General features: G+C 36.2%; 1 protein-coding gene across 1 annotated transcript; it reads left to right on the forward strand.

The window, feature by feature from the left end:
* Positions 1 to 2,864: 2,864 nt before the first annotated feature.
* On the forward strand, positions 2,865 to 48,405 carry sema3ab (sema domain, immunoglobulin domain (Ig), short basic domain, secreted, (semaphorin) 3Ab). Its single transcript, XM_065283542.2, has 17 exons — positions 2,865 to 3,423; positions 15,087 to 15,247; positions 17,694 to 17,756; positions 30,496 to 30,615; positions 31,392 to 31,479; positions 34,512 to 34,631; positions 35,585 to 35,727; positions 38,390 to 38,504; positions 38,606 to 38,675; positions 38,811 to 38,955; positions 39,056 to 39,275; positions 39,402 to 39,493; positions 41,152 to 41,193; positions 41,887 to 42,044; positions 42,836 to 42,903; positions 44,366 to 44,511; positions 45,832 to 48,405. The coding sequence occupies exons 1-17, from the start codon at positions 3,309 to 3,311 to the stop codon at positions 46,300 to 46,302; spliced, it is 2,337 nt and encodes a 778-aa protein (XP_065139614.1). The 5' UTR covers positions 2,865 to 3,308; the 3' UTR covers positions 46,303 to 48,405.
* Positions 48,406 to 67,533: the final 19,128 nt, after the last annotated feature.

The following is a 67,533-nucleotide window of genomic DNA, read 5'->3' on the forward strand; positions in this document are numbered from 1 at the left end:
CACCGCAGTGACGCAGCGTGAGTTCCCGCAAAAGGGAATTGTAACAATGCATCTTAAAAGGTAACACAATGTAACCCTACTCTCACTTGAAATGTGTTCCCACATTTAGTCCTTGAATTTGAGGATATTGGACCTGGGAAGTCCTTGAAAGGTCCTTGAATTTGAAGTTAACTTTGCTGTGGGAACCCTGAGTAAATGTATTGGCCAACATGAACTAAGAATTTGCAAAGTAATACGTAATAATAATGTCAATACAATTGCTCATGTTAGTTGAATAATGTTTGAAATGAAACTAATGAAATTGCATTATTAAATATTGAAATAAGATGAACAATGTAGAAGTATTGTTTACTGTAAGCTTATGCATTAACTAATTTAACTTTATTGTAAAATGTTATCAATTTCTTCCCAATGGTGACTTATTCTGTCTAAATTGTTGTAAATTTTCTCTCTTTGTTTGGTCTAAATGATGTCAGTTACTCAGAGATTTGGACAGTCCTATCGGTTGCCAGCTTGTTTGTCTAAACCTATTAAATCGCAATTACCGAAGTATTCATGCGCTGTGGTTTGTGCCGAGTTGAAATGCGATGGGAGATTTGATGGTCTCCAGTTGAACATTATCAGGTTACAAATGTGACAGCACCATGGCTTTGAAAAATTAAAGAGATCAGGATGAGAGTTTTGGGATTGTTCATGTACCGCTCCATTGTCTTCCAGAAGTGTTGGTATGTTTTGTGGGGGAGGGGTCATTGATAATGAGGTCAATGGTTTTGGGGTGATGTGGGCGGGGTCACAGCTACCGGTGTCAATCAAGCACACCCACACACACACACACACACACAGAAGCTCAAACTGAGGTTTAGCTCAGTTGTAAATGAAGATTTACTTAAGGTGATTTTCTCTTCATCTGTAAAAATACCAAAAACCGCTTTGCATTTTTAAGGAAAGTGGATGCTGACTGATACACCTAAGATCCTAAAATAATCATAAATGTAATATAAACCACTATTACCTTTGTTAAATATTTTCCAGTAGTTTAGGTAAAGCAAAGGTTGTGGGTTCAAACCCAGGGAGCACATAGACAGCTAAAAACATATACATTAACTGCACTGTAGGTCATTTTGGATAAAACTATAACATAAAGTTATGCTGTTTTCTAATCATTTTTCATCATTCACTGCGTAAAATGATTTCTTACTTAGTATTTTTTTCTTGTTTTCTGTAAAAAATATCTAAACATTTTTACTTGATGAGCAAAATGACATAGGTAAATAAGTCTAGTTTTTAGACAAAAAAATATAAAATGTAAGCGAATTTGTGCTTAAACAAGCAAAAAAATCTGCCAGTTGAATAAGAAAAGTTTTCTTGAATTAAGTGTTTATGAAAAAAGTAAACTTATTTCAAGATTTTTTTCTTATTGCATTGGCAGATTTTTTTGCTTGTTTTAAGCACTAGTCTACTTGACGTTTATATTTTTTTGTCTAAAAACTAGACTTATTTTTTCATAGGTCACACTGCAAAAAAATATTTTTAAGAAAAAAATTCTTAGTATTTTTGTCTTGTTTCAGTAAAAATATCTAAAAATTCTTGAATCTTTTTCTTGATGAGCAAAATGACCCAAGAAAAAAAGTTTTTAGACCAAACATATAAAATTTAAGTGATTTTGTGCATAAAACAAGCAAAAAAAAAAAAAAAAAAAAAATCTGCCAGTGGGGTAAGCAATTTTTTTTTCTTAAACACTAAATTCATGAAAAATTCAAGAAAAATTCAAGAAAAATTAGCTTACCCCATTTGCAGATATTTTTGCTCGTTTTATGCACAAAATCACTTAAATTTTATATTTTTGGTCTAAAAACTAGACTTATTTTCTTTGGTCGTTTTGCTCATCAAGAAAAAGCATCTTAATTAAAAAAAAAATAGATATTTTTACTGAAAACAAGACAAAAATACTAAGATTTTTTTTCTTGAAAATCATTTTTTGCAGTGCATTTTGCTCATCAAGAAAAACATCTTGATTTAAGATTTTTTTTTATTTTTTACTGAAAACAAGACAAAAATACTAAGTAAGAAAGTCTTTTTTTGCAGTGTTCGTAGCTCGCAAATCTCATGCTGAAATACATCAGGATCATAAGGGTATATAGTTAAATAAAATATAACGAAATGTAAAACTATTTACTGAAGTCCTTTAAACAGCGTTCTTCCTAAACATGGAATATCATCCTTCCCGCCACACGTCTTCACCTCACGTATGGATGTTCTAAAAATAAGTGTCTGGTGCGAGGGTGGAGTTCAGCCGAATGTTTTACTGACTCCTGGGCGCCACTCAGCAGTGTCAGACATTGACCGGAAGAAATATTTTGATAGGGACAAAGTTTGTTCACATTCAAATAATGTCTTTATTTCTCCAACAAAATGTGAACAAACGTTGTCCTTGTCAAAATATGTCTTCCGGTTCACTCCTAAAAATATATGTTCTTTGCCATTTTTGGTTTTCCAATGCAGAATTTTGTTTACTTTTTATAGTCTGTACAACTTTTTTCCATTACAAAGAAGTATTGGTTCGTGGTGGATGTTGAAGGTTCTTGAACCGTATAACCTGCACCTGACAATGTCCATTTTTTGGACCTTTATCTTGTAAGAGTGTAAAGCAAGGCAATAGCTAAACAATGTTGTGTGTTTGTCTGTGTGAGAGAGAGAGAGAGAGAGAGAGAGAGAGAAAGAGAGAGAATGGGTGGTGGGATGTGGAAGTGGGAAAAATCTACCTAGAGGATCCTCAGTTTAAAGCACACCCCTCCCCTTCTCTCTCTCTTTCTTCTCTCTCTCTCTCTCTCTCTCTCTCTCTTTCAGTCTCAGCTGGTTCCTCTTTCTCCCAGTCTTTGCGCTCCTGTGACCGTGTGTGCGTGTGCTGAGCTTTGTAGAGAGAGAGAGAGAGAGAGAGAGAGAAAGCGCTCTGGGCTCCAGCGAGTTTCAGTTTAGTTTGCTCTTACGTTACTCTCAGTTGTGTTACTATTTTAAACAATCACAGAGAAAAAGTGCAAAAGCTCCAAAGGACATACAAAGCCATACGCATTGGAAAACACATTTTTAATTGAGAGACATTGGATGCGTGGAGACACAGTGGTGTGGACACTCATGATCATCTCCTGAGGCTGTGACTGCTTCACCAGGAGAGATGTGATCATTGTACGGCTCACACACATTGACTAACCCAACAACCCAAACACACCTGCTCCCTCCTCAGGTGGCGTTCAGGAGGACTGGATTGCTGAAACTGCCCGTGTTTTGTGGACTGCACGCAGCCGGCAGATATGGAGTACCTGTGGGGGTTTGTAACGTTGCTGTGGGCTCTCAGCACACCGGAGAGAGGAGCCGACGCTCAGAGGAGCAAGAGCAACGTTCCCCGTCTAAAACTCTCGTATAAAGGTTAGTGTCCATAAACACCTTCTGCTGCTGGGAATTCTGGGAGGAGGAGAAATTGATCAGTTTGATCGATTGGGAATGAGATCGGATCTTGTTAAAGTTTGATGGGGTTGGTCTGGGCTGGAGGTGTCTTCATGTGGAGAGCGTGTTTGGTTTGGGTTATATGGGTGTTTATGTTTGTGGTTGGATTTCACATTTGCATCATTTAATCATTTTGAAAGCTATTTTTAAAATATTAAAGCAAGCAAACTGGGACTTTAATTTATTTTTTTATTAGATTTTATCAATTTAATATTTTAATTTGTAAGCTTAATATTATAGTGATTTATAAGAATTGATATGGTTTATTTTATAAAGCTTGTATTGGGTACTTTCGGGTTAGACTAAAAATAAAATACTATTTTTATGGTTTTAAAATGATTTACCGGTAGCACCCAGAGATTAAGGCAATTTTAGTTTATAAACTATGAATAACTTTATTTTAACCATAATGCTTTTCTTTGTTTTACATACACGTGTAGCAAAAATTGTGTACAGTACTGTAGTTACATTACTTTTATTGCTGTAGTACAGTATGATCAGGCTGATTTAAATTAAATGATATATTTGACTTAAATAAAACTTTTTTTTTTTTTTTTTATTTGTTTAATTTATTTTATCAAGCTAATTGAAATGTTAAACTGAATACATTTTTGGTTATAGGACAAACCAGTCAAGTCGCAGCATTACACTAAAGAAACATTACTAAAACACACATAAATCAATTTACTGTAGCGTAATTCTGTAAAATTATGCATTATTGTGTTACAGATTCTGTGTCTGTTTTATCAGACGTGTGTTGTTGTTGTGTGTGGTTGAATGAGTATACTGTATAACTTCATGCACAGGTGGAAATGTTTAAATCTCTGTACAGTATTCACATGTATATCACTCCTCATGTTGTTCAGCTACATTTAGCATAAAACGCTGGCATAACTGTTTACGTTTTCTGATATCATGATTTTAAATCTGCATCTCTCACACTTTTAATGTAACTTGTTTAAGATATACTTCAATCGCAGCGGCTCTCTTGCTTCAGGACACAGATTTGCATTGGCTATTTTTAAGTAGTCTTGTTCTTGGTTTTTAATGATAAGGGCAAGCCATGCTGGTATCAGCCTTTGGGTATCTGGTTCTAGCTTCTAACAAATAAATTTATGCCATAATACTAAAAGAGTTTGTCAGTGCAAATATCATGCATTTGATCTGTCATTCACAGCATGTGCCAAATGCATAAATGTAAAATGCTCTCTTAAAATGCTGGTTGTGTAAAGTCAACCTAGAAAATGTTCATATTTGACCCAACCATCGTTTGAAACAACCCAGCATTTTTATGCATGATTATATAGTTTGTTGCTTTTTATTCTTAGTACATCTGAGACAACAGTACTGTCTGTACGCTACTGTAAATGTAATGTAGTTCACATGTAGTGTTTTTTTTCTTGTTCAATCTTTGTTGAACAATCGGATGCTTCAGTAAAAGTCAATTGTTTATAACATTTGCAGTATTCAGAGGTAATGTAGTTATAATTACAGAACAAATAATGCAATGTGGCTGTTAAACAGTTTTTAATGCCGTGATTTGTTATAATAATAAAACTTCCTAATGTGATTGCTGTTCATGATGAAGTGAGCTGTCAGGACTGGATTCACAGTGAGAGTGTTTAAATGAAAGAGCTTGTTCCACACTACCTCTGTAATTAGAGCGAGCGAGCGAGCGAGCAAGAGACAGAGAGAGAGAGAAAGAGAGAGAGGTATAACACTCGGGGCAGATGGCTGTATAAAAGTGAATCATTTCTCTGTCTGCCAGGTTTCTAATTGCAATGACAGCTTCTCATTAGCTGGTTGTTGGACGCAGAGCTGTGTATGAACCCTGGTGTGTGACTGTCAGGCAACAGACGCACTGAATCCAGCACAAACACACAAGCGCACAAACACTCAGGGTGCTTCTGAAGTACCCAGAGCTCTCATCTGCCTGAACACTGCACACCACTAACACATTCACACATACTGACACCTACAGGCGTTCGCACAGTTTGCGTGGGAAGAAACAAAAAGACACATACAGTAGAGATCAAAAGAGGTACAGAATGTGTATATTTGTTTGTGTTTATTTGTATACCTATGTGGGAGAGTGTACTGGATCTGTATCTGCAAGCTAATCTGAGCAGACTCGAAACACGGCTTGGTAAAAAGCCAAGACTGATTCTGATATCCACCAGCACCCATGCAAACCCACACACCTGTGTACATTTGTCACCACAGTCTGCCTGATTCATCTTATGCAAAATTCTCATCAATTAATCTCAGGGTTTGTGTGTCATTACTCATGGCAGAGTAATGGAGACTGTGAGGGTTTGTTATATACTGTACTTTGAATCATTGTCAAAGGACTATGAAATTCATACTTTGCGTTTCAAATGTGTACCCAGTTATGTATTTATTTGTTATAATGCCCTCACCATGATCTAAAATGGCTTTTTTATAAGGGTCAATTATAAGGGTCAATTTCACGTATGATTTGACATTAGATCATATTTTTAAATAGATGACATAGGTGAATACACGTTATAAAATGTATTGGTTATTGTTAATTTATGATACCTAAAGTAATTTAAATATATTAAAGTGTTATTTAATAATTTATTATTGTTAGATGGAAAAATCAAACTGGGACTTTTGGTCTCATAAGTATAAATCCTGGTTTGACTTGAATAACCCTGGCAAATTATGAATATTATATTTAACATAATGGGTGCTGTTTAAACATTTTAATAATAATTTAATTATCAATTTTTTCACTTGGTAATTTTTTAAAACAATTTTGCCCGAACTACACTACAGTATATATATATATATCAGTGTTTCGCTGGTGAATGTATAAACAGCCTGCACCCTACCGACGTTTTAAACTAACCCGCCCGCAACTGGGACCACAAAAAAATAAAAAATAAATATTGTACCCGACCCACATTTTTCAAAAGTAGTAATTGTTTAAAATAGTTAATTGCCATCTTTATTTCAAACGACCCGACCGCTACCATTAAATTTTTTTTTTTGGATGACTCGTAACCGCGGGTAATCACGGGTGACCGCAGGCACCCACTCATTTCGGATCAACCCGCGCATCACTGATTATTATTTAATTATTTACCAAAATCACAAATGTAAAATTACTTACTGTGGGTTCACACAAGACGCGAGTTCAACGATTTGTGCGAGTAGATTACATAAAAAGTCAATGCAAAGACGCAATCAGACGCGTCCTCGCGTGGGGCGATGCAAATGACGCGAAAACACATGCCATTCGCCTCAAACGCGTCTTCATCCAAGTTGAAAATATTCAAGTTAAATCCCGCGAGTAATGCCCAATTTATAGTTGTGCATAAACTACGTAGCTACGCAGTAGGTTATACGTAGTCTGTGCAAGCTCTGCGTAGCCTGACGTGCACCTCGCAAAAATTGTAACAGTGTGTCAGTTCTACGTGGACCGTAAGCGCTGTGATTGGTCTAAAAGAACCCTTCCCATCAGGGAAAAAAACTGCGTCATAGGTATTTCAGTTTGCGCCGTTGAGAACAAAGATGAGCCAGTGATTTAGCTGAAACTGCAACAAAAGTCGCTGTTTATTTACTTCCATCAATGCGGGTCTTCTTAAATCATACACAACACGTTGCTGATTATTCTTCATTTGTGTGTTTACTTGCCAAGCTGCTTCTTCATTAGGGATTTTAAGCAACAGCTGGGAATGGAACGGCTATGGCGACCAGAAGATCAGCTGTTCTCCCGTAGTAGACCGTTACAGTAGAACGTCGCAAATTAGCAGTTAAATTCGCGCATGCGCAATACAACGTCAGAATGCTGTTGCCGTTCCACCAGAGGCTGTTGCTTAAAGTACCTATTTACGGTCACGCTGCTACTGTGGTTACACACATGGATATTGCCTACCAGCGCGGTCAGCGCGCGCGTTTGCCCGTCGACGATGACGACGCAAAAGTATAAATGAAAACCGACGCGGAACCTAAGCCATAGGACCTACGCACAACTATAACAAGCCCTTAATGCCCAAATTATAGTTGTGTTTAAGCTCTACGCAATAGCTTCGCCGTAGGTTATCTGTAACCTGTGCGTAGCCTGATGTGTCCTCGACAAATTTTTAACAGCGCGTCAGTTCTAAGCGGACCGTAAGTGCTGTGATTGGCCCACCTGAACCCCCTCCCGTCAGGGAAAAGACGGTCATGCTGCTACTGTGGTTACACACGTGGAAACTGCCTACCAGCGGTCGGCGCATGTGTTTGCACGTCGAAGATGACCCAAAAGCACAAATGAAAACCGATGCGGAACCTAGGCCGTAGGACCTACACAAAACTATAACGAGCTCTTAACGCGATGCCACACGTTTGGTGTGTATGTAGCATTACCAATTTTTGCTTTGTCATTTCAATTTCATGTTAAAGAAAATGCAGCATTTTTGTCAAATCAACATATGTTACTTTAACTAAAAAAATTAAGTTAAACAATTTCAACTTGTTTTTTTAAGTTATGTCAATTTATCACAGATAAAAAACCTTAAATAGTACGTTGAATTGACTTGCAACTCTTGAATACTATTAGTCTGCAAACCTGATAGTCCTATCCCACACTTCAAATGTTCAAAACACTATAGACAGGTTTTTCTTCCTGATAAGAAATATTTAATAGACTCTCAATGGTATTATCTAATGCAGTAATATTAAATGCTTGCAGTTAAATGAAAACACATTCTTATAATGTAAATGTTGATGTGGAGGAACCAAGCAAGCTTAGCCATCTAAATGTCTAGCACAGTCTGTAAATTATATTTTTATAAATATTATAAATATGCATACACATATATGACACATAAATATTTCCATCAGCAGAATGATGAACCTTCATGGGTGTGCTGGGAGGAAACCTATAAGGAAGTCCTAACCGAGGGCTGGTATATCTCACAGGGGCGGATCAATATCCCATCTGAGCCCATAGTTCCCAGGGCAGGTTAACAATAACACCCTTAAATAAATATCAACCTGTGGAAAGACAGCCAGAACGAGAGAAAGGTTGTGGCCACATATGTTATCTCAAATTAGTCTTTCAGTTAGACAAGAACAATCTTTACGCAAGATTGGCTACCTCACAGTACGTGTTTTTCTCTGAGGTGATTTGTATGCCGGATAAATGTTTTGGGTGCATTCTGGGGTGAAAGATTTAAGACATAATCTCATGAAGAAACAGGAGACGTTTTATTTCACTTTAATTAAGCTTTTAATCCACAAACACGCCAAGAATCTGGTGTTGGGTTGCATTTGCAGCATGTGAACTCTTTGTATCCTTTTCAGAAATAAAACCACAGCGAGCACACAATCCTAAAACAATAGTCTGCCAAATTCCTGTGAAATGGAAAATATTGTTTCCTGAATATAGTTTTTCTTTGGGAAGATAAAAACACACACTGATTTGATATCAGATATTTGATCACCATAAAATGGCCCATGAACTATGCAGAAAGGGCAAACGATAATTTTAAACGAAATATTCAGAAGATTTGGTTAGAGAGATCTGCATGCTGTAGTGAATGGAAAGAGGTGAGATTGGATAACACTTGTGTGTCATCTGCCCACACACAAACACACACATGTGCCCTGCAGTGCAGTATGTAGGGTAGGGGAGTTTATTTTTATCAGCCTCAGATGGGACCATACTTCAGCTTCCAACGTTTTCCTCTCTCAAATGTTTTTCCACAATAATAGATCAAGAGAAAAGTGGTTTGAAGAGGCTGATGTCAAAATGATTTCTTTTCTTGTTTATACTGTAAGTCTCTCCATCCTCTCCTCTCTTGGTGTAGGTCTGTTTGTGAGCCTGTGTAAATCTGTCAGCTTCAGATTATCAGCATGTCTAAAGCCGTTTTCTTCCTGTGTGACGGCCGGTTTCCACTGTGTTGCGGTTGTGATTACTCACAATGCCAGGCAGAAGCCACCATATGCTTTCTTTTACATTTCTGAATTTCACACAAAATGTATATTTTTATATGTATCCTGCTTAATATAATGATAAAACTCACAATATTGCAGATTGCAGGATTACTTGGTAAGGATACTACAGTGTCAGCCTGATGTCATGTGAATTTTACGAGTTGGCTAATTTGCATGAAGCGAGCAACAATAAAACCCCACCCTGCCCCAACCCCAACATCACAGAGCGAAAGCAAATCATATAAAAATGCACAGATTAATACCAATGAGTCACCTCTTAAAATACATACAAATTGCGTATGAGATTGCCTTGCACATTGTTAGGTTTTATCATTTGTTCTTAATGCATGCATGATGTGCATGCATATACAATTTTATTTTAGTTTCCTCAAAATGTTAGTTTACCCCAAAATTTTTATTTTATCGTAAATCACTTATCCCTATGTCGTTCCAAACCACTAAGGCAAAAAACATTTTTAGATATTTTTGATGAAAACCGTGACCCATAGACTGCAGTTTGATTTTCACAATCAAGCCCAGGAAGGAATGAAATATGCTGCCGACGTGACCTGCTGACATAATTGCAAAAAAGTGTTCTTGTCACATTATAATATTATTATTGAACTACTGGACCTCTTTAGCAATGTATTTAATTTGGTTAACACGGTAAAATATAATTAGTTGATTTTACTTAAAATAAAAAAAATAAACTGATTGCCTCGAATTTAAAGGCACACCGCGAAAATTCTTGGCCACTAGGGGGCGCTAGACATGTCTTTTTCACGCCTAGCGCCCCTAGAGGGCACAAGCGCCGCAGCACTGTCGCAAAGGAAAAGAACTGGCCAACCTTAAAACTTAACTAAAAACTAAACCTTTAAAACGCTAAACGATCAACATTTTGAGGCATCAGGGAGAAACGCAGTCATGTTACAACTTTCTGATGAGGAACTCGTGGCAGAAGCCATTTCTCAATCTGAAGGTTGCAGCCTCCGGATGTCGTATTTCTAAGCTGCATACGTCATCAAGACTGTCTTATTTGAGAATACTAACAATTATAAAGTTGACTATTATACTTAGTTAATCATAAATTGTTGCAGTATGCTTATGATTTGCGAATGTAATGCTCAGTTTACCTCAATAAACCAGGCTTGATGACGTATGCAGCCTGCATATTTGACATCCGGGGGCTGCAGCCTTCCAATTGAGAAACGATCAGAAGTATTTCCTTGCCTTTTTCGAAACAAATATTGTTGCATTGTTCCTCTCTCCCTCGCCACCAGGATTTTCCGCAATGGCGCTCGTGTTTCCTCTCTTCTGTGTGAAAATTTTCGCTCCAAATCCAAGTAAACCGATGTGTTATGGTCTGCCACTTTGTAATACGTCACGCGAGTGACAGCGGAACACAGCAAATGAGAAAGAGAGAAGAGAGAAACGCTCGGATCTGATTGGTGAATGAATAGGGTTTGGTTTTACACTGTGTGAGTTAGAGCAAGTTGGACTGCTATAGCATCCTGTATTGTAATGTAAATACCAGTAAAAGAAAGGAAAATACATGAACACGTGAATGCAGCATCTGAATACAGGGAACTATATGCAAGATAATCGCCTTCATTTATAAAGAAGATTGCATTTATTTATGAATCAAGATCGTGAGTTTATATAAAAAATTGCCTTAAAGGAGAATCAAACCCAGGTTGCCCATGTCATAGGTCCGTGACACTAACACAGTGCCACAAAGTCACATAATAGAAGATGCTCTCTACACTCGTTAAGTTGCCTCCAGCAAGTCAGCTTGCCATGTTGAAACCCATTGGCTCTCGTGACCACATCATGCTTTAATGTTCTGGTTTATGTATTTATAAGATCTGACTATGTGGTTCGTGTTCACAGAGTTCTTCTTATAAAGTTATCTCATGGCTTCAGTTCACAAGGTTTGCAACACGAGTATTGGTAATACTTGTATATTGGTTAATTTGTGCCATAAAAACCTGTGACTGTTTAAAACTTAACCACGGGCTTTAATAAGTGACTGGAAGCTAGACATAACACATATCTGTACATCATCATAAGCTGCTCACACAAAGAACAATTTATTAGGCTGTTATTTTTGGAGGACTGTCTCTGTTCACTATAGTGTTTTTAGGTGATCTACTAAGGGTCTGTGAGAATTACAGGTCATGTGTTGCAGTATTCATTTAAACGGTAACATCACAAACCTGCCATAAATTGTACCGTTAAAGTATTTATATTACACCCTTACAAGTAGTACATGACTGATGACTGATGTATGTACCTGTTGTCAATTTGTGACACTTTTACCATGCAGCTAGTTCATGAACCACAAGATTAGTTGGAAACGTTGTGTTCTCAAATGGTATTTGATTTCTAAATCTAAGAACATACACTTTTCCCACGCCAACTTGATAATAGCTTGTCAACACACACTGACAAATACACACACACAACGAGCAACTAGTCTACCATTTACATGACGTTCTACCTTTGGTATCTTCGGTTTTAAAACCCCAGCAACAGACTGGATCAAAACAGAGGTGTTTTTACTAAAGACTTATGCGAAAGTTACAATGAACATAGTTTTATCTGTTTACTGGGACATGAGGATGACAGATTTATTGTTTTACAAATGACACATGCAACTAGAAAGCACAAGGCAGCATTGTAATGACATTATTTTTTCACATTTCTATATATCCACAAAACTCTTTTCAAGTTTTAGTGTAACTTCTGGGGATAATTTTGTCAATTAAGCTAAAACCCTGCACATGTCTGTCTGTCTGTCTGTCTGCCTCTTCGTCTGACTAAATCAACTTACTTAGGTTAAGCTTTGGTACCAACACTTCCACAGAAAAATATTTCACCATTGTTGATTTGTTTGCAATATTTCTTATTCATATTTAGTTTGTTATGTGTGCATACATATAGAGAGTATTTTGCATGTGTGTTGTGCTGTAAAAACTGCTGTATGTGTGTGCCTGCTGTTTTAATTGGACCTCTTTACAGCACAAGTGCATTACGCAAGTAAACACTTGACCATTCAATGACACCATACTTGATGTTACACACTCATACCCACACTCCAAAACATCAAACAAGTGAATCTACACCTACAAAAGAAAGTGATTATAGTATAGAGTACTATGACATTGATAAAAAAGACAATATGTGATGAGGAGTCAGAGGTCTTCATAATACAATGACATGCATTCAGGACCACCGGGAAAACAAGGGTGTTTAAAAGGTCCTTGGTAGAAAAACCATTTTTTTGGTTTCTTAAAGAAACTTTAAAATTCTTAAATCAAGATGTATTTTCTTGATGAGCAAAATGACCTAAGAAAATAAGCCTAGTTTTTAGAAAAAAAATACAACATAAAATTTAAGTGAATTTGTGCAAGCAAAAAAATTATAAAAATCTGCCAACGGGATATGAAAAAATTAAACACTTAATTAAAAAAAAATCAAGAAAATTTTCTTACCCCATTGGCAAATTTTTTTTGCTTGTTTTATGCACAAAATCACTTACATTTGATATTTTTGGTCTAAAAACTATAGACTTATTTTCTTGGGTCTTTTTGCTCATAAAGAAAAAGCCTCTTTTTTACGCATTTTTAGATATTTTTACTGAAAACAGGACAAAAATACTAAGAACATTTTTTCTTTAAAATATTTTTTTTGCAGTGTATAACCTGAATGCAAAGTCACTTTGGATAAAAGTGTCTGCCAAATGCGTAACTGTTATGCTGCATTCACACCGAACCCGAATAAATCGTCTGCCGAGAATTATTTCAATGTTAAGCCAATGTAAAGGAGGTCTCGTGGCGCGAATAAGAAATTTAGCATGGCGCGGTAGACACGAATCCCTGCTTCATTCGCGCGTAGGATGCGAATTGACGTGTGAATGAAGCGAATTGACCGTTGCAGCGGGAGACGTGCGAGTTTGGCGGAAAACCTTGCCACGTTAACCAATCAGGAGCTTGCTCTAGTAGTGATGTGATTACAGGAAGCAACCAGAGTCGCAGAAGCCCCTCCCATGACGCAATTTCCGTGTGAATGAAGCAAGTAAATTCAAAATAGAAAAATTTTTGCCACCTCTACCGCGTTTGGTGTGAACGCAGCATTAAAGTGAAATGAACTTATGCCATTTTAAAATAAAACAAAAAATATCTGGTTAAAGGAGGTGCATTTAAAGAGACACTGTTTTGTCTTTAACTCTGTCTGTGAGCACTGAAATGATGGTGAGACAAATTCTTGGTGTTTGGAGTCTGTTTAAGTATTGAAAAGGCATTTAGAGGGTTTTTAATGCCAAACAGAAACATCACAACTACTGAAAACAAAAGTGAAATACTCTAAGATCCTGATTCCTAACTTTTTTACTCTTTTCTTTATCTTGTTTTTATTTCTCCTCTATTACACTTTACCCACATCATCTTACCTCCCTTAGTCTTCTCTTTCACTTGTTTTACTCTCTACTATCTCTCTTGATGTCTTCATTCATTACATCATTCATTCATCCATCCCTCCATGCATCCATCACTCCATGCATCCATCCCTCCATGCATCCATCCATCCATCCATCCATCCATGCATCCATCCATAAAGCTCCTTCAGTTGACGTCACGCAGCTTAAACTCCGCCCTTTTGACAGGCATTAGCATTGAACGCTGTAGCATTGGTATTGATAGTGGTTGAACAATAATTTTAAACCAGATAAATTACAAACCTAACTATTTCAACATGTTGTATTAGGATTTTATGGTTAATAGTAACCCTGAAATGACATGAAAGACTTTAAAATGTGGAGAATAACTGGGCTGATACACTATAAAAGGCATTATAGGGATCTGTTATATTTCATCTATTAAGTTTTTTGGGATGTAGGTATAAGTATCTTTTGACTTAAAGTTCACAGTGAACTCCTGCTGGCGCCATTTATTTCATATATTCTCCCAGCTGTCCTTGCCCGCCTGCCTGTATGGATAAATAGTACATTGTGAAGCTTATAAATGGTTTTGAATGCATCTGATTTGTTGGCCAGTGTAAACCCACCCTGTGTGTCTGTGTGTGTGGGGTGGGAGTGTGGATTAATGTGGATTAATATTGCGGTGATCCGTCTGGAGTTTAGTGGAGGTTAGGTTTGGCTGGATAAATCCACAGGCTAGAGTAAAGCAGGAGTAACCTGACTCTGTCTCCATCATTTGAATTATGGGTTATAAGGGTTTGGCGTCATTAAGATCTATGGAGCGTAAATGACACAGAGTTATAAAGACAAGCAAATATCTCACTCCATGTTCCTCTTGTGCCTTGAAGTGCCTATGTGTATCTGAAAACACAACGTTCTCAGCTTTACTCTTGCCAAAACCAAACTCGCACACTTCTCAAACTAGAGAGAGAGAAATGCAATGGCTGATTTTATATGTCCGTGTCAGCGTTATTATAATTCATATTGAAAATGAGGTCGGAAAACATTTTTTATTTTATTTTACAGACCAATTTCAAAAGCTCAGCATGTGTAGGTAAATTATGTAATTTTTCTGTCAGTGTTCGCTTTTGAAGTTTTTGGGAGCTATAATTTATTTATACTATACATTCATAAAATGCTTTTCACTTTGTCCCCACAGAAATGTTGGAGTCGAACAACTTGCAGACTTTCAACGGATTGTCCAATAGTTCAGCCTATCACACGTTATTATTGGATGAGGAAAGAGGACGGCTCTTTGTGGGGGCTAAAGACCACGTCCTGTCCTTTGACTTAATCGACATTAGCATGGACCAACAACTAGTAAGAATTTTTTTTATCAAAATAATGCTAAATCAATTAACACACAGGCTTTTAATGCATACTACATTTACTGTACCCGAGTACGTTTGACCCCAAAGTATAGTTTGTTTGGCTAGTGTGATCGCTCTGTTGGGTTGATTATAGCCTACTTATCTGGACCGAACCGTACCCAAGTGTGATTGTCCCCCCTTTCCTTCATTACAGCTAGTAATAAAAATCTCTCCACATTCAACTACATATACTTGTGCTCACATATCAGAATGTTTATCTTTTAGTGACAGCTTTTCTGTGTCAGTTTCAGGTATTGGTTACTCAATTGTTTTTCCTATTTGTAAACCACTGTCACTTAGATTTGGGGTTTGGGTTAGGATGTCACTTTAACTATTGGTTTATACTATTTGTTTCCGGATTTTTAAACAATTGTCGTCTGACATTTAGGTTAGCGTTGGGTTTGGGTTAGGATGTCATTTTATATAACAGAAAGTCGTTCTAACCCCAAACCCAAGAGACAATGGTTAGAAAATTGAGTAATCAATATGTGAAATTGACACGGAAAAGAAAGTCTGTGGTATGAACACGGAAAAATGCGGAGATCCTTGACAATGACACGGATAAATAAGCAAAATATTCTGTGACTATAAAATGGAAATTCATGAGATCAGGGTGAATATACACTGCAAAAAATGATTGTGAAGAAAAACTTTTCTTAGTATTTTTGTCTTGTTTTCAGTAAAAATATTAAAAAATTCTTGAATTAAGATGCTTTTTCTTGATGAGCAAAATGACCCCAGAAAATAAGTCTAGTTTTAATACCAAAAATATCAAATTTAAGTGATTTTGTGCATAAAACAAGCAAAAAAAATCTGCCAATGGGGTAAGTAAAAAAATCTTGAACATTTTTCTTAAACACTAAATTCAAGAAAAAAACTAGAAAAAAATTCCTTACCCTATTGGCAGATTTTTTTTGCTTGTTTTATGTACAAAATCACTTACATTTGATATTTTTGGTCTAAAAACTAGATTTATTTTCTTGGGTCGTTTTGTTCATCAAGAAAAAGCATCTCAATTTTAAGAATTTTTAGATATTTGTACTGAAAACAAGACAAAAATACAAATGAAGAAAGTCATTTTTTGCGTTGTATGAGTGCACCCTAGTTGTTGGATGACTAGTCAGTCATGCTGACCCGTCTCTTTGTTAAAAATACTGAAAATTACAGTAGATGTTACAATTTAGAAAGCATATTTCTGTAAATTGTAAATGTGACCCTGTCTGTGAAATTTAGGCTAAAGTCTTACAATCTAATGATGAGATTTGGAGCATCAAAGATTCAATCTATGACATAACCTTACTCAGTCAATATTAAATATAGGTTATATTTTCACAGACTGTTTACATTATGATTTTTTGTGGAAAACAGTTAATCACGAGAAAAAAACAATTAGGTGGGTTTTCTCAGTCTGGGTCACTAATTGTCATGTTTTGGCTGCTACACATAGTTTGACAAAGTTTCTCTTTGTCTTTTCTCTGTCTCACCCATGCACATTTAAGGACACATGGGGATCTGTTTCCACTGTGCAGTGTATGAATATTTCAGAGTAAATCTGTCTCACTGATCACATTGAGTTTAGCTGAGAGCTGCTCTCCATTCACCTGGATAAATAATGAACTAAATACATAGCAGACAGAATAAAACTGCAGCCCAATGTAGCATCCATACAACCAAGCGACAACACTGTGCAATGAGGTCATAAATGTTTATGTAAGTTATGTCAGCAAAGCCTTTAGTACATTACTGCTGAATTATATTGCTCCATTGTTGCTGTTCTAACTTAATTAATGGGTGTAACCTACTTGAGCGATGTTACGTTTTATTGCAGCATTTGTTCCTACACGTGCATTCATTTTATATGAAGAACAAGTTTCCATTCTCAAGAAAGGAGAAATTTCAATTTGGCAAGTTTGTCACACTGTAAAGGAAAAAAATGGGTCAACATATTTGTACGGTTGATGTCCTAGGGTCTGAGGAAGGTCAAATAAAATTTTGTTTCAATGTCCGAAGGCAGAATATTCAATCCAGCACAAACCGTTGGCGAATTGAATTTCACTCTCACAGACACACAGTTTATCTGATGAGGATTTTGTTTCACACGTTCACATGAGACAGGAGTTACAGCTCCATTTCAACACCTTAACTCACAGGCACCACACGAGAACTTGCTGGGACCGCAGACCTTAACAAGCTCACTAATATAATATCATTAGTCTTTTCACCCCGAACATGGTTTGTACGGCTGCCACAATGCGGCTGGAAAGTTGTTTGGCTCATTTGAATAGCTAATCCTGATAGTAATATCTGAAGTATAAATCCCAAGCCAAAGCAAAGATTTTTATTTTAAAAGCAAACAAAACTAAGTCTCTCTCTCTTTCTCACTCTCTCTATGGTAGATAGCTTGGCCACCATCAACTTCTCGACGAGATGAATGCAAGTGGGCTGGTAAGGACGTCCAGGTATGTTTCATTCTTTTACTTTTACTCTTCTTCTCATTTTCTTTTGCCTGTCCTTTATGCAACCCTTAGATGACCCCATTAACAGCAGTACCGTTTCACTTATGCAGTTTCACTTCACCCTGGTCTTTTTTATCAGAAACACTTCTCTTTATACCACCTGTTTTATGTGTACACGGCGAAAAATGATTTTCAAGAAAAACAATTCTTAGTATTTTTGTCTTGTTTTCAGATAAAATATCTAAAAATTCTTAAATTAAGATGCTTTTTCTTGATGAGCCAAACAACCCAACAAAATAAATCTAGTTTTTAGACCAAACATCAAATTTAAGTGATGTTGTGCATAAAACAAGCAAAAAAAAAAAAATCTGCCAATGGTGTAAGCAAAAAAATCTTGAACATTTTTCTTAAACACTAAATTCAAGAAATATTCAAGAAAAATGTGCTTAGCCCATTGGCAGATTTTTTTGCTTGTTTTATGCACAAAATCACTTAAAATTTATATTTTTGGTCTAAAACTAGACTTATTTTCTTGGGTTGTTTTGCTCATCATGAAAATACATCTTAATTTAAGAATTTTTAGATATTTCTACTAAAAAACAAGACAAAAATTCTGAGTAAGAAATTCAGTTTTTTAAAACAAATTGCCAACAATTGGTTCCCTTACTGCAAAAAAATGTTTTTCTTACTTGAAAAAATATCTAAAAATTCTTAAATTAAGATGTATTTTCTTAATGAGTAAAATTACCTAGAAAAATAAGTCTCTTTTTAGACAAAAAATGTAAACTTTAGGTAAATTAGTGCTAATGGAATAAGAAAAATGTTCTTGAAATAAGTTTACTTTTTTCATAAACACTTAATTCAAGAAAAATTTTCTTATTCCATTGGAAGATTTTTTTTTTTTTTTTTTTGCTTGTTTAAGCACAAATTCACTTAAATTTGATATGTTTAGTCTAAAAACTAGACTTATTTCTTAGGTCATTTGCTCATCAAGAAAATACATCTTGATTTAAGAATTTTAAGGTATTTCTACTGAAAAAAGACAAAAATACTAGTAAGAAAGTCATTTTTTGCAGTGTGCCTGGGACCATTTTTTAGTTTAATCAAATTTGCTGTGCAAGTACTTTATTTTATTTTTTTACTACACTGTAAAAAATACTTTGCTACCTCAAAATTTTTTGCTAAATCAACTCAGATTTACAAGTCATGTCAACAGAGATGAGTTGTCACAACTTATAAAATATAGTTGAGAAAAGTCAACTTAATTTTATTAGTTATAACAACTCACCTGTAGTTATAACAACTCATCTCTAGTCAAGATAACTAATAGTAAGTTAAAATGACTTGTAAATCCGAGTTGATTCAACAAAAAATTTAAGGCAGCAAAGTATTTTTTACAGTGTAGTGATGAGTTGCAATAACTAAAATCTGTACTTATCAGAAGGTAAAAACCCACTGACCTTTGTGCGTTGGTAAAGTTGACACTCTCATTCATCAAAACAGGTCATGAATACTACATTAAGACCATAATGTAGCCATAATGTAAGCATGGATGGTCATATACAATACAGTATATGTTCTTGTGTTTAATGTGGACAGCCAGTTTACATTTCTCTTTCTTTAGAGAGTGAGAGATTGGCGTTGAAATGTAGGATTACTGTATAATGCATCTGTTTCTTTTATTACGCTAAGTGCAATGAAAACATGGCTTCACATGAAATGTACCCTTTAATGAAAAGGAATTAATGTAATATTTGAGATGGATCCAAAAACAAGACAAGATTTCTTTTAAACCGAAACATCTCAACCTCGAGTGGGTAACGCTATGCTTGTCTGTCAACCATAGTTTGCTTTCACAAGCAAAGTCAAGAGTTTCTCCCGCAAGACGAGCTTAACACACGTCAAAGAATGAGTGAATAGAAACAAAATCACTGAATTGTGGGACAGCGGCGTACAAACACTTTTTCAAGCGTAACTACCATTTGCTCTCGCACATACTGCCCAAGGCATCGCCTCGAAATATAAAGCCATGGCAACCGGCCCTTGTCCTGTTAGCATCATAAAGAACTATAAGGCTCGTTGGCTCTCAATGGCGCTTATTTGAATCGCAATAAAACGCATTGTGCGTGATTTCGATGTAAACATGGTCTCGCTGAATGGTGGGCTGCTCTGTGAAAGATGGCTTTTATGTGAAGTGAGGGATATTGCTGAATAGAGACAGATTGACTGAAGCTTGTTCTGCTCAAAGAGAGGTTGACTCAAACTTGTTTGAAGTGAAGTGGCACAATGTCTATTTAGGGCCTTTTTGAGGGCATATGAAGACAGAAACGGCTGACCCCATTGAAGGGTCTCAGCTGCAATTTGTTAGAAACAAAGAGAAAGTGAGATCAATGCTCATTGAATTCAAGTCTTCACAAAAACCTCCATTCATGTTGGTGGCAGTGTCGTAAGTTAGACAATAGGTCTGCCTAGAAATCTCTAGGTGCAGATGTTGAGTTATTTAGCATGGATAGATAAAAATACTTTTATTTATCTAAATTACAGTTTTTCTGAATTGCTAAAACACTAAACCCCAATCTCTGAACCAAATTCATAGTGGCCTAAACCCATTTGTCAAATCATGCACTCTTTTTGCAAAATTCTAAACACAAACTTCTCACTAAAACACACATTTCACAGTGCAATGCACTTGTTTTATAAATGCAGGCAGGCAAAAGTTGAACACAACTAAAACACCGTTATCATCGAGTAAACACAACAACTCAAAATTCTACACACTTTTAACTAATTGGGCTCTATTTTAACGATCTGAAACGCAAGTGCGAAGCGCAACGCGCAAGTGACTTTGTGGGCGGATCTTGGGCGCTGTTGCTATTTTCCCGGCGTGAGAAATAACTCTTGCGCCGGGCGCAAATCAATAAGAGGTTGGTCTGAAGTAGGTTCATTATTCAGAGGTGTGGTTTGGGCGTAACGTCAAATAAACCAATCAGAACGCTAGCCAACATTCCCTTTAAACGCAAGGGCGCAAGTTCCATGGCGGGTTGCTATTATTATGACGGATTTACCAGGCGCACGCCAGGAGCGGTTTACAGCCGAGGAGACCCACGTTCTTGTACGGGGGAATCCCACGCTTGCCAGCATAAATCGGGCACGCCGTGTAACGGGAGGTGGATCTGCCTCAGGACTTGACGCCAGCAGAGGACATCGCTGCGTCCACCCTCACCGCTGAAAGGGTTTGGGGGCTTTGAAATCGGACCCAAGAAACGCAAGCAAGGTCCAACCACAAAGTACTCTTACAAATCAAGTTCATATACATTAAGGTTTCTTATGAAAACATTTTAACTATTATTTACATAAAATAAACGTAATACAGCCACACAACAAAGTTATGAAAATATTTTAATCGTTATTTGCATGAGAATAAATAAAAAATATCACCACAATGCTCACCACTATGATTCCCCTTATCTCGTGTATTAATATTTTTAAGTGTAACAATTTATGATTTGCAAAAATAACTGTTGCATCTGTGTAGATTAGATAAGCAAAGTGTATGCGCGTTGTGCACGCTATACATTATGGTCAAGCATGCGCCCTTAAAATAGCATAATGAACCACGCGCAACGCGCCACTGACTTTAGACTAGTTTTTTTTGGTTAGTAGCGCAATTGTTTTTTGAAACTGCAAAATAGCATAAGAGATGGTTTGCGCCGCAACACGCCTCCTTTTTGCGCTGAACCGCCCAGGGAGCGCAAGTTCATTCCCTAGTTTGCTGACGTGCATCTGTGGAGGGAAAAACCCCGCTGTGCGCCGGCGCAAAATACGAATGATACATGCGTCACTGACAAAGTCAATTGCGCTGGGTGCAAGATAGGGCCCATGGTATTTTTTACCAATTGTGTGATTTGGAAACAGTCTGAGAGGCAGATGAAGAGTATGAGGAAGAAAAGGACACCAGAGACGATGCAATTGGCAAAATTTGCAGTTGGATTGCTGACTTTTTACAAAATACAAGTGCTGCTTACAGTAACATTGAAAACTTACTATTACTTGCAGTACTTACAGTAAAGTATTCGCTACATTCACTGAACTAAACTTGTGATTACAGTAATAGAGATTTTTAACAGTATGTGTTGTTATGTACAATAAACAAGTATTTTTCTGTAAGCAGATCTCCTGGATGTTGTGTTTTCCATTTTTTAAGGTAGTGTCTAATGGATGCTTGTAGTGTTTTATATTATAGACTTATGTGTGTATGATTTGAAAGCTTAGTTTGATTTTGAGTACAAGTGAAATGTTTTTGAAGGAATTGTTTGATTTTGCTAGAAGAGTCAGGGGTTCTGTGAATTTTGTTTAAAATTGGGATTTGTGTTTAAGGTTTTGAGAAAATGAGTGATGGTTTCAAAAAATGTGTTTTAGCAATTCAGAAAAACTGTAAAACTCAGTTAAGCATTTTATTGAAATTCAACTATAGTTTTACTGTAGCAAGTGTAGTAACCTTGTTTTTTTTATATCAAACCTAGCAAAACATCTGCCTTTTTCTTTAACAAAGCAAAAATTAACTTTATTTTGTGTAAAAGTCATTGTATCCAACCAAGCTTAAACCTGCTAATGTCTTACATCCCATATGCAAATGAACCATGCATTTTACTATAAATGAAACAGAAAACTATGATTACTACACTGTAAAAAAAAACTTTGCTGCCTTAAAAATTTTTGTTTAATCAACTCAGATCAGGCACGTGCACACATAGACATCAAAGGGGGCTTGAGCACCTGCCCTTTTTATTCCTGGAGAAAAAGTGCCCTTTTTTTTCTGGGGTGCTTTTTTTTAATAATATGATCTTTATTCATATAACAACTGATGTCTGTCTGTTTCTTGTGTTTTTTACTTGTTACTTATTTAATTTAACATGAATTTATTCAGTAATCATTAAATGAGATTTAAACTCTTATAAAAAGAAAAATAGCGCTATTTGTGGTACACAAACGGTTAACGATGAGTCCCGCCTCCAAAACTCACATCGCTAATATGATTGGCTTTACCTTTCCTAAGTCCCGCCTCTCTAACCTACTTCGCTTTATGATTGGTCTTGGCTTTACTCGTGTATGCTTGCATTCGCGCTTGTAAGAAGCGCCAAATCTCAGCCTGAACGAGACGCGATGTGCATGATTGCAGGCAGCTACCGGTAAGTGTGTGAGGAAGAAAGCATTCTTATATTAACAGTTTTATGCACAAAATATGGGACACGTTATTACACATAACGATTCAGGGACATTGTTTTCCACGACAATCCCATATTAACCTGAAGAGTTGCAAACTTGCAACAGTATAGTGTACGTAGTTTAAACAGACTGCTCATAAAATAATAAAGCACAAACAACAAAACAATTGCTAACTACAGTAGTAAGCTTTCTTTGTTTGCGTTTTTTGTAATGGCTGTTAAATAAGTAGCCTATAATGTGTTAAACTGGAGTGATGATGTAGATTGGGGAGAAATCTGATGGTTCAGTATTTTACTTACCCAGTCTGAATTTTCACTGACATCACCAAAAAGTAAAATATAAAATACAAATAAAATAGGCCTAATCTATATTTGTTGTTTCTGACTTGTGTAACCCTAATAAATATGAAACCTAAGATTAAAGGTGCCAAAGGATGTGTTGCCATAATATGTTAAATTGTTCTTTGACAAAGAAGGCACTTTATTAAGTGCAAAAAATATCCATAAACGTTTTTACATATCCATTTACAAGCCTAGAATTTGTCATTTGAATGAAATGGTCTATTTTTGCCCTATTTGAAAGGGTCATGAATAATAATGTTGAGCTCTGCTCTGAGGCTCATGCCAGAAGCTCACATTAGTAAACAGACCTTATATTTTGAGACCTTATCAGACAAAAATGCAGATTTTGATTAACAACTAATTGCAAACTAATAGAACTTCAGCTAAACGCTAGCATAAGCATATAGCATTTTTTGGCATGTAGCACTTACTCAGCAGTCACAATTTTGTTTTTAGCATTTTAACAAATTTGTAATTAATGTTATTGTAATGTAATTTAATGTTTTCAAAACATGCACATTGTGTAATGGTTTCATTTGCTGCTCTATAAACCTAGACTACTAAGGAGACAATGGTTTCTGTGTGAACTGATTATTTTGTAGACATCTTTTGAAAATGAAACAATTGCGTGAGTTTGAGGAAGATAAAATTAATTAACTTTTTAAATAAATTTTAAGGAAGTCAGAATTGCGTTAATATATATACTTTTTTGTTTAAAAAATACATAATTATGAGAAGTGCCCTTTATATCACTTGAGCCCCTGCCCCTCAAAATGTCTGTGCACGTCCCTGACTCAGATTTACGAGTCATGTCAACAGAAATTAGTTGTCACAACTTATAAAATATAGTTGAGAAAAGTCAACTTAAATTTATTAGTTATAACAGCTCATCTGTAGTTATAACAACTCATCTCTAGTCAAGATAAATAATAGTAAGTTGAAATGACTTGTAAATCTGAGTTGATTCAACAAAAAAATTTAAGGCAGCAAAGTATTTTTTACAGTGTAGTTAAACCATGGTTATCACAAATCGATCATGGTATTGCTACTGTGCAGTACCCACAGTTTCGCCATGTTTTTTTTAGTAAGACCTTGGTTTCCAATCAATGATTGGATCAAAAAACTGTTGGGTTACAATAACCCATGCTCCGTTGTTTTATCCCAGAATGCTGGGTTGTTTCAACCCATGGTTGGGCCAAAAATTAAGATTTTCTTGGCTAATAATAATAATATGTTTTATTTATATAGCGCCTTTCAAGAACCCAAGGAGGCTTTACATGAAGTTTGTATACAAACATGAATACATATGAGCAAACAGTCAGTAAACAACATGTAATCAAACAATCTACATTAGACTTCCAAAACACCCATAGTGCTCGAGAAGACAGACAATCAATTAGCAAAACATAAAGTGAATAAGTGAGTTTAAGAGCAGTTTTAAACATCTGAAGAGAAAAGACATCACAAAGGAGCTTAAAGGCGGATATGCTGAAAGCCCTACCACCCACACTAGATAAACGGGACTTGGGTACTGCAAGCAAGTTTTCAGAGCTCGATCTCAGGGTACGGGCAGGGGTATAGGGGATAATCAATTCGGAGAGGTAGGAAGGTGCTAAGCCATGACGAGCTTTAAAAACTAAGGTGAGAATCTTAAACTGGATGCGGTAATTAACAGGGAGCTAATGTATTTGTTGTACTGTAGGACGGGGTGAAGTAAGCTGATTTTTTGGTAAAAGTGAGCAGCTGAATTCTGAAAGAACTGCAAGCGATTTATGACTTTTTTGGGTAGACCATAAAACAATGAGTTGCAATAATCAAGACGTGAAACTATAAAAGCGTGAATAAAAGTTTCTGCGTCTTTGAGATTAAGTGAGGGTCTTAATCGGACGATATTGCGAAGATGGAAAAAACAAGACTTCACAAGCTGATTGATGTGGGGTTCAAAACATAGCCTAGAATCGAAAAACACACCAAGGTTTCGTATAGTGGAAGAGGGTTGAACCAGAATAGCATCAATGTTAATAGAGAAGTCATGTTGGGTGAGATCAAGTGACTTAGGGGCTACTAGCATAATTTCAGTTTTTTCCTTGTTTAATTGAAAGTTATTTAACACTGGTTGAGTTTGTCCTTTTTTGACTCATTCATGGGTTAACAATAACCCAGCCTTTTTTAAAGTGTAAGTGTTGTGTGTAACTTGTAAATTAACCATGGTTTTACTACAGTTAAAACAACAACAAAAAAATACACTGTCAGAAAAAAGGTACAAAACTGTACCTTTTTTGTCGCTGGGGTGGTACCCCAAGGTACAATTTTGTACCTTTACAGGTATATAAACATAATACAATGTTGTACTATTTGGGGTACATTATTGTTCCTTGAGGATATATTTTGTACCTTTAAAGGTACAGTTAATTGTTTTGTACCCCTAAAATTTAACTGGTACAAAATTGTTCTTTAAGGTACACAATTGGTCCTTAGGGTATAATATTGTACCCCATAAGGTACAACATTTCAATGTGTTTATACCCATAAAGGTACAAAAAGGTACCTTTTAGGGTACCACCCAAGCCACAGAAAAAGGAACAACTTTGTACCTTGTTTTTCAGACAGTGTATGCTACTATATTTAAACCATGGTTACTACAAAATAAAAGTCATGGTTTTAAAAGTCTAAACCATGGTTACTATGATTGTAGTTTTGACAATCGTAATCAATGTACCAAGAAGCCATGGTTACTTTATACCAGAGTTTGGTTTCCAAAACGCAATAAATCCATTTTGACTCATTTCTGTAAAAACGTGTTTTCTATAACAAGAAAGTGACAAGATGAAAACCACTATTTTTTTTTAAATCCATAATTTGATTTTCAAAGATTTATTATAAAAACTGATCTTTTTTCCTTTTTTTTTTCAAAATGCTATAAATCTATTGAAACAATATAAATATAAATGTGCATTCATCTTTGCCATGTTATATTCATTTAGTTGACTGGTAGTATACACTGCATAAAAAATAAACATTAATGGCATTAATCAAAACACTTACTTTGTCATATTAAGAACACTGTCATTGCTGCTGTCATCCTTGGGACGTCGTCGCTGAACTTTTTTGACAGCGATCAGCTGTAAAATGTTTTGGTCCTGCTCGATTTTCGTTGGCTTCGAGTAAAATAATGGAAAGTTTTTCCTAAGATCCCCTGGGGTCAATGTGTTAGCATGACAGAAGCTTGATTCTGTCGGGAGAACAAGCAACAGCCGGCATTTTTCCTTCGCCCAAGTGGCTTACGTTTCTTCCCTGCTACAGAAAACCACCACAGGTTTATACATTCTAACAAAGGTATTATTTTGTTTTTGTTTGTTTGTTGATCACAAAGTACAAAGTAGATGAGGAAAACTAGGATTCTGTGTGTATTCATTATTGTTTACAGTGCGTGGAATGGTGCACTGTGAGTTGTTGAGTGGATTTATTGCATTCTGCAGAGAAGAGGGACTGGCATGTTTTGGAACCAAACTTTTGTTATCAAAGAGGTGCTTGGAAGTTTTAAATCATATAAACTATATACCTAAGCCAGTTTATCCCTGATTTGTACCTGTGTGCAAAACTATCTTGTAAAACACAGCTTAGCCTGAGGTGTTGATGAAGTAACAAAAGTTGGAAAGGAGGCCAAAACTTTGTTGTGTCCTTGTTAACTTCTCTGTAAACCTGAACAACATCTAATGAGTCACTGCAATTCGTTCCAGGCGAGACCTGCTGAGACACGCGTCTTAAACACGGCCGAGAAGTTCCTGAACACACAAACACACTCACGCATTTTTCTATATTGGCGAAATCCCAGTCGCTACAATGGTGGAGCTGACAAACACAAACACACATTCGCACATGCACACATTAACCCTGAGAGTATTTGAGATCTGGATCCTCATAACAGGATTTCCCTGTTAATGCTCTAAACAGCCTGCTGGAAAAGAACTCCAGCTGTTGTAATATTTTCCTTTTAATAAAGCTGACCGTGGTTGGGTGTCAGTCAGCTGTGCTGCAGTGTTTGAAAGTCTGCTGTGTGTGACAGAAGGGTATTTCAAAAATGCAAACAGATATTATACACGTCTGCATGAATAAACAGAGGAATTGCGCAGTATAAATAAAGCAACAAAGGGCTAAAATCTTACGCAGATGTGATGACACTTTATTTCTAGGCCAAACCACAGTCAACATTGCTTAACTGCCTGCCAGTGGGCATCATAACTCTGCCAAAACTATTTGGTGGTCGTTTGTTGAAATGAAATGCACTTGATTACATAATAAAACACACAAATTGTCCACATGTGACCCTGTTGGTGAAATCCACTTTGAAGTCGTATTGTAATTAGATTAAGAGCATCAAAGTTTGATTTCACTCATTGATATACATACATACATACATACATACATACATACATACATACATACATACATACATACATACATACATACATATATATATATATTGTATTATATTAACTATATAAATCCAAATAGTATACAAATACTAATACTAATAATGTAATCTTTTAATTTTGTTGTAGTGATAATTTCAAATGATCTATACCCTCAGTTAACACCAAGTATCATAAAGTGCAGTAAACACAGTTTTGGCTTAAATAAAGTGCTTTAAAGAAGCTGTCACTGGGACAATACCCTTTAAAAAGGTCCTTAGGTGTACTGCTTATGTACCTTTGAGGTCCCTATATGCACCCTTTAGGTATAAAGGTGTACTTTTTGAAAGGGTACCGCTCCAGTGAGAGCTTTTGTACCTTTATTTCTCATATTCCACTTTGATATTTTCTTATTTAATGTCATGCTTTCATACTGTGCCAAACTATGATTTAAGTTTCTAGATCCACTGTATGAAAGAGTGTGCGTGTGTTTGTGTATCGGTAGGTGATAAGTTGGATGTCTGTAGGCGCTTGTTGACACAGATGGTTATGTTTATTTATCTGAAAACGCAGTGATGACTGAATGTACACACACACACCACACCACAGATTTAGTTGCTTTTCTCTCTATCAAGCTCAGTGTTGTTTAAAAAAAGTATGTTTTTGTTGTTATACTACACTTTCATAACAAATCCTGATAATTTACTGACCCTCATGTCTGTCTTTGTTCTGTCGAGAAGAAATAGGATTTTTCTCCAAAAAGTGGACTTTAGTGAAGCTTAACAGTTTCAATGCAGTTTCAAAGGGCTCTAAACGATCCCAACCGAGGGGTAAGGGACTTATCTAGCAAAACAATCATCATTTTCGGCAAAAAAATAACAAAAAAATTTGTACCTTTAAACCACAACTTTGATGCGCAAGCGTGACATTACGTATTACGCAATCACATCGGAAGGACACGTGTTACATGCACACTGGCGGACCATTTTAAACAATAAACTGACACAAAGACATTAATTAGTATCATTCTACATACAACAACTTTGAAACTGTCCTCTTTCTCCAGACTTGTGAACAGTGGAGCGGTAGTTACGCATACATCATGTGTGACCTTTCAACGCAATTGCGTAATATGTAAGGTCGCGCTGGCGTATCACACGGTTAATGCAAGATGAGAATTGGTTTAATAGTACTTTTTTTGGAGAAAATGACAATCGTTTCGCTGGATAAGACCCTTATGCCTCGGTTGGGATCATTTAGAGCCCTTTGAAGCTAGCCTAGAAATCTAGACGCACCCTAGCGGCCGCAAAATATATTTGCTGTCAGGGTTTAGTCTAGGCACTCACAATACACTTAACAGCTCCAAAAACCAAAATTTGGTCAGGCCAATCACATCGTGTGTAGCATCTGTGGGGCGGGCTTAACATGATGACGACAGAGCTGCAACGGTTCCTACTTGAAAACAAAGAATGGCTGCTGCTGCTGGCGAACAGCTTTCTTTTGAAGCGGCTTTGGCCGCGACTCTGGAGGACTTAGACTTATGTTTTTCTTTGAGAGAAGAGCAAATAACCCTACTGAAGTCCTTTTTAAGCAAGAAAGATGTGTTTGGAGTTTTGCCGACTGGTTACGGTAACTACGTCACCTTCTTCGTTGCTCTGATTGGTCATAGCGCTATCCTATTGCGTGCAGAGGCATTTTGAGGGACAACCTTATATCCCGCCCCTTGCATTGAGCCGTTTGTGTGAAGAGTTGCCAGACCTTACATCTTGATGTAGGTCTGGCTAACCAGGCTACTTTGAAGCTGCAGTGAAACTGTAAACTGTTGAGGTCCACAAATCTTGGAATGTTTTCCTCAAAATTTCTTCTCGAATAAACAAAGAAAGACATAAACATCTTTGATGACATTGGGGTGAGTAAATAAATCCGTTTTTTATGAAAGTGGAATATTCCTTTAAACTATTCGCTAAATATATGATATGCAGGGTTACTACAGGTCCTTGAAATCCTTGAAAGTTTGTGAATCTGGGGGGGAATCAAGGCCCTGGGAAGTGAAAATATACATACATAGATAGAGGTCATTGAAAGTGCTTGAATATATTTTATGCTAGAAGTTTTTGGCAAAAAATCCATATTATTCCCTGTGTAGTGTAGGATAATATCATAAAAATTGTAAACTTTTAAAGCACACGTGCTAAACTGTTCGCTTTTAATGCTTATATGTTCTGTATGTGAATGTTGATTCATACCAAAATGCTTTTTTGCATAGTGGTGTTTGACACATAAAAAGGTCTTGGGTTACGTATGTAACTGTTGTTCCCTGAGAAGGGAACGAGACGCTGCGTCTCTCTTGCCATACTTCCTGCGTCCCTGTAACGCCGTCTTTGGCAATATTTCAGATAGCGATATACTTCCTGGCTTCCGCGTTACTCTGTCTTTGTCGTTTAGCCTCACCATTGGCTGAATTTGATATACACATTCAGACACACTTACCCCTGGAGGCGTCCCCAAAGTGTCACCGCAGTGACGCAGCGTGAGTTCCCTCGAAAGGGAACTGTAACAATGTATATTAAAAGGTAACACGATGTAACCTTGCTCTCACTTGTAACCTTGCTAGTCCTTGAATTTGAGGATATTAGACCTGGAAAGTCTTTGAAAGGTCCTTGAATTTGAAGTTAACTAAGGTGTGGGAACCCTGGATATGTTGTATTCCCTGGTTATAAATAAACATTGAGTGGTTCTTGTTGTCTGTTTTTTCTTCCGCAGAAGGAATGTTCTAACTACATAAAGGTTCTGCAGCCGTTTAATCAGACGCACTTGTATGCATGTGGAACAGGAGCTTTTCATCCCACCTGTACTTATGTAGAAGTTGGAAAACGCCCAGAGGTAAATCCATCTCCACTTACAGTCTTTAATCCCATTGTGTTGCTCTATAAACTCAGCTGTGTCACTCCCTCACATCATTATTGGTCTTTGCTATAAAGTGAGTCAATATTAGTTTTCATTGACGGTATTGTTAAGGATTTGAACAAACTTTATAACTCATATAAACCGGTTGTATGTTATAGAAATAAAGCATGTGGTGATGGTGATGATCGCACGTCTTCATATTTAATGGTGGAAGATGTAAATGTTTTTAAATGTCTTTGACTATACAAGGACATTAAAGTCCATGTAAAGACTGATATTAAAAGTGTTCTCAGTTTGTGTGATATTAACCACCCAGCCAAATTTGAATAATTAAAAAATGAATAAAAATAGTTAGCAAAATCTATTCTCTGCTCTCAAACACTGGGTCTGCTGCCGACGTATATATTAATAGAATCTAAATACTGTATATAGAAATGACTCATGTGAAAAAAGCATTGACACATCCACATTATACAAACTCACACACACTGTTTATGTTTGACACATTTGAGGTCAGACAACAGTTCATTGCCACAAATTACAACCCCACTATACATAATAAGCACTTTTCCCTTTATAACCAAATCACTGAACGCCCTTCCCAGAAGAGATAATTTTAAGTAACATGAAGAGAAGATTTGATTATTCTTTCATTGTATTAAATGTGATTTGTATATTTTAGCAAGAATATCTTCTCAGTTGATCTTCATTTTTTCAGTGAGTTGACTGTGTGTTTGTATCTTTGTATCTAGGACAATGTCTTTCGGCTGGGATCCTTTGAAAATGGGCGTGGAAAAAGCCCCTACGACCCCAAACTCCTGACTGCCTCCCTACTGATAGGTAAGGGTGTTTAAGACAGTGTGGCATTACTGATTTGTAAAGTGTAAAGTTACAGATTTGACAAGCTTCAGCATTAAACTTGAGCTACAGACATGTATCATACTGTACCTCATATCATATGTGACCCTGGACCACAAAACCAGTCCTAAGGGTAGGTTTTTTATCATCTAAAAGCTGAATAAATAAGCTTTCCATTGATGTATGGTTTGTTAGAAAATGATGAAAATAATATTTGAAAATCTGTCATCTGAGAATGCAAAAATTTTAATGCAGAAATTCGCCTTTTAAGTTGTCCAAATGAAGTCCTTAGCAACACATATTGCTTATAGTAAATACATGTTTAATACATTTACAGTAGAACATAAAAAATGCAATATGATCTTGACTTAATATCCTAATGATTATTGGCATAAAAAATTATAATTTTGACCCATACACTGTATTGTTGGCTACAGCTACCAATATACCCGTGCAACTTATGACTGGTTTTGTGGTCCAGGGGTCACATATGACTTATTTTGGATAAATGTGCTGTTACTTGACTTAGCAAACTGAAGGGCAAATGAAAAAGAAATCCAGTGGACTTGGTTTGTAGGAGGGTCTCGGGGGACATTTACATAAGCAGAATATCAATGAGACTTTAATGAGAGTTTTTTGGGCATTTTCACCTGGCACCTAGCAACCATCCATAGCACCCTAGCAACTACCCAAAATAAAAGTGCACAACATGTTAAAACACTTTCAGGATCTTAGCGGCTCCTTAGCAACACCCTGGCAATCACCCATCAATGTGGTAGTACAGTACATTTTTACATAGGCAAGCACCCTTTACATACAGTATTTAGGTCCTCTTTAGAATAGAATAGCTTTATATTATCATCATACAACAAAATAGTGCACACATGTACAAAAATGTACCTTTAGCAAAATGTAAACAATAATGGAAAGAATGTAAACAGTGCAAATGTAAACGTTATAAATACAAAATGTGCAGAATAAGGATTACATTTGTATGAATATTATAAAAATTTTGTTAAGTTAAGCATTTGAGTTTTTTAATTATATGTAGATTTGTTGAGAGAATTTTCTTGAATTCTCAATAAAAAATTTGTTGTTATCTATTATATGTTAGTTTGGCACTCCGAAAACTTAAAGGAAAACACCACAGTTTTCAATATGTTACTATGTTCTCACCTCAGATTAGACAAATTAATACATACCTATCTTTTTTTAATGCGTACACTTAATCTTTGTAAAGTGCATCGTGAATGTGTTAGAATTTAGCCTAGCCCCATTCATTCTTTAGGATCCAAACAGGGATGAATTTAGAAGCCATCCAAACACTTCCATGTTTTCCTTATTTAAAGACTATTACATGAGTAGTTACACAAGGAAGTATGGTGGCACAAAATAAAATGTGGCGGTTTCTTTAGCAGATAAAAAATGAGAACTATATTTTATGGCAGAAGAGCACTTAGTTTGCAGCACTTCGACCTCGGTGCAGGGTAACATCATCACCTCTGACTCCTCCCCCTCTCCCTCAAAAGTCACGAGTGATGATGCTTAAAAAATCGCCATGTTTAATTTTGTGCCACCATACTTACTCGTGTAGCTCCTCATGTTACAGTCTTCAAATAGGGAAAACATGGAAGTGTTTGGTGGCTTCTAAATTCATCCCTGTTTGGATCCAAAGGAATGAATGGTGCTAGGCTAAATGCTAAGACATTCAAGACGCGCTGTACAAAGATTAAGTGCACGCATTGAATAAAGATAGGTATCTATTAATTAATCTAAGTTGAGGTAAGAACATGGTAAAACATTGAAAAACAGTGGTGTTTTCCTTTACACTGTAATACAAATATTAAGCAGATCTAGTAAGTCAGAGAAATGAAAATGTTATTGCTCAAATATTGCTCTTTCATAACTCTGATTTGTAACTGAAAGTATGAAAATAGAAACAAATAAGACAGTTTCTAAAATATATTAAGAGTAAAGTAATGCACTTTGTAAAGGTAAATAATCTTTTGATTGCTAACATAAAATCTGAGCTTAGTTTGTGACATTATTAAGATATCTTCTAAAACTCTAATGGAGACATTTGTTAGATTTCTGGGTCTTTATTTCTGGAGAAATATCCGAGACGCAGCGCAAACGTTTCCATTTGCTCTCCATTTAAAGGTGCAGTGTGTAAATTTTAGCAGCATCTAGTGGTGAGGTTGCAAATTGCAAGCAATGTCTCTGTCCACTGTTTACCCCTCGCTTTTGAAACGCATAGAGAAGCTACGGTAGCTGCAACCGGACATACATGTCATCTTCGGAGACAACTTAGTAAAAGATAATTTGTCAGTTAAGGGCTTCTGTAGAAACACAGTGGCTTAAAATGGCTACTTCCATGTAAGGGGACCCTCGGTATGTAGATAAAAACGTCTCCTTCTAAGGTAATAAAAAACATAAGGGTTCATTTTAAAAGGTCTTTATACACCCCTGATAATATAGCTTTGTATATTATTTTGCATTTCTGTCAAGAGATCCTTCTAAAAATAACACACTGCACCTTTAATCTAATTGATGTTTAAGAGAAATAATTGAGATATTAATGAGATTTCATCTGTAATTTTTCTTATGGGATTTTATTGTATTTTGCTCTGTTTTTGTGTGTTTGGCTGTGCGAAATGTGCTGTTTTGTGTTGGTCTGTGTGTTTTGAAAGGAAACTCAACACCTTTGATGAATGATCTCTTATAGAGGATGACCACTGCACACTGTTCCTGTGGGTTTGTGCTCAGAGCATTTTACTGTTAAATCTCTCTTCTCAAATTAAAGGTCACTCGTGAGACACACACAAACAAACCCTCCTTTTCACTCACACCATCTTTGACGGTGAAATTGCCTGAGTGTTGACTGTCACAGTCCTTTGAGCTCTTATTAAAGTTTACAAAACCCAGACTGAACTCGTATTTCTGTTCTCGCCATCCATGTTGAACTCGCAGTGACTGTCCTAAAAATTATTGTTAATTTGTGCTTTGATCACCAGATGGGGAATTGTATGCCGGGACATCAGCTGATTTCATGGGGCGGGACTTTGCCATTTTCCGAACTTTGGGCAAGCACCATCCTATCAGAACAGAACAGCATGATTCCAGGTGGCTCAACGGTTGGTATACTGTATATATATATTTTTTGACATTTTCAAAGACTGATTATGCTAAAAGTAAAGTATAAAATGCAGCAAAAAACCATACATTTGTGCATAGTTAACAAATCAGGCTTATCGACTTTGAAAGAAAAGAGAAAATTTTTATATATGTTGTTGGCATAAAAGGCAGTGAACCAAATCAGTGACGTCTGTCATGTCCAGCCAAATTAAAGTGTACCACCCCTGTAATATCTAGGGACTATTTATTGACCTTTTTTCAAATAAACCATCATACTGTATACCCAACAATGATCCATCCTAAAACGAAAGTTGCATATAAAGGAGAGAAAGAGCTATGAGAAAAGATCTGGTTAATAGAAACTAGAATTTCAAAAGTTTATTCCTTCCTAAAATTTTATCCGATTGCGTTTGTAAGTATGCGGCAGAACAGGTAATGCTTTCAGATTTAAAACACTGAATACTTTTCAATCACAGTGTTTCCTCATTTAACTTAAGTGACAAATAAAGATTAAATGAATGGCTTTGGCTTCTTTGAACATCATGGGAATGTGTGGATGTGGATTGTGGTGAGTTGACTGTGTGTACATGACAGTTTGTTGGTGCCACAGCGTCGGCGGCCTGTATGTGTGTGGCTCTTAGACAGTCACTTAGCACAAGTGTGTGAATAAAGTATAACCATGAACGTGAAGAGCTGAGGTCCCGCAACACTCTCAAGAGTGCTTATAGACACGTGATGGGTCTCTTACAAGAGCACACAGACCCAAGCACGCATACATATGAAGCAAAAGCTTCAAGGAAGCTTAATAATGAAGCTTATATTCACCAACATCTTTCAACGCTTTAGTTATTATTGATTTGTCTTTGTTTTTGTTCAGTCAGATTATTTATATTACATATACTCGGTTGTTTGAGTGTTATAAGAGTTAATGTGTTTTTTGTCCTCCATTTAGATCCCAGATTTGTGAGCGTGCACCTCATTCCGGAAAGCGACAATCCGGAAGACGACAAGATCTTTCTGTTCTTCAGAGAAAATGCAATCGATGGGGAACAAATCAGTAAAGCGACACATGCCAGAATTGGACAGCTGTGTAAGGTACATAGACATGCATTGCACACAAATAAATTGAGAAAAAAACTTTATTACAACTCAGTCAGTGTCAGATTCTATACAATACATATCTGTATAATAAAAGTACAGATATATAAAAATTAATGTAAAGGTTTGTAAATGTAAAAGTTTGAAAGGTGTGCTCCTATGTAGCTCGGTTGGTATGAGCATTACATTACCAGCGTCATCATGAGTCATGGTTTCAAACCCAAATAAAAAGTGTTTACTTTTTAATGCACTGTAAGTCGCCAGAGATAAAAGCTTCTGACAAATGTTTAAAGTAAATACAATCTTGAATTGCAGACCAAATTAGTGTAGCACAGTTTGAGAGATTCATTTGAAATCTAGATACTAGTAGGATTACTAGGGACATACACACACATCATCCCCATTCCTCTGACAGTGGCCAGACAGGTGGTCCGGGTTTTTTTGCATTTGGCTTCACCTCTGCTTTCCTGCAGTCCTGCTCTAACCCCCACTTTGAAACTTAAGAGATGCCTAAAATGTCACAGGAGCCATCAGCCAAGAAAACAAAGACGCCACTGTGGAGAAAAATGTGAGACTTTGGCAGACTCGCTCGACTCAAGTGCGAGTCTACATCTAGAAGCGGCAGAAAGGTGTTCTCAATTACAGGTCCTTTGGTATTCCGGCACGACTGGAATTCTTCATTCTCCGGCACAGACAAATGTCTCATTATTCAGAGTTTAGGTTTAGTTAATGCATTTCCAGCACTTATAATTAGAGCTGATCAATCTACACAGTGTGAGATTATTTATATTACCGACATGTTTCACATGACAGCTGGCGGGAACGTAAAAGACACGTGTGTTTATATATATAAATATATATACTCATGCACCTTTCCGAAACTATCAATCACCAGGAATGACTACACTGCAGAAAATGAATGTCTTATGTTTGTCTTTTTTTATAATAAATATCTAAAAATTCTTAAATTGAGATAGATTTACTTGGTAAGCAAGTGGCTTAAGATATTAAGTCTTGTTTATTTAAATAAATGATGATAGTCAAGAGATCTTTCACTAAAAACAAGTCAAAATATCTGCCATTGCAGTAAGAAAAATAAACTTAAATTAAGTTTATTGAATTAAGCTGAAACTGGAATTAAGTTTATTTTTCTTACTGCACTTGCAAATATTTTGACTTGTTTTAAGTAAAAAAAAAAAAAAATCTCTTGATTTTTATCATGTATTTCAATAAACAAGACTTAATATCTTAAGCCACTTGCTAACCAAGTAAATGTATCTCAGTTTAAGAATTATTAGATATTTATATTAGAAAACAAGACAAAAATACTACAGTAAGTAAGATATTCATTTTTTGCAGTGTGGAGTCAAAATGTAGATGTTTTTAATTGCAGTTTAATATGAATCTATAGATGTTTTCATTGCTATGTTTTAAGTTATCACTATTGTTGTTGCTCATAAAGTAATTAGGGTTAAACCCCCCATTGGTTACATTAAAAAAAGACCCAGGCTTTATTGTATATGGGTCCAGAATATCCGAGAGTCTTGCCCTGCATCCCAATTTGCATACTGTCCACCCTAAATAGTATTCAAAATTAGAGTTAGTATGTCACAGATTGTATTATTATAAAATGTGTATCACTAAAGTACCCAGATGGTCTACTGTTTCCGGTTTAAATTCAAGTGTAGGTCTACGCAGACATCTATGGCTAAAATTACCCATGCACTGCAAAAAAATAAGCAAAAAAAAAATTCTTAGTATTTTTGTCATGTTTTCAATAAAAATATCTAAAAATTCTTAAATTAAGATGCTTTTTCTTGATGAGCAAAACGACCCAAGAAAATAAGTCTAGTTTTTAGACCTAAAATATATAATTTAAGTGATTTTGTGCATAAAACAAGCAAAAATATCTGCCAATGGGGTAAGCAAAAAATCTTGAACATTTTTCAATATTCAAGATTTTTTTGCTTACCCCATTGGCAGATTTTTTTGCTTAAACTGCAAAAAATGATTTTCAAGAAAAAAATTCTTAGTATTTTTGTCTTGTTTTCAGTAAAAATATCTTGAAATTCTTAAATTAAGATGCTTTTTCTTGATAAGCAAAACGACACAAGAAAATAAGAAATAGTTTTTTTAGACCAAAAATATCAAATTTAAGTGATTTTGTACATAAAACAAGCAAAAAATCTAAACAAAAAAATCTTGAAAATGTTTCTTTAACACTAAATTCAAGAAAAGTTCAAGGAAAATTAGCTTACCCCATTGGCAGATTTTTTGCTTGTTTTATGTACAAAATCACTTAAATTTGATATTTTTGGTCTAAAAACTAAACTTATTTTCTTGGGTCGTTTTGCTCATCAAGAAAAAGCATTTTAATTTAAGAATTTTTAGATATTTTTACTGAAAACAAGACAAAAATACAAATAAATGTTTTTCTTGAAAATCATTTTTTGCAGTCTACATATTTTCAGGGCATATTATAAGTAGGTGAATGATAAACAACATTGGGTTGTTTTTGCCATGGGCTAAAGAGCAACCAGAGAATACAGCAAACTATCAACCAATCAGAAAATCTGAGCAACTTGTAGTTACCATTTTATATTTTGTCTAACCAGTTTTTCCGATTCATTGACAATAAGGTTTGGTTTCTTACTGACAGAATGACTTTGGAGGCCACAGGAGTTTGGTGAACAAATGGACCACGTTCCTGAAAGCCCGTTTAATCTGCTCAGTTCCAGGCTTGAACGGCATTGACACACATTTTGATGAATTGCGTAAGTTACTTCATCAATACTGTACATCAGGGTTCTTCTTTGACACGTTCGTTTAACAGCATCACGATTCGCTCCCTGAAATTGTGTTTGATTTTTAACAGAGGATGTTTTTCTCATGAGCTCCAAGGATCCCAAGAATCCAATTATTTATGCTGTGTTTACAACATCCAGGTATTACAAAATCCAATTTACACCAAACACCCATATCAAACAAATCATATCTGATGTATTCGAACCTTGATTGTGTCTTACGTCCCTCGAGTCAAACCTGTGAAAAACTCACAATTGCTGTTTCTTGGGTTACAGTAACATCTTTAAAGGCTCTGCGGTGTGCATGTACAGTATGGCTGATATCAGGAGGGTGTTTCTCGGGCCCTATGCACACAGAGATGGACCCAACTACCAATGGGTACCATTTTTGGGTAGAGTACCGTACCCAAGACCTGGCACGGTAAGAATAGCCAAAACATTAGCTCCTATTTGTTTTCTTAACAACTGACCTGCTTAACTGACATTTTTACACTTCCTTTTTATTCCCTGGATACTCACAGTGCCCAAGTAAAACATTTGATGGCTTTGAGTCGACAAAGGACTTTCCTGATGACGTTATCACATTTGCCAGGAGTCATCCGGCCATGTACAATCCAGTCTTACCCATTAACAACCGTCCAATCATAATCAGAACAGATGTGGATTATCAGTTTACTCAGATTGTAGTGGACAGGGTGGAGGCAGAGGATGGCCAGTATGATGTCATGTTTATTGGCACCGGTAAGTGTGATAAAGCATGTGTTGTCAGTCATTTCCATATTTAAGTTGTTTTTAATAAAATCTTTTGTCGTTTTGCATGTATTCTACAGAAAAAGTAAGTTAATTAAGTGTTATTTTCCCTTTAAGACATGGGCACAGTTCTTAAGGTGGTGTCTATACCCAGAGGAACCTGGCATGACCTTGAGGAAGTCCTGCTGGAGGAGATGACTGTGTTCAGAGTGAGTTATAACTGGTTTATTCAGCCTTTTTCCCAATATGCAGTTTGAAATTTCAGAAGAAGTCAAATCATAAATACTATACTATGGAATACATCACAAACTAATTAAATGTATTTGCTTGCAGAATTTTTTTCTTGAAAATAATTTTTTGCAGTGTATGAGCAAAATGGCCTAAGAAAATAAGTCTAGTTTTTAAACAAAAAAAAAGATACAATTTAAGTGATTTTGTGCATAAAACAAGCAAAAATCAGCAAGGATAAGCAATTTTTTCTTGATTTTTTCTTTTTTGAATAAAGTGCTTAAGAAAAATGTTCAAGATTTTTTGCTTACCCCATTGACAGATTTTTTGTTTGTTTTATGCACAAAATCACTTACATTTGAAAAAAAATCTTGAACATTTTTCTTAAATATTACATTTTTCTTAATTTTTTGCTTGAATTTAGTGTATAAGAAAAATGTTCAAGATTATTTTGCTTACACTTAATTTTGCTTTAATTAAGTGTTTAAGAAAAATGTTCAAGATTTTTTGCTTATCCCATTGGCAGATTTTTTTTCTTACCCCATTAGCAGATTTTTTTGTTTGTTTGTTTTATGCACAAAAGCAATTAAATTTGAAAATTAATCTTGAATAATTTCTTGCTTTTTTCTTGAATTTAGTGTATAAGAAAAATTTACCCCATTGGCACGTTTTTTTTTTTTTTTTTTTTTTTTGCTTGTTTTATGCACACAATCACTTAAATTTGATATTTTTGGTCTAAAAACTAGACTTATTTTCTTGGGTCGTTTTGCTCATTAAGAAAAAGCATCTTAATTTAAGAATTTTTAGATATTTTTACTGAAAACAAGACAAAAATACTAAGAATTTTTTTCTTGAAAATAATAAAATTGCTTTCTTACCTAGTATTCTTGTCATGTTTTTAGTACAAATATCTAAAATTTTCTTAGTATTTCAAATTGTTAAAATTTAAGTGATTTTGTGCATAAAACAAGCAAAAAAAATCTGCCAATGGGGTAAGCAGTTTTCTTCTAGAATACTTCTTGAGTTAAGTTTTTATGAAAAAAGTACATGATTTTTTGCTTACCCCACTGCAAAAAAATTTTTTTCAAAAAAATTATTTCTTGGTATTTTTGTCTTGTTTTCAAAAAAAAAAAATCTAAAAATTCTTAAATTAGGATGATTTTTTTTTGATGAGCAAAACTACACAAGAAAATAAGTCTATTTTTTAGACCAAAAATATCAAATTTTTTGCTTTTTTTTAATAAAACAAGCAAAAAAAATTCTTGAATTTAGTGTTTAAGAAAAATTTTCAAGATTTTTTGCTTACCCCATTGTTTTTTTTTTTTTTGCTTGTTTTATGCCCAAAAACAGTTAAATTATATATAAGCTTGACTTGTTTTCTTATGTCATTTTGCTCATCAAGAAAAAGCTTCTAAATTTAAGAATTTTTTTATATTTGTACTGAAAACAAGACAAAAATACTAAGTAAGAAAGTTTTTTTTTTTTTTTGCAGTGTATATAACAAAGTGTAGTTATTAATATATTGCATAATTTATTAAAGTTTACTACAGTTTTACGTTGTTAAAGCTGTATTATTTTTCAATTTATTCATCACTATAATGTATTCGTGATAAATTACTAAACACCCGTTTTTATACAGGAACCAACCGCCATCACAGCCATGGAGCTCTCCACAAAGCAGGTAAGCATTATCAGACAAGGACAATAAAGGTGATGTAAGCTGCTCTTTATAAATGTTGCTGCTGAACACGAATCCATTAGGGCAGTCTGAGGAACATAATTGCTCTAATATGTGAACTATAGGGAACAAAATGAATCTAATAAAGCAAAACAGGTCTAACACAACAATTCAAATAGGTTACCTCCAGGGAACACAACTAGCCTAACGTGTTTTAAGGGATCGGGTGAACTGGTTTAGCATTGGGGTTGTTGGTAAATTGCCATTCCGCACCGCATTTTGCTGACAGAGGTACTAATGAACACTCAGATTTATCATGCACCGAGATGGCTTTCACTTTAGACTGGATCACACACACACACTGCTTGGCCCCTGGCTACATTACGCATGAAGCTGCTGTCATAGTCACTCACACAACGCGACAGCATGAGGTACTCTCATTAGAGACCACACATACACACACACCGGCTGGTTTTGCATTGCGAGCTGCAGCGTTCATCTACGATTATGGTGCTACATAGACAGTATGAATAATCAAGGAGACACTGAGAGGTTAGCTAGAGGGATTTATTATTAAACAGATGCATACAAGCCCATATCCCGGTGTCCTGAGAGAAACTGTGGCTCCATTAACACACAATAAAGCTACATTGTTTTATAAAAGAAAGTCTTATTCGCTACACCTCCCGTCCACAGCAACAGCTCTATCTGGGATCCTCTATCGGGGTGTCTCAGATGCCCCTGCATCGCTGCGATGTTTATGGAAAGGCTTGTGCGGAGTGCTGCCTGGCACGTGATCCATATTGCGCCTGGGACGGCTCGCAATGTTCCAGATACTTCCCTACTGCTAAGAGGTGATCTCTCACAAACACGAATTGCATTGCACACATTTGGCAGATGCTTTTATCCAAAGCGACTTACAAGGTATACATTTTATCAGTATGCGTGACTTAAACACGTGACCTTTTGCGCTGCTAATGCAACGCTCTTCCAGATATGCTACAGTGCAGTGTGTGGCTTTCATCAGATTTATAGACAACTGAAGACCGAATATGAAATGCTTAAACCTCCAGGAATATTTTAAGACCTTCTTTCAGTTCTTGGCCTGGTTTGAGTTGTCATATATAACTTTATTGGACAGGCTGACTACTGCTGTCTACTGCTTGGACAAACTACTGTAAGAGAGGTTTTAAGTGTCAAAATAATTTCCTTTAGAGGTAAACGTATCCTTACTTAACACTTTACATTAAAGTCCGTTTTTAAAACAAGAACAAGATGAGGTTTCATATTTACAGTCGGTGCCAAGTAGCATGGTTTCTCAGAAAGGTGCTTTGTGTGCTACTGGTGGTGAAACTGCTTTACACATTGGCAGAATTACCAAATTGCCTTAAAGGGAAATTCAAGGTACTCTGGACTCAAACTGCATGATGCTTTTTCATAAAGAGTGAGCACCAGATCTGGCTATTCTCCATGGAGACTACATAGAGCTAAAACAGGCCGTGTTTGATTTACTATGATGGTAACGTGGTGAGATCTCTCTGAGACAGATGTGTGTGTGGGTGTGGATATGCAAGGTTCAGATGAATTGCGGTCACATTCACCTGCCCCTTCTTTTTTCTGTTTTGTTTGTATGTTGTGCCTGTAGGAGAACGAGGCGTCAGGATATCAGGAACGGAGACCCTTTGACTCAATGTTCAGATCTACAGCATCACGGTAATATATGGATTTTGTACAATTGGAAATGATGTTTATTGTATAGCCAACACACACCATTGTGTAATGGGTTAACAATAGTCCCTTTCACACATACAGTCTTTACTGGTAATGTATTGGTAAATTACAGTTAACAGATCATGTAGAACCTTTCTGGTAAATCAGTGCTGCCAATTTACCAGTAAGAGATGTTGTAAGAGTATCAGTAATTTACTGTTAACTCATTCCTTGCCAGCCTTTTTTATGTGCCCGCCAGCCTTTTTTGTAATTTTCCCAAGTTTCACAAAATGCCTTTCAGGAAATTTTTCTTTTATACATAAATAATCATACAATATATCAAATGAAAGAACAGAGCCTCTCCCTTCAAACAAACAAAACGAAAAGAAAAAAAAAAAAAAACGTTTAATCCTATCTTCATTTGTTCTCTTTTTATAACCTCTCAAATATGCAAAACATACACAGAGTTTACAATGTTGTTGAATTAGTTGAATTCTTCATTTTTTTATAAAGTGGGTAAGAGCGCCACCTAGCGGATAATAGCGGAATTATAGATCTACTCTAAATTGCAATTATAAATAATTCAAGAAAAATACAGTAGTATCGGCAGAATATGGTATTGGAATTGGATCGGAAATGTGTAAATGATATCTTACTTCTACATAAACTCATCATATATAAAGTAAATACCATTCGTGAAAACATAACCTTGATATCTTTAAAATTGACTTAGTAAGGTCATGTCAAAGATTGAAATTAACGTAATCAGATTATACAAAAATAAAGAAACCAAGGAGCCAGTCAGGACATGTTTCTTTATAAACAAAAAATGAGGATGTAAAAGAAGCTAAAGAGATAACTGCAGCTGTTTTTTTTTTTTTAAAGCACTGCGTACATTCTGTACATGCCAAGGTTGTGTTTAATTAAAGCTTTTCGAAACGAAACTCAGTCTAAAAAGGTCATTTTACTATGTTAATAACACACGTTTAACTGCTGTTTCACAGCTGTTACAGAAATACAGGACCTGCACTTACACAAACGTACGTCGCATGGCCACTGGACTCGCATTTCCCAGGACCACACACTGATTTCCTGTGTCATAGTTTTGGCCTCACACACCTCATTACAGTGGCACCGCTAACCCACAATACCCTCTGAGATTTCATAGTCAGGACTTCAAAGCATGAAAGATGAAAATGAAAGACAGGGCAAGAGATGGCGTTTAAATTAGGACGGTCTGGTAAAATACAAAGATTTTATTCACCCCTGGCCTTGGATCCCTGTAGACCACAGTTCACTGAGATATTGCAGCTGTGATAGACACACTGTGTGTGTGCTTGATAGCATATGATCTGAACTATGTCTAGTGTCCCTTGTGAACTTGTGGATGCCCATGTTAAACACATCATCACAGAGGAATCAAGATCACTTACTTATGTCTTGTATCACTTTCTATGTCTTGTAGATGAGGCAGATGGGGATCGAGGTTTGCAAGACAGGACGGTATATGGGGTTGAGAATAGCAGTTCGTTTCTGGAGTGCAGTCCTAAATCCCAGCGCGCTCTTATCTACTGGCTGTTTCAGAGACACGGGGAGGACAGAAAACAAGAGGTTTGTTTTGCTACAGACGCAATTGGGTCCAAAGCTCTGAGACCACTGATGAAAATGCATCTTTTGCATATTTTTTTAAAGGGACACTCCATCTTTTGTAAAAAAAATATGCTCATTTTCCAGCTCCATTAGAGTTAAACATTTGATTTTTACCATTTTGGAATCCATTCAGCCGATCTCCGGGTCTGGGGGTACCACTTTTAGCATAGCTTAACATAATCTATTGAATCTTATAGTTAGCATTGCGCAAAAAATTAAGAGTTTCAATATTTTTCCTATTTAAAACTTGACTCTTCTGTAGTTACATTGTGTACTTAGACAGACGGAAAATTAAAAGTTGCAATTTTCATGGCAGATATGGCTAGGAACTATACTCTCATTTTGGCGTAATAATCAAGGACTTTGCTGCCGTAACATGGCTGCAGCAGGCGCAATGATATTACGCAGCACCTGTAAATAGTCCCCATAATAACTTTCAATAACAGGGGCTTATTTTCGGGCACTGCATAATATCATTGTGCCTCCTGTGGCCTGTGGCATAAACCTTTAAGACTAGCCTTAAAAGTTAGTCTTACATTTTTTTCCTCTAGACTGATCATAACTGTTTTAAGCATGTTACATAGAAAGGTAGATTGTTATAATTTAAATTCAAATAATAAGACTGATTAGCCCTAACTACAGTAATTGCTAGCTAATCAGAATCATTCAAAAGACGCAGTCTTAACGTCACGGCTATGTTTATGCAACTGGCCACTGCAGCCATGTTACGGCAGCAAAGTCCTTGATTATTACGCCAAAATGAGAGTATAGATCCTAGCTATATCGGCCTAGAAAATCGCAACTTTTAATTTTCTGTCGGTCTTAATACACGATGTAACTACAGAAGAGTCAAGTTTTAAATAGAAAAAATATCAACACTCTTTGGTATTTTTGACACAATGCTAATGGTCTAATCAGATTCAATGGATTATGCTAAGCTATGCTAAAAGTGGTAGCCCCAGACCCGAAGCGCCAATATCGGCTGAATGGATTCCAAAACAGTAAAAATCAAATGTTTCACTCTAGGGGGGCTGGAAAATGAGCATATTTTCAAAAAAAGTGGAGTCCCTTTAACACAAAATGTACCTTTATCAAAAATATTTTTTAGAATAAAACGTTCATATGATTTTTACAATTTTTAAGAATTTTTATAAGTATAAAGTAATTTGCTTTAATAGCAACATGTACTCTGGCATGAACTAGATTGTACAAAACTTTATGAGATAATGTTTTACTCAGAGCTAATGATGTAATCCACATGTGTAACCACTTTTTTTCCAGATCAAGTCAGATGACAGGGTGTTGGGTACAGAACAGGGTCTGTTGATCCGAACTCTACACCAGAAGGATTCAGGTGTGTATTACTGCCACGCCGTTGAGCACGGCTTCATCCAGACTCTCCTCCGTCTCACCCTCCACGTAATTCCCACCGAGCACCTGGATGATCTACTGCACCGAGACACGCCAGACACAAACGATCCGACCAATGGCAAGATGTGGTATCGTGACTTTCTATCCCTCATCAACCCCACCACCCCGAACAGCGTCGATCAACTCTGCGAACAGGTTTGGAAGAGAGAACGGAAACAGCGTAGGCAAAAAGCCAATTTACTGCATGCCAGTCAATCGCATGCCAGCCAGCTCCTCCAGTCTAGCCAATCACACGCCAGTAAGTGGAAGTTACTACAGGAAAACAAGAAAGGACGCAACCGCAGGACCCATGAGATGCAGCGGGCACCGCGGAGCGTGTGATCACTCGCACGCCAAATAAACATTTTAAAACACAAGGACGGGAATATCAATCAAAGAGATGGAAACGCCACAGACAGGAAGTGTGGCATCTCACTCCTGGCGTGTGCATGTGTATGTGTGTTTTAGAGAGAGAGTTATTTACGTACTTTATAAACCTGAGCACACTTCATTCACACCTACAATATGTATTCTGACTCTAAGAGGATGTGATGGAGCTTAAGGCTTCATTGGACGATACTGGACTATGTGTAAATATGACGCAAAATGAAAAAATATACTGTGAAACGGGTTGCAGTCTGTAAAAAAAGCCCTGTTTCAAATGGTGAGGGACAAAAATAAACACGGAGAATACAGAAAGACCACTCTTTGCTGAAGCACAACCCCAGTGCATTCTGGGTAATGAAACTGTTAGTACTATTATGTGTATAGAGTGTGTTGACCTTAACATATACTGTACTGTATATCTATTTCAAAATGGAAAGGTATGCTCTGTTGTTATCCATTAAGTACATCAAGTGTTTCTTTCAGGTCCTTTTCTGTCTTCCTTATGTTTTCTATTTTCATCTGCTCCAGAAAAAAAGCCTCAGCAAATCTATTAATGGAAATGTGTTGTTCCTCTAAATAAGCTCTTTTAGAAAAAAGAAAACACAATTTATTCCTGCTATTTTTTTAGATCAATATTTAATTTTGTACTGTGCCAGAGTATATCTAAAATATTGCATTATAGATTTATTTTATTATTAGTTTTCCTTATTTTAAACCACTGCATTGAGGGTACATAAACTCTCTTCACTAACCATTTTTACTCAGTTAAGTTATTATTTGTTGACATGATTTAATCTATGTTCAAACCGATGTTTATATAAACCACTGTGATCAAGTATGTAAAATACAGTGGCTTTAATTTGAGGGAAAATGTCACTATGTTGCTTTTTATCACGTTTCATGTTTTTTGAGTATACATTTGCAAGACCAAGTCAGACTTTATCACATCTGTGAAGTCTTTTTCAGCTAAAAAACTTTATTTAGCATGACTTGTATATCTGCTACAGAGGAGAGATAGATTATAGAGATTAGAGTTTTATTGGCTGCAGTAAATAGTAAAATAGTTTTGTTTTAAAGTCCTTTATAAGAGATGCCTACTGTATGCCAAGATATCCATTTAAAGTCAACATGAAAGCAAGCAACCCGTCTGATGTATTCTCGAGTAAACTGGATATTCAGCAAGATAAACAAAAATGTAGATTTGATTTGATCTTTTGGGAATTGGTTGGATTGTGAACAGTGAGTGAACAGCAAAGAAGGACAACACTGCCACCTATTGGTTAACCCCCTAAAAGACTGTGGTGTTATATGTACTGATATATCATGCACAACACCACCAGGGGCATAAAAGGGTAAATAAGGTCATTTTGATTTTATTTGTGAGGAAAAGGGAGGACAAATTTATTGTATTATATAATAGCCTGAGTATGCCCCTAGATGTGGTTATGTTAAGTTAATAAGGAAAGGACTGCTGTGTGACACAAAACTGGTATGGTCTCAATACAACATTTCCCCTTTTTCATTGCACATAGCACACATATCAGAATGTAGCTGTGAACATATAGACTATTTATAATAAAATGGTCCAAAATATATGCCACTGTGTACAAACTGCATGTAAATTTACAGCATCACTCATTTGCGTACTTGTTTACAGTCTGTTCTTGTTAATGAGCAAATCTGCCTGCCATTGAGTTCCAGGCGGTGCTCAAGAATATTCTGCTATTGATAACATATGGTGTTATTGACTTATAACGTCTGCCCAATGGACTCTTTTGACTTTGTAGCTAAATTCAAGTATCAAAAATTTACTTTTAAATGGACTTCACACAGAGGATTTCCAGTGCTCAACCGAACTGTACTGTACGTGGTTATCATTCTGTTTGGATGGACCTAAGTAAGCTATCATCTAAAAGAAAACAACACCTGCATAACTCAGACTTTCATAGGGACTCTCCTGAAATGAGGGACAAATAAGGACATGACATGATAATGCTGCTGTAAATTGTTCATTATTGGCATGCATTCTGCTGTTCAAATAAATGTGTCTTCTAAAGATCCTGTTTAAAGAGTGTAGTGGGTGCATGTGTTATATTTCTGATTGTATTGGCTGGACCTTTGTTTGTGTTCTGGGCTCTGAAGCACCTATGTCGACAGACAAATGACGTTCCCTGCCTGTTTTTTTTTTTTTTACTCTATCCTCTCTGCTGGTGTTCATTGGGTTCTCTTCTCACATTACTGCTGATAAAAAAAAACGTAATGTTCAGACCGAAGTCACTGAAGCTCTTACAATAACACATGGAGTAGAAATACGTCATTCAATGACGTTTGAAGAAGCTGAGCAATGCGGGAAAACTTTAATAGATGTACGATGTTTCTTTCGTACGAATATTAAATATTGCTTTACATGTTTTACCAACATACAGAGAAAATTAGTTTGGGTTTATTCTCTAAACTAGAGCAATAAAAATTAACTGTTTAATCAATTTAACTACTGTACTAGTGTGCACGTTCATGTGCATTTAGTTGTGTTTTTTATAAAAAAATATTTTGCACAAATTAACTAACAGCATGTCGAAAATGTGCACATTAAAGCTAAAATTAATTAAATAATTAATTAAAGGTTACGATTTTAATTAAATGAAATTAAATTTGCCACTCCGGTACATCAGCCAATCATTTGCTAAGGTGACCCGTTAAGCCAATCAGCTTTCAGCATCAGTTAGTGGATCATCATGCCTGCTTATGTTCGCAACAGGTGCATTTCAAAGGAAGCAAAAAAAAGCAAAAATGTTGTATATCATTTCAAAATGGATTGAAACACTGGTGAGTAGACTTTAAATGGATTTTAGAGTTTATTAATGTATCATGAACGTTCATGAGATAGGTACACGACTTATGTACGTAAACCGTGGATTTGTTATAGTAAAGTAGACACTATATTTCTTAGGACTGATTACAAATGTATTGCCATAGTTTTACTACAAATCTCATGGTTAAAATAGTAAAACAATGGTGAATCAGTGGTGGTTACTATGGTTTTACAATTAATGTAGTGGACCACGCGTATTTTTGTAAAGTGATCAACAAAATGATCAAATGTACTGTTTATTTGGCCTGATAATGATGATCAGATAAATATCAGCCTCCATTAAAATTCCTCACTGATCATTGATGCTGGTTACTATTTCTTGAAATCTCTTCATTTAAACAACTGCCTATCAATTGTTGTAGGTAATTGATAAATCAGATTTGTTGAGGAGAGATTTTGGCAAACAATCTAATGGAGTTTTCAATGACTCCTCTAAGGAAACATAAGACATGGCTTCCATCTAGTGGTTGGGGTTGTTACTACATTTAGTTGTTAAAAAATCTGAGCTTGCAGTTTACAATTCAAGGGCATCACTGGCTGTTACTCTATAACCACATTTACAGCAGTCTATAAATCCTGCTATACCTGACCCAGCTGTAAGAAATCTGAATAATGTTATAGGTATAATGTCATGGGTATTTCAAAGGTTTTTCCTGCTAAAAAAAGAAATTATATTGGATTTAATGGTTTTAATATGAATTGTATTGTTTGTAATAGAAACTTTTAAGATTTCTGTGGGTCTCTACTTGTACTGTATGTTAGGTTGTGTTGGTGGGACCATTAAAATCTTCTGGAATATGTCTCAAAACGCACTACAAAAAGGAATTCCGTAGTGGTTTAAATGGTAAAAGCTAATTGTTCCTAATGGTAATGGAAACCATCAGAATTTCTGTGATGGTTTCTATTGTTTTTTTCAGCAGGGTTGAATCTCTGGATGCTTACATAATTATAAAATATGTAGCAAGAATGCATTATAAGCATGGTCGTAGCCAGAGTTTAAAAATTAGTGAGGTCCAAATGCTATCCTAGGAGAAAAAAAGTGCACGAAAATACACTTTAAGTACACTTAGTAAATGTACTATTTTGTGCACTAATTTTGTAGTTAATATACCAAAAATAAGTCTTTAGTACTTCTTCATATAAACTTAAGAACATCTAAATGTACTCTACTGTGCTATTTTAGACACCATTTATTTTAATACACTTGAAATCTATTAAGCATTACTAGTATTGTATACTTTTTTTTTAAAGTACCACCGAAGAAAACTATACTTTGCATTTTTGTAGTGCATAACTTTTACAAAATACTTATTTAAATGTAGTTTAAGTACATTCAAGTGTATTTAGTTTATGTTTCTGGCTTAACCTTTTTGCCATTTTACACTTTGGATAAGTGTTTTTGTCTATATGTTTTGGGGGTGGACATTGTTATATTATCCCCTATTTTTTTTAGATCACAATTTGTTAATACTTTACTGTTGACTTAGGGTGGATAATTTATTTATTTTAATGCAACATAGCTTATTATAGCATTATATTAATCATTTTGATAAGCAATAATAGGGTATATAAACAAGAACTTTTATGTTTTCTGCATGACTTTGTTAAATGCTAACTGCTAAACTGAATGAAATAACATAGCATAGCCTTCTTCATACCCAATGCTTACATATTTGGAATATTTCATTTTAAACTCAATTGTTTTACATTTTTGTACTCGTGTTATTTTCTACTGATTTTAGTGTTGAAAGCTTCTGACATAAATAGTCATGATTATTGCGTATGTCTTCCTGAATGTAGTATTATGTCAGCCACAACCTGCCCACGCTGAATGATGTGCAATTTAATTACTGTTTTGGTCCCGGTCATTCCGTGTTGCCAGATATTAGTATGAAAAACAAACAATAAAGGCCATAAATAAAAAAATAAGTTCAGACCTTGTCTATCAGAAAGACACATTAAATGCTAAAACATTAAACACTACGTCTAAAGAGGATTTTTTACAATGGGTGATCTGGCAACACTGCGAATGCTGCATCCGCGGCTCGCAGCTGCTTGAGACAATGTCCAAACTTAATTTATAAGCGGATGCCAATATGAGTTGCGTGTGTAAGGTCCAGAATTACCGAGGTCCAAACCTCGTTGGCTGGTTACGGCCATGATTATGAGTTGATCTGGATAGAAGCATATGCTAAAAAAAAACATTTTCACAATGCTGTGCAATTCAAATAAATAGAGTAGGTGTTATTATGAGACACATTAGGAAGTCCATTGTGTCTATTGTTTATGCTTATGGACTTTTGAACTCACCCACATTTGACTCAAAGGTGACGGCTGGTCACGAATAGCGTCTACAGGTCAGAGGTCATCGTGATTACCCCACAGATCGCTCCGTGGACACAGATGTGTGCCATAAATGTCCGTGCCTATGAATGAGTCCATTACTAGTTATGTGATGAATGAACTGGGCAGGATTCCACTGACGTTAAGGATATATGAGCAGAGTTCAGTTATTTGAAGTTTTCGCCTGTGGGAGTACTTCAGGCCAAATGAGGCTGTATGTTCATGCTGTGTCAAATCCATATGTATGTGTGTGACACCTAATTCAGAAATCAATACAGCTTGGGAATGGATTGTACAACGACTTTGTAGTTTACTATAAGGTACTGCGTGCAATCCAATCCATTTAAACACAATCTAACTAATGTAATATGTTTATTAGGTTTAGATAAACTGAAGTGCATAATGTTTCTCAGCTGGACACCTTCTGTGATGCATCTCATTAAAGATGTTTGGCTGAAGAGAGTGCCTCGGTGTCAGGATTGTTTACACGGCTTTATCAAAGAGCGTGAAAGTCTGAATGTGAAAGAGCACTGTGGTTATTATGGTTCAGGGACAGCAGCACATTTTAGTGGAAAATTCCTAACACACATGCAACCTATGGGCCTCCATCACAACTGTATCTACACTAGATTAGTGTGTGGGTCCTTTAACCTTTTTACATGTATTACATTGTGGGACATGTGTACCGAGTCCAGACTACTTATTGGAAGAATTCTTGCTTTGGGGTCCAGTAACATTTAAAACACATGGAAAATGCAGAACACAACATTTTCTTCTGCTTTTCAAAGCACTCGTCTGTGAACACAAGTTTTTTTTCAGACGTGTCTAGATTTGAGTGTGCTTACCGCACGTCTAGATTTAAAAAAAAAAATAAAAACTTGAGTGCAACTTAATACGAATTGCCTCAAAAAGGAAAATGATCTACAAATCTAAGTCATAGATGTAACAATGAATCGTCTATCAGGGCTCAAGGAAATCATTTTTTATACTGGGCCAGTCGGCCCAGTGGTTCAGGTTTTCACTTGCCCTGACAAAATTTTCTCTGGCCCCAATAAAAAATGTCAGTGTCAAATATATAGTAATTCAAAAGTATATATATATATATATATATATATATATATATATATATATATATATATATATATATATATATATATATATATATATATATACACAACAGACATGTTCCAATGAAAAAAGGCTCTCAACTTTTCTGCTTTACCTGTAAACTGACAGCAAGCTGTGCCAAATATTCGTCGTATTTTACCCAAGTAAATGTCTGCTTTCAAGCAGTGCTCGAATTGAATCAAGTCTTATGGGGGGTCCCCACCATGACATAGCAGCAAACCCAAAATGGCAACACATTACTACAGTACCTTTAAACAAAAATGTATGATTTATGTAACACCAATCCAAAATTTACAGACTTAAACTAGATCAGAATTTACCTTCATAACAAATAAAAAAAAATTACGGGTTTAGTAGCATTATCTTCAGAAAGATACCAATATCTGAGGGGACCCCCCTTAGTATAATTTTGACTTCTTATAGGGGGTCCATAATGCCTTATGGGGGGTTCTGGATCCCCCCAGCCCCCCCCCCCCCCCAATTCAAGCACTGCTTCCAAGATGTTTAATAATATACATTGACAAAAATATATTTTAATTACTGAGGGTGAAGCACTGGCCCGATCGGGCAAGTGACAATACTTTTTACTGGCCCGAATGTCTCTCACACTTGCCCTGGGCCACTGGGTAGTCCATTATGTTGAACCTTGTCTATGAATAGTCATTATTCATCTTCTATTGCAAGAGTAACAAAAATCTATTTGATGCAAACTCATAATTTTATTGAAAAAAAAATGGATATGATGTTTTCTTAAGTAAAACATATTATGTATAATTATGTGTTACAGGCTCTTACAGGGCCAGAGATCAAGCCCTCTTTCTCTCGTCTTATCACACATGTGAAGATTCAATGAGGCATAAAGACAAAGCCAGCAGAGGGGAACGGGAAAAGACCTGACACCATTTGAGGACACGTCTTTTCAGAAACCGTCAGAAACACGGTAAAGAATGATTGCTTTTGTGTCACGGGTGACGAAAGTTAGCGAAAAGTAAAAATAATGCATCACATTCCTTTTCAAATATAATTTAGATAGGGATGCACCGAAAGGAACATTTTTGGCCGAATAAAATGAAAAACTTGAATACCGAATAATCAAATAATGTTATTTTTTATTTTGCCAATTTTCTCACCATTGCACAAGTTACATTCAGAATGTCTTTTTTACTATATTTATTTTACATTATTTAACAAAAAATGTTTTTAACAAAAAGCTTATTGTTAATAAACGTTTTTTTTTTCTTTTAATATACAGTCCCTCCAGAAAAACGCGATTATGTGATCGCATGATTCAACGCATAATTAGCTAAATCCGCATATTTATGTAGGGGCCGCATTTTTTCAAATACGCCGCACTTTCGCAGCATAAAATGCAGATTTCCGTCTGCAAAATACGCATTATTTCATAATCCCCGCATTTTCGTGGCAAAAATCACATATCTTAGCAGAAAGTTGAAAAATGTTGCATTTACTTCACACAAGCGCAGCCATGTCCCCTGTTGCCATAATGTGACGTGGATCACTGAAAAGCTGCAAACAGTATTTGCAAGTTGTCGCAATTTCATCGTATAAAATTGCATAAATATACCACATATTCCACCGCATTTTTAAGAAAACATGCCGAAAGATCAAAGATTTGCGAGTCTCTCACTCTCTGCTGGTTGCTATTTGATCGCATCATCAAAGACGTTTTACTTTAACACCGAAAATTCGTTTTTTGCTATTTTCGGCCGAATAATTTCCATTGCTGCAAATTCGGTGCATCCCTTCATTTAGAGTACCATTACATTGGCAACAAAATACTCAACAACGCCTGTAAATATCCTTGTATCACTTACTTAATCTTTTACTAATAGTGGCATAACATTACAAATCCCAAAATTCCTTTCGCTGATGAGCGGTTTAAGCAACATACCCCCTCAGGACAGATGCACTGTCGGGATGTAATGAAATGTTATTTTAGTGTAATGCCTCATTGAAACATTTCAATCAGATCTTTCTAAATGACCGTGTTTAAACTGGCAGGTATCTGTAGAGACAGCAAAACAAACCCAGGTGAGACTGTACTGTACAGCCTTGTGTTGTGAATTTGTATTGGCTTACCTCATGGTGCAGTTTAAGTGCATGTTTGGGTGTTATTTTGTCATGGGTTTGACAGACTCTGGATTACATCCAGGCCTTTAGTGGAGTTTCAAAGCAGCTTGGAACATTTGTACGGCATTTGTAACCATCACCTCCAATAATTCAATCTGCATAACATTACATCCACCGTGTGATCCAGTGTTTGTCCTTGTGTATTTGTTGTTTTAGGGTGGCACGTGTCAAAGCCACGCTTATGATCTTTATATGACGGGGTGGATAATGTTTGCTTTGGTATTAGGGTACATGAAGTGTTCAATGAGATGACTCCTGAAGGCCAGTGCCAATACTGTCACTTCACTTTATGCTAACATTCAAAATTGGTCTTTGACCATTATGCTATAAACATCACTTCTGCTTGTTTCTCTTGTAATTTAAACCCTTTACAGACACATTTTAGACGCAGTTGAAGCAAAATAGCGGTGACTTTAGGTGGATAGTTTTGCACGAGGAATATATTGGAGTAGGCATCTCCTTATGGCTTCCAGAGGTTGAAGACAGTAACCTACTGTGTTTCTCATACGCAAACGTTCAAGGCTTATACCAACAAAGATTGAAAGAGGTGAACAAGAGGATGTGGTCGTGTTTCACAGCACAGGGTACTTTCCAATAACGTGGACCTAATTCATGAAGCCTTATTGGCTACCACTAGAGGAGTTAATGATGCTTTTAGATGCATCACTGAATGGATTTTAAGGGTGATTCGGTTAACTTAAAAAGCTTTAGATTAGCCTGGTAAAGCGATACGGCTGTGAGATTACTTTTGTAAATAATTTTTGGTGAAAAGCCACCGCCAAAATTTAATTTGTGGCTATTGCTTGTTTAAAAGGACTGAAGAATATAAGCTTTTTTAAGTGCTGATAGAAGTGTGTCATAGAGGGTGTTAGCAGATAACCCTTTAGTGTTACATATGACTCAAATCTGGAGGGACTCCAGGTCATTTAAACATAACATGACAGAACTTTGATCTGACCCCTTGACATTGACTAATCCTTATGTCAGCGCACCTTCAGAGCCTTAAACTAGCGACAGGTCAGAGCGAGGTGACCCGCTGAGTGCACTTTTAATCTGTTTTTACACACACCTTTGTTTGGGATAACAATAAGTTACTCCATCTGCTCCTTTCATACGTATGTTTGGTTATGTTTAAAAAAAACTAGTGTATTATATACTGTGTAATATATATTATATATACAATGTAATATTCTTGCAAATAGCATTTAATGTTTTTTAAAAACGGTACGCTTTACTGTCAAACAAAAACATGGTGCTGTGTTCAATTTAGCAAGGAGTATCTAGTTACCATTTTAGAAATAAATATGGCTAGTTAGTTAGCGTTTGTAATTCAATTTTGTGTAAAAGAATGTCTTTTCTTTATGAAGTCTGATCACATAGTCACAAAAGAAGTTAATGTCACGGTCAGTTACTTAAATTTTATAATTAGAAACATAAATCGAATGTCTGCATAACTGCATTGTTGAATACAGTATTGCACACACTATTTTGACTGCGCACAGTGTGCATACTAGCAAGTCCGGATCCAATATACTGTTAAGCATGCTTTTTCTTTTTCAGCTATTTACTGTCTCTTAACTCTTTCCCCGCAAGTGTGTTGTTTTTTTAAGTTGCCAGCCAGTGCCAGCATTTTTTTATGATTTTCACAAAAGTTTAATGCTTTCCAGAATTTTTTTTCTTTAAATATATAAACATACAATATATCAAATGAAATACCCTCTGTTTTTTTAAACAAAAACAAAAACCTTTCATCCTAGCTTCATTTGGATCTCTTTAAAAAAATTGACTTTCTTCAAAAATACAAAATTTTGATTTTGAAGATAATTGCAATTTTTGTAAAAGACTTCTTAATCAGAAATCCGATTGAGAGGGATAATGAAAACATACACTGAGTTTGAACTGTTTGATGCGAGGGGCTGCTTTCTGGTTGTATAAGTTGGGTAAGAGTGCCATCTGGTGGATAATAGCCGAAATCCGGATTGCCGGAAAAACTCGTCATTGGCAGGGAAGCGCTTAATTGACGAGTTAACTTGTCAATGGCGGGGAAAGATTGAAGACCTAAATGGTCGTGTTTATGAGGATACTTGCAAAGACGGGAATTTTAACACTTTTGTGTATTTAAGGCCAATAAAGCGGTAAAAACGCTCACACAGAAACATTAACACTGTTGTTTGTGTTTCAATGGCTTAGAATCACTTGTTTTAAAAATGTGGTGCTTAAATATGTGTAAATAAGGTTCATTTTTCATGACCACGTGCACTGCAACGTCGATAGAGACGATAGTCCAAAATCTCTACCGGTTAACACATTTCTACCGGTTTATCATGTCTACTGGTTTATAGTCCACCCCTAGTTAAAATCAAACTGAAGCTTGTCTCAAAACTTCATTTTGAGACTTTAGCCTGGATTTTACAGACAGGGTCACAAATGTGTAAAATGTTTTGCTTTGAATTGGGTTAACACTGCAGAGATCATGGGTTTGATTGCAGCGAGCACATTTACATTTTTGCATTTGAGGTTTCTGCCTCTAAAATGCATGCAAATGATAAACTTTACTATTTAAATTTGCGCATTAATCCACGAAACTGAAGGGAACCAAAACGTGGGTTGTTAAAAAGTGTAGTGTAACCTTTTCCCACTACAAGAAGCCTCCTGTGAGGCAGAAAGGTTCTGTTGATGTTGAAGGTTCTTTATGGAGCCATACAGCCAAAAATTGTTCTTATGTGGCATATAACATTTTTATATTGTTAAAAAATGCATAACTTAAATGCACACTTTGATAAAAACATCTGCCAAATGTATAAAATCTCTCTCTTGAACAATTTAAGTCCCATCTGAAAGGACTCTGTACCGTCCTGACATTTTTATTTCCCATCATCTCTGTACCAGGCGCTGAAGTGCACTAAAGGTTATCATAGTCTGTTGTTAACCAGAAAATCCTCTTCAGTGAACAAGAAGGGTCTGGAAAACGTGGTCATAAAAAAACAGCAGCCTGGCAGGGATACGATTATTATCTTGACTCATGAATGAAGAAGTCAGCAGCTCAGATGAATAAAACTCCTTTATCTTGTAAAACAGAGACACACTTTGATGACAGTGTTTTCATGTTTGGGTAACTAACTTTTCCTCAAATTTTCCATTTTGTATATTTAATGGTGTATTCCTTTATTGAAAATAAAAATGAGATGTTTTACAAAAGACCTACATGCATATTGAGACTGAGGCAGTTTTGCTTTCATTAAGACAGAAAGCTGGTGTCCTCAATTCCCAATCTTCTGATGTCCTGCGATAGCTTTCGATGAGGAACAGATAAAAATTAAAATAATCTTTTTACTGAAAATGTTTTCCCCACTGTACCACTCAAATGTTACGGTCACATTCGATTTAGAAGTTGGCCGTCAGGAGGGGTGGCGCCAGCTATGATGTTGATGTCAGACCCCATTTGTTTTCTGCATGTCTTATTGATATTAAACCGGGCGAGACGCACCATATTTGAATTAAATGAGATTTGAGCTGTACGGTGGAAATGACATTTAGTGACTAACAGTCCGTCTCACACTAAGCTATTTTGTAAAATACTTTTATAATCATATTACTTTTATTGTATCACTACTTGGGGTGTCACAATTCTCCAAATCCTCGGTTCGATTACATTTCTTTGATTCTAAGGTCACGATTCGATTCTCGATTTTTACTTTTTTTTTTTTTAAAGCACAGGTTGCTATGCCATTATCTGACCTTGAACCCGGAGATGACCTGCCATGTTATTCGTGCTGCCAGTGGAAAAATATGGTACACGCACATTCCTGATAAAACGAAACTTCCTGTAAGATGAACATTCCTGTCAGTACTTTGCAACTTAAAAACACGCTTTATTACCATCAGATGAGATTGTGAGACTATACCCCAATAAGTCATGTTTGAATGCTGTTTTCATAACTCTTAACCAACTTAAATACGTTTTTGTATAACTTAAACAGATCTCAGTTCAGAGAAACGACCGGTCCTGGCAAAGACGCCGTTCTGCTGTGCACGCGTGGGTGCTCTGTTCTGATTGAGTTCAGCTGAAGGCGGGAGGCGCTAGCTGTTTTTTTGTTGTTTCCTGTGTAAAGAGGAGCTTGCGTGGTGTCTCCTGCATATGCCATGCTATCTTTTGACTGGCTGTAGCTAGCTAAGTTAGAGGAGGTTGACTCGTAGCACTCAACGTGTTTTTTCCCGCTTGGCAAGCCGACCGGACGTAACGTGGGGGCGTGGCAGCATCGACGATTCCATTTTTTAATTCGAAGTTCGAGGTTGTGACTAAATTTTAACATCCTTACTCACTACTGATATTTTGGTAATTTTGTTGTGTAGTTGTTATTTATTGACTATAGAATTAACTTCTAATACACAGGGAGTTTTAAGCGGTCCTGTGGCACAGGGTGGTTTCATTGGATTATAATAAGACCAATTCAGTTCAGTTTAAAAACTGTAGGCCAGGTCAGTGCAAACAAAGGAAACCCTCCAACTTGAAAGAGGGTTCTGCTTTAATTCAACAGCTTTTTTAAGGCAGCTGAGAAAGATCAGGTTTCTCTCTCGCTCTCTCTCATTCTCTCACCCTCTCTATCTCTCCATTTATGTATTATATTTATCTATGGGTGATTCTCCCGAAATTAGACTTATGAGGTGTCGAAACATTTTGATAATAAAAGTAACTGCTATCAAAATAAGAAGCATACAGTTACAAACATCTCTTCATGTACTATTTTGCACATGATTTCAAATGACATCATACAAACCAATTGTGGTGTTTTTTCCACATTTAAGGGAAAAATTGTAATTACCGCAACGTGTCCATGACTGGATTTGGGTTCTTTGACATGGAAATATTTATAATAAAAAATCTAAAAAATAAAAAAGCTTCAGTGCATGTTATACTATAAACATTTACAGTAAAGAAACATGTGGTATTTGGTGATCATTGGTAAATGAAGAGACAATAATAAGGAATATAAATGTGTCCAAGACCAATTTTCTCATCATCCGCAACAATTTTCAATCATTGTTTAAGCCCTCAAGGTACTAACATTTTCAAAAAGTATTGTTGGAAGTGACATAATTGACTGTGACACTCAAGATGGCTACCAGGTAAGCAGTTCTTATTTTTTCTCTCCAGATAAAAGTTTAATTTTGTTTGTCATAGTACCTAGACAACTTTTTAGTTCTCATTACCGAAACTTGAGTTTGTAAATGCATATATTTAATGTAATATCGTGTTGCGGTAATGATAATTTTTGATAATGATAATCTAAAAAATTTAAATAAATCTGTAGGAAATATGTTTTTAAATCCTCTAAAAATAATGGTTATAGTTAGTTCAGACCTTCATCTTATATGTGCAAAAAAATTAGATTTAAGGGCTTTTAAAAAAAATCTGAGTCTGGATTTCGTGAGAATCACCCGTCTTGGTTCACTGTGCTCTTTATAGTTTCAGCTTTATATTTTGGTTAAAGTTTGCTCATATTGCATATGTAAACATCGAGGAGCAGTTTCCTGGACAGGATTTAGATTGATCTAGGAAAAGGCCTCAGTTATATCAGGACATTTTTACAAACATACCTTACAAAAAACAATACTGGTGTGTCTTGGTACAAAACAATGACACTGATACAGTATATGTCAAGAGATGTCGGTGCAAGATGTTTTTAATTTAAGGCAGCTCAATAAAGCAATAAGCCCCAAGAAGCAGTGGGTTACCAGTGCATTTTATAACAGGTAAGGGGCGTTGTTAGGCACGACGCGAAGCGGAAATTCGCGGCTTTCACAAAATGAAACACAAATAAGTTGTAATTATATTAGTACAAATATTACTCTTCCGTCAAACAAAGTAGTTCCTCAGAATCAAGTGTGGCTGCAACAGAGCGCAATTCTTAAGCAACACAGACGCAGCAAAGACACAATGAAAATATGATTAAAGACTGTGGTGTTTATTTTTATAAATCAACATTCATCTAAAATATACATAAACATTTATATCGTGCAACTGTTGAAGTGATGATCAAATATTCTTGGAAGAATGCTTAACTCTTTCCCCGTCAGCGTTTTTTTTTTTTTAAGTTGCCACCCAGTTTTAGTTTAATGCCTTACAGAAAAATTATCTTCTTCAAATAAACATAAAATATCAAATGAAAGAACAGACCATCTGCTTTCCAACAATAACAAAAAAAACTTTCATCCTACCTTCATCTGTTCTCTTATCAGTTATCACATCTCAAATTTGCAGCTAAAAGCGGAGATAATTCCATTTTTGTGAAGAACTTTTGTAAGAGATCAGATTCAGAGCTTCATCAAAACTTTACACGTCACGTCGAGTGAATGCGTCAGTGTTTAAGTTGGGTAAGATTGCCATCTAGTGAAATATCAATTTAAGACAAAAACAACTCGGAGAACGTTTTCTCTTTATTGACGAAATGACTCAACAATATTTATTGACATTTATCTGGATATCGCCATTAATTGTGCAATTGTACACAAATTAAAAATATGATTAAAGACTGTTGTGTTTATTTTTCATAAATTAGTACGCAGCAACAGTGGCGCAGTGATACTTGTGATGCAGTCTGAACCGTGGGTTTACCGGGGTATTTTATCACGGCTTAGAACGCGTTTCAACCAATCAGAATGAAGAACCAGAACGAGCCGTTTTATAAACAAGCATTTTAGTCTATGGGACTAGGGTAAGCCCTGTCCAGGAAACTGCTCCTTAATGTGCATTACAAGGTATCAGTTTTTTATCATGACATGTATGCGTGTTCCCAGGGTTCGAACACATTACCTTTTATCCTGCTAGCGCAATGCATTACCGCTGAGCTACTGTATACAGGACCACAAATCTCTTTAAAAGCAAAAGTAATTTAAGCTATAGATTTGAATCTAGTATAGTAACACTGTATTTTAACTAAACGTTTACAGAAATTGCCATTGGCATTCCTCAGTATAAAGAGAAAATTGGATTTAAATACTCCAGCCTCTGTTTATCCTGTCATACATGTAACTTACACAAGCAAATGTCTGGTTAAGCATCAAGATATCATGATTGCTGACAGTTTCCATTCTGCGGCACATCTGTGGGTTTTTCGGTTTGATTTGCCAACATTTTTTGCAGCCCTACAACATTCAGTTTATAGGAACAATGAGCTGCTTATACGACCTGGCAAAAAAAACCCTACACAACATCATGCAGTACAAGACTACAAAGCATGGTGTGCACATACTTTATACCATCCAGGTGCTGTTAAATGGTTTTAAACAAGGTGAGAAAAGAGCCTAGAAAGAACCATAATAAGGACCTGTGGTAAAACAGGCGAGGAGGTACTCAAGGGACGAGGTGTGAAATCCATCAAAGTTGGTCTTTAAACAAAAACAGGACGCAAATGTTAAACTTGACAGGCAGGTAGATTGAAAGGTCATTACAAGACAATCAGGCTCCTAATGATTCTTTCAGATCTGACTTTTAAGTCAAGTTAGATGAGTTACAGATTCAAGGCGGTTTCTTTAAAGGCCTCTTAGACTTTTTGTTTTGTTTTTTCACTCAGTTGAAGCAGTATGACCGATTAGAGACGTAACTGTATATCACTTTAGGGATAGGGTGTTTTTTTATGGTCTACATAACTTCCGTGAAGATAACAAATAATAGACCCTTGAGATATTACCGTCAAAAACAGATCAGAGGAGACGCGCTAGTCTCCTAACTGCCGGACCATCTGTAGGGTCTCGCCATCATGTTTCTCATATACATTTTACACACGGATACCTTCATATGCATCCACAGACTCAATCCCATGCCATCTCCGGATAAAGTATTATTAAAGCCAGTGCATTTTTTCAAAGTAAACCTCACTCTGGAAGTAACCCTTACTTAAGATAAGCACAGGTTAAGACACCATTTGGCATTTCTTTAGAAACATATATTCCTAATGCACACACTGTCATACATTTATCATTTTAGCATGACATTCATGGCAGATTAATGGACACGTAAAAGATCCCTTAAAATCAGAATCAGCATTTGTAGCTTTTAGTCCATCAGTGTGCTATAATGTACTCCCAAAATGTTGCCATTTACTAGAAGCACATATGTGCATTTAAAATGTATAGTCTTTATCTTTAAAAAATGTGGACTTAAATATTAACTACATTTACTAGTGTGTATACACAATTTTGTCTAATAAAATAATTGCTCTCTTCAATAAACTGCCAGAAGCAAGTTGCAATTTTTGTACTACATATCTTTAGTTGTGTTAACAATCATGCATTATTTCTTCTGCCAATCATTAACTGGTTACAGAAGAACTGGCTTGAGTTCATTTTAAGTGTCTTAATTGCTTGCCAATGTTGTGAGCTGTCAAAGTTTAGTTAGCTGAATTGCCAAAGCAAGATTAAATATACATATTAAATGCAAATACACAGGTGTGTGAATGCTGTGTTTACATGCAAAGAACTCAGATGAAGAAGCCACTAAACGCCACCTCCGTCCAAAATGGGATAATGATATTGACCAAATGCTCACATTCAAATTCGTGTCCCTTGTAAGTGGATTTGGATTATCATTTACAATGTTTCTATTTGCAAATTTAGTGATTTTGCAACTTGTAGTGGAAGTGGATTGTTTTGCCAAAATAGCTTACATGCACTTAGAGGGTTTTGCAGCAAAAGACAGTGTGATTTCTTGCATTTGTGAAAACAAGGTATTTTAATTATCACATAAGCATTTGCTCTTGTAAGCTGAGCCATAGTTTCTGACCATAGTTTAGAAAGGGAATGACAGATTTCTGTCCTCTCCAGATGCTCTCTGACACTTGCTGGATGGGTCAGGTGGTTCTATACAAGCATTTCTCTCTGTGCATGTATTTGTGTGTTGGACATTCTTGTAGGCCCTCAGGGTCCACAGAAACTCCCATTGGTCTTGAATCTCAATGTTTATATGTGCAATGGTGCGTGAGACAGCGAAAACACACCTGGATTCACCGTCAGTAAATGAAAGCGAGTAGGAGAACCTCACAGATTACACCAGCTTTCAGATCAACAAGATAACCACTTAAAATAACTCTCACAGAAACTTTGAAATGACTCCTAGCTTTATGAAAAGTTCCTCGATTCATACAGGTACATTCTGTTTATCATTCATTTGAAATAAGCACACACGCACAAACATGTGGTTTCACTAAAGCTATCTTTAGATATGATTGTATCTCCAGCTTTCAAACTTTAAAGATAACATTATATTCAATTTAAGGGGGCAGTGGCAAAATATTATTGATATCAGTCCTTTTAGATTAGATTTTATCGCCGTTTTGAGAGATGAGTTTGAAGCACTGTCGGCAGAGGAGACATACCTCACCTCACTTTATGAAGCTAAAAGCTTTATCGGACTCAGGCAGACGTTACGTCTGCCAAAACGGTGATTTGTTAAGACGGTTAAGAACCATTACAGCTGAAATATTGCATCGATATGGCCGTAAACTTTAGCATGGCATGCAAGTGTCCCAAACTTTTATACTAAGGATGTTAAATAGGAAGTTAAGAGATGCATTCAGTCTTTTTTATTTCCGTCTTGTCACAACAGATTCTGTTTTTGATTGTCCGTAGCTATTTTTGTTTCGTTTTGAAACTGTGTCTTCTCAAAGTAATAAAGTTAAAATTTTCCCAGACATAAAACATCTGCCATTATGCACTCATCGTCCTTTTAAACCCATACAAAAGTTTGTAGTGAAGATGCCATGGTGTTATAGTTTTTCTGGACCTTGACAGCCATTAAAACTGCCATCTGTTACATTTTGGCAAATTATAAATCATTTTTATAAAGAGGACTTCCAACTACACAGTAGGGTGGTCCTTATTTTTCAACTTTTGAAAATGTTCATGCCCTCACCCCACCAATATGTTTGAATAAATAAATTGGACACATTTTTTTCAATATTAATAAATATTTAGAGGTTACTTAAGACCTTTGAAGTTTAACATATTCACTTATTATGTGATATACTAGCGTGTATAAATGTTTAATAATATATACTTATAGCAGCAATGGACTTATTTGACCATGCTCTCTGCAATAAAACTCCTGTTTTAAAAATTCAGGGTTTTTTTACATTTAAGGTTTATTCATTGTTTTTCCTTTAACTTTGGTCAGTTTGCACAGCAAAAGGTGCATAAAAAAACAATAAAAAAGCTAACTGAACAGAATCTGAGGTAGATCTTCTTTTCCACTTAGGCACAAAAGAAAAAAACTGACATAAGGTTTGGTACATCTTGCCTACCTAGACAATATATTTGACCTATCTGATCACAAAGTGCATAAAACAAAATAGTGCAAAGTATTAGCATTAAAATCCTTTTAAAACTAAATAAACATATTGCTCACATTTGACCCAGAAACATCTCAAAGTGCATCAAATGAAAAGTGCACATTCACAGCTATAACTAACACATGAATACAAGGTGTACTACTGCACACTGTTAGAACATATTTTAACTCTTTAATTTAATTGACGAAGGCTACAGTTACCGCTGACTTAGTGAGAGAAGTGACATTTTTTGTTTTGAACGAGAGCAGTGACTTTAGGCTCGTAAGTGGTCAATGCAATTCGAAGGCATTGGTGGAGAGTACGGTCAGTCAGGGAGCAACGAGAGTTGCTTTTTATGGAGTTCATGTGTGAAAAACTTGACTCACATGTGTATGTTGATCCAAACATACTGAGCATGACGATCGCTACCTTCTTCATGTTTGGGAACTGATGTACGTTGACATCAGTCCAAAACATTGCAGGCCCGTTAGTGCGAAGCTCCTGTGCCATAGTTACAGATGACTGCATGTCAACAAGTTCGAGTGTGAATTTCCCCTCGTCAATGGAAGGGACAACTTGCTTTGGCAGATAAGTCCCCTTCTATTGCAACAGTACACAGGTTTCTGACAAAAACTGCCACCTCTGTGGGCAAAACCAGTCCATCCAATCGACTAGCAAAGTTCTTTTTCAACATCGCAATGAAATCTGTCATCACATCTGTGATTTGTGCGGGGGATGAGATGCATTTGCTGAGTGTCGGAAAATGCAGCATTCGGCCTGTGCTCAAATCAGTTGCAAAAATGTCCAGTTTGACTTGGAATGCGCGCATCTGTTCCACAAGGTCGATAACAGTTTTGTCTCTGCCTTGTAGTCCCAAATTGAGATCATTCAGGTGTTTGAATACGTCGCTCAGAAAGCATGCATCGGCCATGAGGTTGTCGTCCAGCATGCGACTCAAGTGCGTTTCTGCCTTTTTTTGCTTGCTGCTGCGGAAGAAAGTTATGATCTCCTCTCTGAGACCACAGAAACGCTCCAGTGCTTTGCCTTTGGAGAGCCACCTCACGTCATTGTGCAAAAGCAGGTTGTGGTGCTCAGCAGACATTTCTGAAAGCAGCATGCGGAATAAACGGTGTTGAGGCTTGATGTTGAGCGAATAAAATTAATTGTAGCCATCACGCTGTCCATGGTCGTTTTGAGCGCTCCGCTTAGTTTTGCGAACAACACCACCTGATGCACAATGCAGTGTAAGGAGATTAACTGAGGTGTAACAGTAGACCAACGTGCTGCCAAACCATTCACTTTCCCTGTCATGCATGGAGCCCCATCTGTCACAAGCATGCACACACGCTTCATATCCAGACCATTGTCTTTAAAAAAAGCGGAAATTTTCCCAAAGACTATATCGCCAGTTGTGTGTCCATCTAACGGCAGTAGGGCGAGCAGCTCCTCTCGGAAACATTTGCTGTCAAAAAAATGGACATATATGCACAACTGAGCAGTATCAGTTTTGTCTGTGGACTCATCTACTGCTATAGACATAGTCTCAGCTTTCATCAGGTCTCCCAACAACGTTTCAAACACCTCTGTAGCAAGAATGTCAACCCTACGAATGTTGGAAGTATCTGACAAGGGTATGTTTTTATAGCAGATGCCACGCTAGTTTTAATTTTATCATCATGTATCACCTCATCCACAACGGCCAACATACAGTCCTTCACGGTTTCAGAGTCTGTGAATGGCCTTTTCTTTTTTGCCAATATCCAGGACACACGAAGTGATGCTGCGGTAGCTCTCTCTTGGGCTGTGGATGAACGCACTATGGTAGTACTGCTCCGGTTGTAAGATGCAATCAAACTCTGCACCTTTGCAGCCCTCTCTTGAGATCCCTCTGGAAACTTGGTTCGGAAAGTCTGGTGTTTCTCAACGTGGTGCCTCTGCACATTGTAATCTTTAACTACTGCAACGCACTCGTTACAAATTAAACGCATCGGTTTGGCGTTTGGATGTGGCGGTAAAATAAACTAGTATTTCTCAGTCCAGGTAGGGTTAAACTGATGGTTTTCATTGTCAATTTTACGTTTTAGTGTTAAATAAGACATATTGATAGCGACCAGTCTACCGCTCTGGTCTCTCTCTCTTTCTGGGTTTATTGGCGGATCGCTACCAACTTGTTCAGGTGCATAGCGCCACCCACTGTACCGGGGGTATGCAACTTCATAAAGACTTACATAGTGAATGTGCGTTTTTGGCAAGACCACGTGCTGGGCCACTTTGAGGTTGCTTCCAGGCCGGAACTGGCCCGCAGGCCGCCAATTGAATAGCCCTGGTTTATGGGATCAGAAAGAACGTGACCTTTAAAGCATGTTC

Source organism: Paramisgurnus dabryanus, chromosome 9 (assembly GCF_030506205.2).
Source record: "Paramisgurnus dabryanus chromosome 9, PD_genome_1.1, whole genome shotgun sequence".
NCBI classification, from domain to species: domain Eukaryota; kingdom Metazoa; phylum Chordata; class Actinopteri; order Cypriniformes; family Cobitidae; genus Paramisgurnus; species Paramisgurnus dabryanus.

Coding starts and splice junctions, on each gene's coding strand:
- sema3ab (XM_065283542.2), top strand. CDS start 3,309: ATGGAGTACCTGTGGGGGTTTGTAACGTTGCTGTGGGCTCTCAGCACA. Junction 30,616..31,391: donor AAGTTGGAAAACGCCCAGAG/GTAAATCCATCT, acceptor CTTTGTATCTAG/GACAATGTCTTTCGGCTGGG. Junction 31,480..34,511: donor GACTGCCTCCCTACTGATAG/GTAAGGGTGTTT, acceptor TTTGATCACCAG/ATGGGGAATTGTATGCCGGG.